This window comes from Lates calcarifer, linkage group LG5 (assembly GCF_001640805.2).
Source record: "Lates calcarifer isolate ASB-BC8 linkage group LG5, TLL_Latcal_v3, whole genome shotgun sequence".
In the NCBI taxonomy this organism is placed as follows: Eukaryota; Metazoa; Chordata; class Actinopteri; family Centropomidae; genus Lates; species Lates calcarifer.
Genome location: NC_066837.1, coordinates 24,445,804 through 24,500,157, shown reverse-complemented (window position 1 = coordinate 24,500,157; position 54,354 = coordinate 24,445,804). Strand labels below are relative to the sequence as shown.

General features: G+C 41.2%; 3 protein-coding genes across 3 annotated transcripts in view; 1 reads left to right on the top strand and 2 right to left on the bottom strand.

Moving 5' to 3' along the window:
* Positions 1-299: 299 nt before the first annotated feature.
* chrnb5a (cholinergic receptor, nicotinic, beta 5a) lies at positions 300-11,841 on the bottom strand. The gene is made up of 8 exons (XM_018664581.2): positions 11,004-11,841; positions 6,394-6,539; positions 4,166-4,210; positions 3,952-4,061; positions 2,647-3,173; positions 1,735-2,225; positions 802-947; positions 300-529 (listed from the first exon to the last, which is right to left on the bottom strand). The coding sequence occupies exons 1-8, from the start codon at positions 11,047-11,049 to the stop codon at positions 514-516; spliced, it is 1,527 nt and encodes a 508-aa protein (XP_018520097.1). The 5' UTR covers positions 11,050-11,841; the 3' UTR covers positions 300-513.
* Positions 11,842-18,364: 6,523 nt separating this feature from the next.
* rnf38 (ring finger protein 38) lies at positions 18,365-43,378 on the bottom strand. The gene is made up of 13 exons (XM_018664565.2): positions 43,235-43,378; positions 41,533-42,203; positions 30,099-30,160; positions 24,809-25,011; positions 24,342-24,714; positions 24,068-24,232; positions 23,589-23,759; positions 22,808-22,993; positions 22,603-22,706; positions 22,385-22,469; positions 21,997-22,118; positions 21,757-21,856; positions 18,365-21,073 (listed from the first exon to the last, which is right to left on the bottom strand). Exons 2-13 carry the CDS (start codon positions 42,122-42,124, stop codon positions 21,011-21,013), a joined length of 2,226 nt encoding a protein of 741 aa, XP_018520081.1. The 5' UTR covers positions 42,125-42,203; positions 43,235-43,378; the 3' UTR covers positions 18,365-21,010.
* Positions 43,379-52,582: 9,204 nt separating this feature from the next.
* The window catches only part of zgc:195282 (uncharacterized protein LOC100192223 homolog), a 2,082-nt gene continuing 310 nt past the window's right edge, over positions 52,583-54,354 (top strand). Inside the window, exons 1-3 of the mRNA XM_018664557.2 lie at positions 52,583-52,932; positions 53,978-54,072; positions 54,203-54,257. Coding sequence (XP_018520073.1) covers positions 52,890-52,932; positions 53,978-54,072; positions 54,203-54,257 — 193 coding nt within the window. The 5' untranslated portion in view covers positions 52,583-52,889. The remainder of the gene's footprint in view (positions 52,933-53,977; positions 54,073-54,202; positions 54,258-54,354) is intronic.

Here is a 54,354-nt window from a genome sequence, read left to right as displayed (position 1 = left end):
ACGATGCATGGTATGAATGTCTTTGTTTGAGGTCCACTGCTGCAAACACAACCTGTGCAGCTGGCTGCATTGATTTGGCTGATTATGTCCAACCAGCAGAGACAGATCAGAGACAGACCTGGTGTAAGTTCTCAGTTAAGTTACCACAAGAGAGTACTAATTCAACTGTTTCTTTTTCATGCCACAGAAATCCTAGAAATCTCCATACCTATGGAAAGGAAAACACTGTGGTAAATGCAGATGAGGAGATACTGTATCTACATACTCATAGGAACACATTTGTTTCATTAGTACCCACTTCATTAAAACTGATTGACTTAACACCTGGCTTTACAGTAGATAGGTCCAGGGATATCAAGTTTGATGTTTCATCCAGTTGGTTTTGTTTGAAATGAAGAGAATTGTTCAAGGCTTCAGTCATCATTACATTAACAATACAAGATGTTAGAGTACACCCTCTGAACAGCGCTTCTTCTCCAGGTCAGGCCTGATGCCACAGTGAGCTGGCCAGGGCTAGTTGATTAGCATGCTAATAGAAATAGTAGAAGAAAAGAAGTGATAGAACTTGAGGCAAAGAAATGGTGGTGCTTTCCACTGCTGGAGATAGATCTTGGTGAGTAAATGAATGATGATAAAATCACAATGTTTCTTCTAGCTTGGTAAGTAAAAAGCTGTTAATGCTAACATTGGCTAGGTAGCAATAGCAAAACTTACAAATAGCGCATTTAAATAAGAGCTTTTGTTACATTATTAGATGTGTTGTGATGTCTGTAACTTTTTGAACTTTAGTGTGTTACTCACTCAGCGTCATCAGCAGTGGGTGTGTTATAGCTTTGAAACAGCGGCTGCATGAAGAGCCCCAGTGTTCCCACCACACACACCAGGATGAAGATCCACAAGAACAGACGGTCTATCACCATGGCCACATATTTCCAGTCTTCTATGATCTAGAATCAAACCAATAAGATTTACAGATTACAGTTAAAATCAGAGAATATCATGACTATATAGTATGTGTGTGTTGAGGCAGATCATCAGGGAGGCACCATTGTTTGTCTTGTCTACCTAAAAGAGCATGTATTTGGGAAAGGTTTCTAAAATTATGCATGTAAGAAAAAATGTTTTTTTAACCACTGCCATAGCTGTGAAGCTTCTAGGACACCAAATGCGAATCGGGTTATATTTTTAACTACACTGCAACCCGTTGATACTGAGAGGAAGAGAGGCAGCTGGATGAAAAACCTGCCATAAGCAATTACAGCTGCAAAACTTGTTTGTAATATTTATTAAGTGTGGGAGTTTTGCGGATGTTCACAAGCCCAGGGCCACAGATCTGGGTTAGGGTTCGTGCTGTGTTCAGTCCATTTGTGTTTATATGTGTGTTCAGGGTTTTCTGAGGATATCTGATGTTTTCAGTTACAGAGATGATTGACAGGTTGGAATAATGTCAGGAATAATGTCACAGCGGGACAAAAGAAAATACTGAAGGATTTAAGAAATGAAATGTTCCATGTTTCATCTTGCCCTGATAACCTCTTCATTCCTTGTGCAAATCTTCTCATCCCTCCCTGTTGCATCTTTGTCATCATCCATCTCCATAATCTGCTTTTGTGTGTCTTCTCTTCCCTCATTCCATTCAATAACATTTTCTCTCTTTCCTATTTTATTTAGCTCCTTGACACTATTTGCCTGCACTCATCACACATTGTTTTCTACCAGTTTTTATTTTCTCACCCCTTCATCATCGTCTTCTGTCTTCATATGTTCAGCGATGTATCTCACTCCATCCACTGCTTCCTCCAGATCTGCATCCCACTGAACAGCCAAAGGCCTCCGGAAGTCCGAAAATCCACCACCCCCATCTGGGATATCGCCCACCTTCCAGCAAAACTTGTGGGCCAAGTCCTCATTCACATAGAAGGAGTCAGTGTCTGTTCGTATCCCACCAAGCCTGATGTTGGAGTACTGCCTCTTGTCTGTGTAGCTCTGGGAACTGTTTTTCCCGACAGTACTCTGGTTGGCATACTTCCGGCGGAGTTTATCTCGGACGTTGGAAGAGCCCGGGCGCCTCATGAGGAGGAAGGTGGGCAGTTGGACTAAGAAGAGGCGTTTGACCCAGTCAGGCATGTGGTGGGTGGACGGGGAGCGGTGGTGCACATTGAGGACGCAGACAGTGCTTACAATGGAGAAAGTGACCAGAACCATTGTGAACATCAGGTATTTACCTAAGAGAGAGTGACAGGTAGAGAAAGAAAAGATGAGGTGAACAAATACATATTTTTAAATAGTCCTCAATCACACTGCTCTCAGTTTTCAGGTCATTTGTCAACCAGTATTCAAACAGTGGCTGAGTCTCAAATAATAGTTGGCAGCATGTCCAACATGGACAAATAAAGACCAGCTTTTAAAGGGGCCATTTGTATGTTTTCTTTGCCACCAAACATGATTTCTTGCCAGGAACCAGGTGGTGGTGATGCTCCCTTGCCAAGAGCTTAAGCCAATGTTGAAATTACAATACAAAAGGTTAGAATACGCCCTCTGCCCTCAGCACTTCTTCTTCAGGTCAAGTTATTCCAAAAGTTTCACAGCTCAAATTTTCTCAACTCTACACACAGCTGCACACAAACAAACATAAATATAACTAACCGATGAGTGGCACTGCAAGAGATGTGGGTGGCACTATCTTTGATATCAGCAGCAGGAACACAGTGAGGGCCAGCAGCACTGAGATACACAGCGTCATCTTCTCCCCACAGTCAGACGGCAGGTAGAAAACCAGGATGGCCAGTGACGTGATCAGAACACACGGAATGATCAGGTTAATGGTATAAAAAAGCGGCTTCCTCTTGATCACAAAATCGTAGGTGATATCCAGGTAGGTGATGTCATTGGGGTCTTCGTTTTTGCGTGCTGGGAGTGACACGATGTCCCACTCTCCACTGGGTGTGAAGTCATCGCGACTGGCAAAGTCGCTGGTAAGGATTAGGTCCACCTCTGTATGGTCATAGGTCCAGGAGCGGAACTTGAGTGTGCAGTTCTGCTGGTCAAAGGGGAAGTTCTGCACCTCAATGGCACAGGCTGACTTGTAGATTGCTGGGGGGAGCCAAAAAATGTCCCCTGTGTTGGAGACTACAGCGTTGCAATAGAAGGAAACCTCATAGACACCATCAGCACTGTGAAAGGTTTGGAGAAGATGAAAGATATAGTATACGAGTATATTGAGATAAATGAGAGCATCAATACTACTTGTCTTGCTGCTAAATATGTAGCTCTAGTCAAAAGATGCCAGCTTAGCTTAAACATGTTAGTGAGCTTTAGAGCTGATGGCAGGTGGATTTGGCACCTCTAGACAGAGCCAGGCTAGCTGTTTCCCTCTGCTTCCAGTCTTTCTGCTATGCTAAGCTAAGCTAAGCAACCATTTCCTGGGTCCAGCTACATATTTAATACACAGACATGAGAGTAGCATCAATCTTCTCATCTAACTCTTAGTAAGAAAGTAATTAAACATATCTCCCAAAATGTCCTATTCCTCTTTTAATTAAGATATACCACTAGCTCTGAATACCCTTTTACCCCTTTACTATAGTGATTTAAAAAAAACAAACAAACCCAAGTACTCCCTCATGATTAGCTGAAGTGATAATAAAGTCCAGATTATTCACTAATCCCCTTCACCTCAGCAAATACAGGTTTGGAAAAATTAAAATGAGAGTGCATTACATTTTAGTTATCCAACCCCCATAGAAAAACATGATTATTTTAGTTGTAGAATTTCCTCTTGTAAGGCCTGGATGGTAGTGTTGGAAAACCTTGTAATGCTGTAGAATGATATACTGTAATTCCATTAATACAAAGCCACCTGACACACACATACCCACAGGCTGTAAATGTAGTTGTATTTTTTCATTGCACTGACTGGTCTTGTCTATGTGGGATGATGCATGTACTTACTTGTTGTAGAGCACTATGTCAGGAAGCCAGATGTGTTTGGATGGTATTCGTAGTTTCTTGATGCCTTCATACTTTTCTGGGTCCCATCTCAGCCTGTAGTCATTCCATTCCTGTGGAGAGAGGGTTCATAAACTTCATTACTGACAAACACACTTATACAGACTGTATACTGAACACTGTATGTGCACTCAGCAGTGACAAAATTACACTGTACCTGAAACAGCCATAAGTTGGTCGTCATTATCTGCTCTCTCTCATTCTGCAAGAAAACATCAGTCAGCTTGCCATGCATTCTGCATAATTTCCATAATATTTTACTTAACAGTATGAATTGTTGTGTTATTATAATGTTGTTGTGGTGGTTTAGCAAAGTCAAACCCAAGTAACAAAACACATCTTTAGGGGGAGGATACAAGAGGATACATATCAGTTTTGGGCAAAATTACATACCTTCCAACACCGTCATAAATGTCACAAAGTTAGACTTAATAAAGAGCTGAATTACTGTTTTGTGCAGGAAGTTTTTGTGTCCACCCTGAGTGGATATGTTGCAGTGTTTTGAATTATTTCAGATGTTATGCTGTATATGTCTAATTAAATACCTCACGAGACATCTAAGTAAAGTTGTCTTTGTGCCAGCAGAGGAGTGGGGATGGTGTCAGTCAAGCACAGAGCAGAGTAATGTATATCTTAGAGACATGTAACACTAATACGATTATAATTATTACAGTTACGGGGGGGGGGGGGGGCTACTGTCATAGAGGAGGAATACTTTTCACATGTTGTGTCTCTTTAGCAGGCTAGCCCTCAAGGCTAATGTTAAGCTAGCTGTTGATAGTTAGTAGATACCTTCAAAATGTAGGCTCACTGTTTCCTAAACCACAGTATGACCTATTTCTAGTGTGTTAAATACAGAGAATGAGACATGTGTAATGGCTTTGGAGTTGCTGGAAAGCCAGACAGAGTTTGGCATAATGGAAAGTACTCTCATAAAATAATGTGACTAAATATATACAAAAATCTGTACCATGAAATTAAACAGCAAATCCTGTTTAGAAGCCCACTTCGTGAGGTAAAGACTTGGTGACTAAAATGTAACAGGATGCTTAACAGTTCCTTTGATACTTGTTTACATCTTGCTTGCAGGCACACCGGTATGGCACAGCCTTGGAAAACCCTTTACTGTAATGAATTAAAGTGTGTTAGTTCAAAGTATTCATGGCACACACTGAGTAACAGGCTTCAGTCAATATTCCAAAAACATGGATAATCCAGACATGGATTACTTAAAAAAACAAAAAAAACATCCATGAATTATCTGCCCATCCATTTTCTAAATTACTTGTCCTGAGACTGAGGGGAAGCTGCAGTCTATCCTAACATGCATTTGGGCAAGAGGTGGTGTACAGGTCGCCTGTCTATCACAGGGCTAACTCAAAGAGACAGGCAAATAGATTCAGACTCATTCATACCTACAGGCAATAGAAAGTCACCAGTTCCTCTAATCTGCATGTCTTTGTATTCTGGCAGTCTGATGCATTACTATAAAGTTTTTTTTATTAAAACACATAATAGTGTAATATTTATTTAGAGGTTTTAAAATATTTATGTAGCTGCTACTGTGGTGAAGCAGTTCGAAAGTTACCACACAACAATTAGAAAAGTTTAAGTAGAGCAATCACACTCTTTAGTTAGAGATGTTTTTTTAAACTTTGACAGAGAAAGAGATGATATCACTGACTGAATAGATTTTATGTAAATGTTAGTGAGAGTTAGTATCAGCTGTAGGAAAGGCCCGCTGAGTAGTGCAATGCTTGGATTTACATGATGTCACCCTCCTCTATGAGCTAATAAATTTGCTAACAGTGTAAATTAACCCTAACAGGTACAACAAAACTTGGTGTGGGCGAAGGAGCTGTCAGTCACGTATATCTGTCACGCTGTGTTAGTAGCATTAATGATGACCAAGACACCAAATTAACAGGTGTAAAATGTTACATCAGTTAATGTTAAAAGTTTGTTATGAGTTTGCACAGAAGTATGATGCAATTTTTACACAGGTGTGAAATGGGCAACCTGCATGTAAATAATGACCCAGCATACTAAAAGACTTTCAAAAGTAGACTGCACAAGAATCGCTAGAGGCTTTAAAAGATGTGAATCCAAGTTGTCGGGTCCAGGTGACAAAACCAAACAAAACGAAAAAGGTCCCTGGGTGACCTCGGTTTGTGCATTCTGCTCCTGCTGCAGAGATGTTAAAGCTGGATCCACCTCATATACAGATATTATATCTGCTAACAAACCGTTCAGTCATAACTTTTTGTAATCATCAAATCAAATGGTCATCAAATGGTGGCTATAACATTTATTAGTGATGACTACTGGTGTTCAAGCCCTTAGGCTTTTTATCTGCATGTGTAAATGTGTGTATTTGTTACTTACTACACTGATGAGCTGAGACAGAGACACCTGTATGGAGATGGTGACCTGCTGACTCTTATTGACAGCTGGTCTGATCAGTTTATTGTAGCGCTCTGGACCCAACAGGTAGTTCACCAGCCGCTCCTCAGCATTCTCTGCCCTGCTGCCTACAGGAAAAACACACAACGTGCAAAAACATAATATTTTCAAAGTGTACATAGTGGGAGGCCTTAAAACCCTAGCATGCATGTATACTCAAAAACATTCAAATACAGCTATGTGTACCTTTGCTGCTGTGTTTGAAAAGAACACAGTCACTCAACCAAACATAAATGTCATAAGTAAGTAAATGCCATGTGTTTGTCTAGTAGCAAACCACAATCTCTGGTAGAAGGGGTTGCATGTTTGTCTTTCAGTAGAACACCAAAAACAAAAATGTCACCACATCCTGTGCATGTGCTGCAGTTCCAAGCTTGATATTCTCTCCATCACAGTATGTTTTCATTCCAGTGTCATCATGAATGATGAACAATAAACAAGTTGGCTGTAAATGAAGTAAATTTACCAAAAGGCATTAAGGCTGAATCACGTGTTCTCTGCAGTCTCACGCTTTACTGCAGGGTTTTAGAGCAAAAGAACAAACAAAAATCCAGTCATGCATCCATCCCTGTGAGGGGATCCCTGAAGCTTTGTGTTTCCTCAGCCCTAAATTATTGGTTATGTAAAAGTGATCGTATGAATAAGTCAGAAGCAAAATGCTTTTGACCCACTCTCTTGGCTTCCGCAGCCATTATGTCTACATTGTCAAACAAACTGACAACAGCGCAGAGAGCGTTTAATATCTGGACTGCTTCACCCCCACTGTGCCATATGAATTGTCTGTTTTTGTAAGATTATATGTGGGGAAGGCTGAGTGAGCATGGATGTTCTTTTCTCAGCAACATCCTGCTGCTTCAAGTCTTCATGTCACAGTGAACGCCAATGTTTTCAGCTCTTTGAAAAGGGAGAGAGCAAAGGGAATCTATTAACACTACATGAAAACTCTTCAGTCTGCAGATTACTTTAACTTCAGATGATACATGACTTGCAATCAAGTAAGAACCTAAAGAATCTATTTGTGAAAGAGAAAGATGTTGGTTAAATTAAGGGTTCATCTAATAGTTAGATAGAATCTTAATCACATCAGCTTTCATCTGAAGAGGCCCCAGTGGAGTAGTATGGGATGTTTTATGATCATGGGTGGTAATGCTTTAGATTACATTGTACACGTACACAAACAAATGTTAAAACCACTGACAGGTGACGTGAATAGCATTGGTTATCTGGTTACAATGGCACCTGTCAAGAGGTGGGATTAATTAGACAGCAGGTGAGCCATCAGTTCTTTAAGTTGATGTGTTGGAAGCAGGAAAAATGAGCAAGAATAAGGATCTGAGTGACTTTTACAAAAGCCACATTGGCTAGATGGTGAGCTGAGTGGGCCATCAAAATGGCGTGAGGTGTTCCCTGTATGCAGCAATCAATACCTAGCAAAGGAGGTCCAAGGAAGGACAACTGGTGAACCAGCAACAGGGTCATGGACAGCCAAGGCCCACTGATATGCATGGGCAGTGAAGGTGGACATGTGTGGTCCAATCCCTCAGAAGAGCTACTGTAGCACAAATTGCTGAAAACATTGATGCTGGCTGTCAGAACACACAGTGTATCACAGCTCGATGCATGTGGGGTTGCATAGCCACAGACTAGTCAGAGGGCCCATACTGACCTCTGACTGCCGAAAGCACTGACGAATTGGGAATGTGAGCATCAGAAATTGACCATGGAGCAACGGAAGAAGGTGGCCTGGTCTAATGAATCACATTTTCTTTTACATCATGTGGGCAGCCAGATGTATGTGCATTGTTTACGTGGGACTGAGATGGCACAAGGATGCACTATAGGAAGAAGATTTAATCCTGTAAGTTGTGAGACCTGGAAAGGATCTGCCACTAACATCTTGGTGCTTGGTACCACAGGACACCTTCAGAGGTCTTGTGGAGTCCATGCAAGTGGTTTTAATGTTGTTGCTGATCAGTTTATATGTAGTATATAAAGGGTATAAATAAAAGACTTACCAAGTATCTAGTATACTGGGACAAATACTGTATGTAAGTAAAAGGGAGCAAGACGAGAAGTGAATGAGAAGGAGGTGGGAACAACTTTGTGAGATGAATTTATAAATACACTGCACTGTGAGTATTTTTTATTTCTGAGGGGTTTTTTAAAGTAATTGCAGGGCAGTTAATAAAAACTAATGCTGTTACTGGGTAACATGGCAGAAAAATGGTGCGAAAGTGTTTTAAATTATGATTTACTTAGAAAGACATTTACTTTGGAAGATTACATTGTTAAAGGAATAGTGCAAAATCTTGGAAAGACTAATATTCCCTTTATTGGCCTGAGTTAGATGAGAAGACTGGTATCACTCTCTGGTTATCTTAGCTCAGCATAAAAACTAGAAAGACTTTTTTTTTTTTCTTAGCTAGGACAAGTAACTTCCTGCAGTTTCTGCTGGTTGTAGAGAACTTTACCAAGGTTTACTAGACAACATACAGTTATTTTAATTAATTACTTAAAATTAATTCCAGCTGAGGGTTTAGCTGGTACATTTAAGAAAAGTACACCATAATCAGGACAAAGCAATGTGGGAATCCCAAGTCCCAAGTCCCATTTTAACAAGTAAAGCAGTCCCATGTTGATTCCTTTTACACACAAATACAGTGTAGTTTCAGTACTACCCTGTATGTGAGAAATAAATAAAATGATGCTGTAATTAGCAGGCTGTGCTCTTGTGTGTTTTTAATTTCTGTTTTACAGCTGTCAGCTGTCACTGAGGAGTGGTGCCAAACATCATAGCACAGTGCCTGATGGTGCCTGGTCAGTATTCAGGTCTTCGGGAAAGACACACTCACACTCACAACAACATGGTTGAAGACACAGAGAAGTGCTATGTGCATTCTTGGTGTATTACATCATTTAAATAATTTAGACCTGGACTTCACGGTATCTTTGCCTTGATGGATGCTGAGGAATAATGCTTGACTGTGTTTCCTGTCATACCTGATCTTTGTCAGTGTCCAGCTGTTTTAATCGAGCAGACATGAGCAGCGATGGCTCTGATTTAGTTTTTCGCCTTGTTAATTTTGGTTTTTTAAAACCCAACAAGCTGAAGTTAAGGCCTGGCCTACAAGCTTAAGCAGTTTTGTGGGTAAAGGATGGAAAACTCAGCAATCCATGAAAGACAAGGTCAGGTTAATAAAAAGGAAGATCCTCTTTTAGGACAGTGGTGGAGACATTCAAGTGTTCAGCCTGAAAGACAGTAGACAGTTCTTTCTTGGCAGTAGATATAATATAGCCCTCTGTGAATTATTCAGAGAGCCCATCTGCTTTTTCTTACTAGTATTTTAAGAATACCTAAGACCACACACAGTTTTTAAAACCCAGTCTCTGAGGTAAAAGTTGTTTTGAGAAGCGTTGTGGCTGCTTTTGATTCAAAACCTCAGAGACACAACAAAAACAGCAGATTCCCTCTTTTTGGGGAAACACGGTGGTCCTCTGAGTTTGTTTGGCTTTTTTAGTTGTAAGGGCTCACATCTATGATCCAACACTTCCATGCAGGTAACACAGTTCATACATGATATAAACGTTATGCTGTTATGTTGTTTACAGAAACAATATGATAGAAAAACATAAGTACAAAACATAACATAACACATAAGTGACAGTCACTAGTTGCTACAATTTCACACCCTCAGTGTTTCTGGAGCTTTGGAGGTTAAAGTACACATGATGGATTATTTAAGGCTGATTTTCATATGCTTTTAAGAATTGTCTATTTCTGGCAATTTGGGTATATTTCTTTCTTTTTTAAAACCATGTGTGTTCCTGGCATGTGGAGAAGCCTTTGAAATACCATTCAGACTGTAACAGGGGGATAAAACTGCGTAATCAATAATTAGGATTATGATATGATAGCTTCAGTTTTTCTTTCATGTATCCCTCCGCCTGCCAAAGAATGAGTACAGATGAATACTACAAGTACTGAAATATTTTGATACATACAGTGGACCCCACCTTTTCTTCCACTGCAACTAACATAAGATAGAGTGGTGTTGTGTCATAAGTAAACAATTAATGACATTTAATGCAGCAGCAATTTCAAGCCCATAAGACCAGGTCCTTCAGCCTGTCTGCTTGAAGCAAGGAAGGATTTGGAATATAGCTCAGTCAATATCAAATTCTCTGATGCCACCTTTAATGTGAGCTGTGTATAATTATCTCCAGGACACTGCGTTCAGTCATCTCTCCTCTGCAGTTCACTGAGACCTAACTAACTTCATTTCACCAGTTTATTGTGCTTATCATACTGACTTTACCAGGCCACCATTACTAGGTATGAGAGAGAGAGAGAGAGAGAGAGAGAGAGAGAGAGAGAGAGAGAGAGAACCATTTCCATCTTTCCATCTTCATTTTTCATGTTGGTGAAAAAAAAACTTTGATTACACCAGTGTTGTGTTTGTTTGTTTGTTTGTTTTGTTTTGTTTTTTGACAAACTCATACTTTCCAGATGTAAAGACAATTAAACAACTCACTTGTGAGAGAGAGAATGAAGAGCAGGAGGAGAGCGTTGGGTGTCATCTCCTTTCTTCTTCCGCGAACACAAAACCTGAAACTTTTTTCAGGTTCTCCTCCAGAGGAGAAGAAACGTTCTGTGTTTGTATCCCGTCGTGCTACAGTAACAAATCCTTATTTCGTCCCACTTGTGTTGTCCGCTGGACGCCGCGCGCGCACACACACACACACATACAAACAAACACACACACACACACACCTGCTCCGGCTGTTGCAGCGCAAAAGATTCACGCGGAAACTTTGTCTAATACATTAAAGAGGTTATTTGTAAGAAATGTTTATTTACCAGAGACAACATGATGGTCGCTTTTGTTCCTACTATTACAAGAGCTGCGCTGCCCGGTGACATTTAAACCGCTCTCGATCCAAATCCAACAGTCAAATGAGCGCAAGGTGGTTGCTGTCTGCGTTCAAACAAAATCCGCGTTCAGCAACTTCTTCTTCTTCGGCGATTTAAGCCACCAGCTCTCACCTGCGCTAAGTTCGCTCCCTTCTGACGAGACGCAGACAAGTTCTAGTGCATTAAGAAATGAGCGCAGATCAAAGTGCAGGGCAAACCGCTGGGACGCATGATGTCTGTAACTACTGCCAGTTAAAGTCCGCAAAGAAGCCAGGAACAATTTTCCATCAAACTCATGGAGCTCGGAGGAGAAGCCACAGAGGGAAGCAGGAGGAGGAGAAGGGGTGTTGTGGAGGGGAGGGGTGTGTGTGTGTGTGTGTGTGTGTCTGCTTGAGCTCCTTGAGTGGAAAAGATTCACGTCACGGCTTGGACCGATGTTCAGCTGCCAGTCCGATGCACTTTCATAGCACTAACTGTCACCAACCCAAACATGAACAATACAGAGATGGAAACATTAGAGGTCACAGCACGTGGTGACTTTAAGTTGATTGTTTAGGCACAGGTTTACTCAAGTGAGCTGAGTGTGAAGATACGCGTTATGATCACTGGAATGGGCTTTGAAACAGCGTATCTGTGAGCACAAGGTGTCATAATGTGAGAGGGGAAGGAGAGAGAGGTGGGGGGGTGGAGGGTCTCTCCACTGCTCTGTGGAAAAAGCTCACCAGAAATGAAATAAAAAAGAAGAGCAGAATTCAGTGTGTAATAAAAAACCTGATGTTACAGAAAATCAGAAAAAGAGAGAACGCCATGTTTCTGTTCAGCCAGTGATGTCAGATTTCTACTGAGGAGAATATATATATATGATCTAATAATTTACTGAATGGAGAAGTGTATTGTTCTATTGTCTTGTATTATGGACTGGATGGTTGTGGGTGTTTGATTGCAGTGTGTATGCTGCTGTGCCCCTCATACTACAAACTGATACTGTACCTTGTTTTATTTTATTACCTTTGCTTTTAATTCACATAATCACATGAAGTTGTTGTGGTAATTTCTTCTATGGACACTAGGAAGAGTAGCTGTTGCACAGGTGACGGCTAATGGGGATCCACATAATCCCACAAACAGATAAACAGTTCTGGTTGATCCCCCATGACAGCATCATGCCCCGTCAATGTGTAACCGAGCAAAGCACTCCACACAGGCACTGCTCCACACTACAACACTCTGCACTGTGACCTGTGTGTGGGCTGTAAGAATCTTTAAATATCTTCTCCAGACATGTTATATGATGTACACTTTTTGAATTTACACCAGCTCTGTTCTCCCCATTAAAAAATCCGGAAACCATGAAAATGGAGTATTAGTAAAGTAAGTTATAGAAACAAAATGTCTCCTACTTGAATAGTCAATTCTCAAGTCAATTCTCAAGCTCAAGTTTCCACATCATGCCATGTATAAGTTGCTCTGTGGACCATTTCTGGACTCAAAATTAGTTCTAAATTGTTCCTGCTCATATGTACATCTAAAACATCTTAAACTGAGATTAAATGTGAGCACATAGAAACTCTCAGCAGATGAACATGAAAACAGCCATTTAGTGCGAATTTCTGCTCATACAGTCTGCACAGCAAAGGTTAAACATCACAGTGAAGTAACAAGCCAAACACACTTTTGATCAGCGGGGCTTTAAAATCATCACAGATTTATTAATTTCTACACCATCAGCAGGCTATATCAAATATCTGAAGAACAATTATTAATGTTAATCTTCTTTCATTTGAGAGAGTAACACATTACTCATTATTATTGACATTACACCTCATACAGGATCTGTTAGACTGCTTTAACAAACACATTCCTCTATATACTGGAGCAAGTGTCTGCAGTTCATCTTGAAATCCTGTTATGCACCTCAGAGCCCCTATACTAGATACCCACTGCATATGGGCTTGCTTTTATATTTGTGTTCATGATGTGAGCTCCCACCAAGAGTATTTTTAACAGTTGTTCTTGGTGAACATGGCTACGATTCGCCTTCGCAGTAAGAGGAGAGTCATGTCGCAGGCCTCTCTGCTGCAGAAGTCACGGTGAAAACAGAGAAAGGCTCGGGTGTGAAAGCAATGAAGAGGAGAAGACATGAACAGACTGCACCTCTTTTAGACATTTCTGCTTGTCACTCATGAATAATCCATCGTAGATTCAGCAGCATAACCATGGATTCCTCCTGGCCAGGAGGGATGAACAGGTTCTTTAATATATAGCCTATTCTTTTCCTTTTGAGATACAATAAAACATACAGATGGAAAAATTTCCTTTTAAAAAACAAAAAAAATCTAACAAATGTTACCTGATAATCTAAATCAGATGAGTTTCTCAATTTTTTTTCAGATATACACACAAGATAATCTCCTAAAAGAGAAATAATGATGTCAAAACAAAAACAGATACGAGATTTACCCCTGTGCCATTACTGATGGGTTTAGCATGTTCATAAATCCCTCACAGTCCAGGCCATATAACTAACACATTACTCCCTTACACGACCCAGTGGAGATTTCAATCTGCCCTAATGGAAGTGTGTGTCTGCTTCAGTCAAGTTAACTGGCACAAGGGCGCCACAGCTTAAGGCAATTCACAACACCCTCCCTCTCTTCCTTTACTACTCCATCACTGCCTCTGTCTTGTACAGGCAGGTTCAGGCTGCTAAATAAAAGTGCCAAGATCGTACGTGCCATATTTATATATTTATAGTCGGGAAAAACTACTGTGTTCAGTGGGAGCAATATATCAACATATTACACAGAGGAGGGGTTACACTGTTAGAGCTGTGCACTCGTTGGGTTTTAATCTTTATTTATCCAGATAAGGTCTGCTGAGTGTGCGCTGGAAAGATTGCTGAGCCTGTAGAAAACAACCTCCCCTCCCATTCTTAGACACACACACACACACATAGTCTCACCTGGGTGAGTGTGTTAATGTTAGCCAGTCAACTGCTCCAGTGGAGGTTTGTTATTTTCTCAGAAAAATGGAAAGTCTAACTGGACTAGAAGTTCCTGTTGCAGATTGAGTCCTTACATTGGTTTGTTTCTTCAAACACAATTTGTTTCCACTTGGTATAGATGACCCTTGATATATGCAAATACTTTATATAAACCCAGAGGTGAGGTGTGATTTTCCTCAAAAAGATGGGGTTTCAGGTTGTAACAAACATAGTGTGCAGAGGCACAGCAGCCTGCAGCCTGGAGACATGAAAGAAGACATGCTAGTTGAAGGAAATAAGTTACAACAATTTGTCTCATTTGGTGTGCACTTAGCATAGAACATGTGTTTTATATGATTCAAAATAGTGAAAATAATGATGAAAATGAACAAAAGGTCAGAATTAAAGCAACAGAAGCAGAGATATCTTAACTTTTAGTCCTTAATATGGGTCAAGCTCCAATAATTCTGATCCTACATTTCTCATAATGCAACTTCACAGCATCTTTTCATCAGACCCTCACGCTCAGTCTGATAGACCCCTTTCAAACTCCACAACACAACATGCTTTTTGTTATAAATTTGTAGTCTCCAAGCTCAGATGAATTAGAGGTTACTTTCTCAAAGTCCTCCTTCACAGTTTGAGTAGTACTCTTCCTGAGCATAAAGCTGGCCTTAATTTTTTACAGAAAGGATGAGCTTGAATTAATATGTGTAGGGAATGGGCAACAGGGCAGCAGATAAATCTATCTATCCAACCCAATTAGATGTAGCTGTGGGTGGATCCGATGCATGGACCAGTCATGGAGGGGAACCTGTGGTAGGGTTAGGATAGCAAAAGAGCAGATTAGCAAGGAGATTGGGAGCAACTGAGTAGAGAGAGTAAAGGAAGAGTCATGAGAAATGTTTAAAGTGCAAACCAATAGCATTATATGAGCTTTTAATTACAGTTTTTAAAAAATCAAAGCCCAAGATCCTGAAAAGAAGTCACTGTGGATTCAGAAGTAGTAATGTAATGGTTGTGTAAAGAGCAGACTGTTCCAGGGTAAAGAGTCACTCCATCCTCTTGAAAGTACATCAGAGGTAGTTGGCTGACATCCAACACAATATGTACACCTCAGCCTGAGGGCTGGAGGGAAAAGGCAGGTTTGATTGTCATTGCTATAGTAATGGCAGGAGGTGTGGGATGTGGTGATAGGGTGAAATGAATTAGTATATAGAGGAAGAAGCAGATGGTGTCTGTAGTCTGAGGCCTGGGGAAATCCACCACTCTCTTCCACATACCTGAGAAGTGCATTCATACAGACCAGCAACAAAAAATCAGACCCAAGGGTATCAGTTCACTAGACCCTGTATCTTATGTTGTTTGTCAACACAAAACTTGTTAATCTGGGCATTGTTTTATAGTGGCTTCAGGGTTCTGTTGCAAATTGGTGAGCGTGAGGCAGAAATCAGTAGTGTCCTGCCAAACCTCTACTTTCAAACCTCTGGTTTTATCGTGTACAGTATCTTTTTGTATTTTTAGTCATTCACATCCCAGGTAATAGAATTAATTAGAAAAAAATAGGGACTCAAAGGCAAGTATTATATAAACCCATTAGCATTTACTTTGAGCAACATGTATAGCAGGACACAGTCATAACATTTGTCCAGACAAATGCGTATGCAGAGGGTAACAGGTGTAAAATGCCTCAGCGATCAAAGCCCCAGAGCTTTTGCCCTGCAGTTAGTCCACCTCCTGTGCTCTTACATCATCACATTAACTCAGGTTTTTATTGACTGCATGTACTTTGAAATGTAGCTTTTTATGCAACATATGTACACAGTATGATTATTTTTGCAAAAATGCTTGATAGTTTTCTTACAATACCTTAACACTTGTACATATAAAAGGATGTAAATCCTATATACAATATGTTGATCAACCTGTATCTATTATAAATATAGTATATAATATGTTATATACACCCTGTAGATTTAATCCTGCACCACTTTCCATCACTCAGTCACTGAACCCTTTGTTATGGTATAAAGGCAGATTTCATATCTGATTGGCAGGGTCATGTTGAAAGCTGTTATAAAATGCCTGCTCAAGAGGTCACTTCAGGTAGCAGTGGAGTAGGTGTCTATGAAGGACAGGCAACAAAATGTAAATTTGCATCAGATGAGACTTATAGTCATTCATTATTCTTTAAGATTAATCAGTTTTTCTTTCTGGCACAGTTTTCTCTGTGAAGCTGATTACATTTGCTGGTGTGCTAGAAGTGTTCACCCAGTTTAGGTGGATTAGCAGAATCTCAGTGTAAACAACACCTACCACCTCACTGATCCATCTTTAAAGCAGCTTGGACCTGTTTCAAACAGTTCTTTCGAAATCATTTCAAACATCAGCCAATGGCTGATTTTGACTTGTCGCTCCATGTCTGTATGTGATGGCTGGTGTAAAGGCTGGTACACATACACACAAGAATTTGTCTAGAACATGAACTTGTTCTTGTGTGGCACACTACAGGAGGAATTTCATCCAAACTTCACCACAGATGAGGGGAAAAAATGACTAACATGAATTTATATTTTCTCTTCTATTACCTGTTGTAGGCTAGAAATATAGTGTATTTATAATATATTTCATTACAGCCAACTTGACTGTGAAAAAGTTAAAATGGTATAGAAATGGCAGGATATTATGTTGCCGTTTATACTATATCATGTTTACCACTAGATGGCAGTAACGACCTAATGACTGAAACAAAAACAGGGGATCCTATAATATTGCAACCATAGACCACATCCCCACAGATTGAAACCAAATCATTGATTTTAACTGACACCATGATATAATAATAAAATAATAATAATAATAATAATAATAATAATAATTATTATTATTATTATTATTATTATTATTATTGTCTCCTTGTAGACTCCAGATGAGTTTGCCTCACTGACTGGGTACCATTTCAGAAACACCAGATGTTTATGTTCTCTGGATTCCTTGGAGAAGGTAGGTGGTCTCTTTTGACCAGTCAGTTGTTAATGTTATTACAAGGATATCTTCAGTGGATTTTTTTTTTTTTAATTCTCCAGATGATGTATTTTAAAAACGAGGCTGAGGTGAATTTTTCATATACACATGTCCACATGTAGCTAAAGCTGTCCTGTGGCAAACTGAAGCTAGTCAAGATTTTACTACTTTTACTTTACTTTAAAACTTTTTTCAATTATCTTCCATGAACTGTTAATATAAAAGGGAAAAAAAAAGAAAATAAATAAATGCTCATCAGTGAGGCACACATGTATGTTTATGGTAGGACAGGTGCAGGGTCCACACTAATGACAGGGGAAATTGTCCTTTCAGTAGCCTGTGATTATGATAGGATCAACCAGCCATGGAGAGCCAGTGCCATGTAAACTATTCTACATGCTACTGGGACACCAGCTAATGTTTCCTGTCATAAGGAACATGATGACTGGTTTTTCTCTATCTGTGGCCCTATGACTACTGTGAAATATACTGCATATGAAACATTACAGTTCTTTTTCTATTTAAAGCCATAACACAGATACTCAGGAAATTATATTAATGTATCCTCATACATAAACAGAATTATGGATTTCTGTTTATGGAGGAGGTTTTTGTCCACAGAGTTTGTAAAACATTCAGTCTTGTGTTAACTTGTGTAGTAATAAAATCAAACAAAAGGTAAAGAAAGTTGCCAACTTGAGGAGAATGTTGTCAGCATATGATTTTAACAGGACAAGAGGAAAAATAAAAGTAGTATTTTGATCAAAAGTAAATAAATGTCACTGTGGTCGTGAGCTGCAAGGAATAAGAACTAAGAACCTCCTGGACAACAGGACTACACTGCCACCAAGTGGACTGTCCTAAAAACATGCCACTTATCTGTGAAAGAAAGAGAGACAGTCAAGAACTGTATTTTAAAAGCTGGCAGACAGAAGAGAAGTTGTTGTAGAAATGAATGACTGGAAAAAACAAAGTTTTAGAAGAGGATGTTATACATTTATTATTGAACCAGCTTTTGAAATCCAAAAGATGGGGTAAGGGATTAAAAAAATCATTGCACTACTTAATAAAGTATTACTAGTAATAACTCTCATACAAAATGTACAAATGTTTGTTAAAAATTTCATTTTCATAACAGGCCTTCAAATGATTTTGGTTACAGATATAATACATGATGAAACTACTATGACACCATTTTAATGATAGAGTTTCATAAAGTTTAAAGGAAAAATATTCAAACAACCCAACAAAACAAAAATGGAAAACATTAGCAAAATGACTCGATAAGCACTAATCATACTGGCTGCACCATTTTCTGAAAAGACATAAATAGTGGGACTGAGGTAATTGCTAGTGTACCAAGCAACAGAAAACTGTCCAACACAAAAACAATCCTAAGACACAAAATGGATGCATACAGTCATGAATATGACCTTTGACTCCAAAGGGCAAAAAAAACAATGACAGAAAATATCATTTCCCTCCATTCCCATGGATATTACATGACTTTTTACACTGACAAGACTTAGGAGGAGTTGTATTAAATGAACATTCTTCCCAGACACTGATACTCTTGGTTTGCATTAAATGGGTTTAAACAAATGTATTGGTCTCCTGTGGTGACACTGGTTGTACCTGGAAAATGAAGGTTTATAAAAGGCATCTCAGATGTCTCCAGCCCCCCAGCGACCCTTAATGGATAAGCGGTATAGATATTGGATGGATGGATGGATCTCAGATGTAAGACTGCAGGTGGGTGGCTGAACTTTCCAAACCAACCTTTTGTCAACACAACCTCTCTAAGGCCTATGTCAGGTTGTCATTTTGACACAAAATACCACTTGTGATAAATAGTGATAAATTACATTATAAAGCCTACTCTGTGCATGAGGTGAACATCCTGGAGTTACATTATGACATGCTGACATAGGCCTAACAGAGATGAAGTATCATTAAGAAACAGAGCCCAGAAAACCTCTGTACAGATGTGCAGAGAGAACATGAAAGGGTTGACAGATTGGGATACTGATAGTGGAGATGTATGTTTTTAATGCATTCAAATGTTTGCTCACATACACACACTGACTGAAAAACTGCTCAGTGGTTTGTTCACAATGTGATATATATGGTATGAGAGTGTGTAGGTCTTAAATCTATGTATTAAAGTGCTGAAGTGTCAGATCTGCTGTCTGGTGAAACACAGTAGATTTAGCTATGACCTTTTAAGTCTCTTTAAGCTTGATCCCTGTCAGTGATGGAGAAAACATTGCACGTGTATCTGCCAAAACACACAGCTGCTTGGGTACCAAGGCAGGTACAGACACATGTCTTCAAATGCCTTACTTCTTTAAGAAAGCTAGAAAACTGGGCATGAATGACAGTTTTGGAGATGTTTTAATGAATGTTTTGCATCCACCTGGCCAGCTACGTAAGAACTAACTGTATTCACATGATGTGCCTTGGGGGAGAGCTTAGTGGATATGTCAAGACAGAGATAAATAGTCATGATTTGTTTCATTATGGTTAGGAAATACTGAATCACAAAAAATGACCAATCAAAAGTCTTCAGCCTCTACTGATTTCAGGTAAGAACAATGTAGATGGACAGGTGTGGAGTGATGGAGCTGAGGTTGTAGGGTGTGTTAATGAAGTGTGGCATAAACACAAAGACATATGACACAGCATTGTTCACTCCCCTGGAGGAGTTCCTGGTCCTACACTTGTTTGATTTTTAAGTAAATCTTGGCTGTAAAGGTCTGACGTTAATTCAATCTGTACCACGTGAACTGTATGAATACCACAGGAAGAGTAACACACACACACACACACACACACACACTCGCATTTACATGCAGACACACATCTAGACAAAATAAAGTATATTTTCACTGTTGCAAAGTAGCTCACTCTTTGACACACCTTATACAGTATCTTTGTTCCACCCCATATAGACTGCTCTCATGTTAAGGAATGCAAGAATACACATACAGAAATTAAAATGGACTGATTCAGTTCAACTGTAATTATAATGAGTTTAGTAAGATTGACAGTCTCTGCAAGCCAAGATGTAAATGCTTCATTATAACCAGAATAATAACAATGACATTAAAATAATCTTTGGACTGCAGATTCTCCCGTAGGGTTTGTTAGTACAACTTTACAGAAGTTTTTCAAAGCAGTCTTTTCTCTGTCCATCTGTAGACTGAACAGGTCGCATCAGTTTGGAAGGGCATGATGAGTTTAAAAAATACACATATATATGTCCACCTGCATGTGACACTGTGTGTTTCAAAGGCCATTCATAGAAAGGAGGAACCATGTGTAGAAGGCAGAGTAGTAGTCCATAACAGAAGGCCTAGGAAGTCCAGCAATAAAGTGAGCACAAGTCAGTAGAAAGCTTCCACACCCCTAATGCTGATCCCAGGTGAGAATTACTGTTCAGTGTCCTGGAGGATAAAGAGTGAAGGATTAAGGAGCACTGGTCCCAGTTCTGTGGCAGAATGTTTGAGCGATGACGTGTTATAGAGGGAGAGAAGTTTGCTGATTGGTTGGTGCATCCAAAAGAGAGTCAAAAGGGAAATCAGGGACTGTGGGTGTCGGCTGTTGATACAAATCATATGTCACTCAGAGTCCCTTTGGACCTCAGAGGCATCGGCTCGACAGATAGGACAGGTCCGGTTAGCCTGGAGGGAATGAAAAATAAGGATATGAAGGTGTGATGGATTTTTAAAAAGTACCCAAAAGATCAACACCAAATAGACACAAACACAACAGCAAAAAATACTCAAAATGTATGTTTACTGAATCTTTTTAGAAGTCAGGAAATTAAAGGCCCAATCACACTAGCATTTAAAACTTTTTAATTTTGTAGCAAGATACATACATACTTCATTGCAATCAGAGCAATAAGGGATATACTTGAGGGAGCAAAGTAAATCTGCACAATTTCTTCTGCACTGAGTTCAAGTTCTATAAATTTTGGTTTGAAGACAGTGTCAGTAAATTGTGTCAACTTACTGTTCAGTTAGTGGGCTAACTCTCTGCTAACTTGTTTTTACATTCAGTTATTAACTGCAATGATGTACAATCCTGAAAACAAATTGTCAGTGGTAATAAAAGGCTGAGTATTGAAAATAGAGCTCAGAGAGCTTATTGTGATTGACTAGCAGTCGCACATTCCCAGCTGACTAGCATGCTAGCCATTTCCTTACCATTCAGCTCTGTGAGTATTCATTACATTACCAAGCTTCCAGAACCACATATTTCACAAGACATGTCACTTTGTGGTGTGACCAAGCCTTTAAGACACAGTGGGAAACAACTGAGAAATTTACAGTTATCCAAACAGCTGAATGTCTTCACTCACCTTAAGCCACTTGTCTACACATTTGGCGTGGAACTCATGATTACATGGCAGGACTCTTAAAAGCTGGCGAGACTCGAAGTCACACATACACACCACACACCTGGAGGACAAAGCAATATTGGTGCCATTTAACACATTGTCTTGTACAGAAATTTTAAAATCAAACTAGCCCAAACCTACCACCTCTCACATAACAAAACCCTCACCACACATATATTTTACAGGCAGAGAAGCACTCACAGTGTTTGTTCAGACTGATGGTTGTTGGGGTTGAACCTGTATGATGGAAGCTGTTCTATATCTGCCTTCGTTAGACCACGGGGCTTGGCCTCTCCTAGACGCTCTGCAAGGTTCAAAAGGGCCTGAGGGTTTCAAACAGAAAATCAAAGTTTAGAGGCCAAAGGGGAGAACTGTCGTTATTAAAAGCAGTCAGAAAAAAGTATTATCGCTGGTCAAGGTTAAGTGTTTAAAGAGTACAGGGAAATGGCTCTTTTAATGAAGTTGTGTTGGAAGTCAGTGGGAATGACTGGAATTCATGGTACACATATGTAAGTGTGGCTCTCCCTTTCAAAAAACATGCTGTGATAAATTATTCTTAGCTGAACACTAAGGCAGCAGTTTGTCCCACCTCATAGTTCTCCACCTCTCCATCATCCACATCCAGCTCTAGACTGATAGTGGGGGCCACATTTGGGGGCACAGGAAGCATGGACCTGTGGTGGGTGGTTGGAGACAAGGAACATAAGTTTAGTAGACTGTATGTTACCTCCTTGGAGTATACTCCAATATTTAGCATATTCACCTGTATAGTTCCAACATAAACCTGGGGACATGAAAAACACTTACAGGAAGTAAGGCAAGAAGCTGGGGTGGTAGGGTGACGGGGGAACAGCCTGCTGAGAGCGGTAACGCCGGCTTGTGAATCGGCGAGGCATAAAGTGAGGATAGGGCTGTGAGAGGTGGAGACAGAGAGAAGAAAACCAATTCTTAGACCAAAGTGTAACACTATAATATAATTCTGACAAATATGTCATTTAACTGATGTACTCACCACTGTAAAGAGCTCCTGTGACAGGGGGTCATGATGCGAGAGAAACTGGAGTGGTGTGGAGGGCGGCAGGGTGGAAGGAGGCTGGTGGTGATGGTGGTGGTGATGGTGGTGGGCGTAGCTGAAGCCTCCACCCACTGAAAGCTGCTCTCCCAGAAGCTCAACCTCATTTTCGATCGTCTGTAACGGCTGGGAAGAAACACACTACATTACTGGACAAGAACTGAGCCAAAGATGTCTGCTCTTGTTTTATTTTGTAGGACATTTTTCACAATCAGGACAGAAGATTTTCACACTTAGATCTATGTCTGCTGATTTAATCTTTGTATGTGGTGTGCAATTTATTGCTGCAGTGACAAATGACTATGATTGACACTGCATATGCTATGACGCATTAATTCAAAGTATGATGACCAGTATATGTCCATTAACGCCATCATAAAGTATTTATGCAAAGAAAACTTGAGAAACAAAACATAATTACTATGTTGTTATGATAACTTAACAGCATGGACATTCATAGTTTATTTCACTTTGCTATGGCTATCAGATGCAAATATTATTTCTGTATGGATCCTCCTCAGCTATCTGAGCAGAAAACTATTTGAACTGAGTTATTTATTCACTGGTACTGTTAGCGATAAATAAATGTAGGAGGTAAATATTAGTGACTTCTTTCAGTTCTACCCCAGTCCTTGCATTGCAGCTTTTTAGGCACATAATAATGCAAGTTAATATAAATAAACACCAAGTCAACTATAAAAAAAACAAATTATTCACATACCGATCGAGGCTGTTGTGTCTGGAAAGGCAGGAACTGTCCGGGCGTGGGGAGGTGGGGTGGGTGGTGAGAAAGGTGAGGTGGAGGAGGAAGCAGGAACTGAGGGTCACTGGACAGCAGTGAGGGAAAGGCATAGGGCACTGGCAAATGTTGCATTGAACAAGCCTGTAGCATCTGGAAAGGGTGAATGAGAAGAGAGAGAGGAAAAAGAAAAAAGAGAAATGTTTAAATGCATGATTTCTCATTGTGTGAATTAGTGCCTAGACTTGCCACATGGTGGCAGCCAAGACCTGGAAGACTATCAAGCCCCTTCAAACAGAGAAATGTTTTGCCGTTCAATGCTTTTTACCCACTTTCCCTCAAGCACTTTCTTTTTTCTTTGGTTGAGTGGTAGGAGAGACCTTACTGCACAAAGTGTGCTTTTTAAGCAACAAGAAAACCCACACACTCCTACAAACTGTACACTGCTGTGTCCCTCTCACCGGGTGGTAGTGTTGTCCAGCGCTGAAGACCACACTGCAGGCGGGAACCTGTTGTTGCGAGGAGCAGGTAGGGGGAAGGTGCTGACCACTACACAAAGGTGCTGCGAGACCGTGAGGAGGGACTGGGGTCACTGTGTAGGAGACTGGTACACTGCCTTGCTGCAGCTGAGGAGAGAACACACCACAGTTAATACACTGTCTCACACATACACACACACTTACTCAATGTCTGCTGGTGATCTCACACAAAAATTGTAAATATTTGCAGATTAACCTGTTCATGCAAGTCCATGACCATGGCTCCTTGCTGCTGTTGTGCTGCATGATGCTGTTGCTGATGATGGAGGTGATGGTGGTGGTGGGCAGCTGGATGCAGTAGCCGTGGCGACAAGGTGGGGGGGTGGAAAGCTCGTGGCTCCTCCGAACCCGCCCCACCACCGCCAGCTGTGGGGGGCTGACCGTACGCGCTGGGTGTATGTGTTGGATATGTCTGGTGTGTGGTGGGGTGGGGGTTGTGGTGGTAGTTTTCATCCTGGAGCTCAGATGGTGATTGGCGAGGTGCGGGGCCTTGGGTGGAGGGGTGGTGATGGGGAGGCAAGTGACGGGTAGGTCTGGATAGACGACCGCGCTGACGCCTCGCTGGTGGGCTAGAATTGGGAGGAAAGGGATGGTTTTTTATTTGGGACCATGAGTTAACTTATCACAATGGACTAAGTTGTAGAAATCAAGACACCACCTTACCTGCGTCTGTGCCGAGCGGGAGTGAGGCATCTCTCCTGGTGGTAGTGTGTGTGGGGGTGAGGTTGTCTCCGACTTGGGGGTCCTGACTCCCAAGGGCGGATGGGGGGAGATGGGGTGGACGGTGGGGGGGCTGATGAGGTTAGTTGTTCCAAGACGGACTGACTGGACAGCCTCTGGCGCTTTGGACTGGGGCTTTCCTCACTCTGCAGAGGGAGGGGTGGAAAACAGAGGAGGAAAGAGAGGAAAGAAAAGGAGGGTGGGAGAAGGGATGGGTATTGTGGTTAGTGACCCATAGCACTCGTATCAAATAAATCAATTTCACCATGCTTGGCATTCCCTCTGGCCTACAATCCATACTACTGCATGGACACTAAGTTCCTTTGTGACTCATGGCATTTCCTGCATGATCCAGAGTGAGTGTGTATGCTTATATGCATTTGTAAGCATTTGTGTGTGAAAGACAGCATATTACACCACCAGCACTGTGAGGCCCTGAGGGTTGTAAGTCACTTCCTCTGAGAGAAAGGAAACGCAAACGCAAGGCAAGCTCTCACAGGCCCATGTGCGAGTCATACATACACACCCTCAACTGGATGGCTAGACAAATACTTTTGAGTCAAAAAACTCAAAAATATACACAAAACAGTGACATACCTGAATATGAAGTCACTCAGGTTTAGCTTGACTAAGTAGTCATCATTTTCTCTTGTTTCAATTCAATCAACTCATCTGTGAGTCACTTCACTTACAGTCAAGCAGTGACTCTCACACTTGGCACTCAGTGAGGCAAGAAGACACACAGACACATACTCATGTGTCAGGTCTTAGTCATTATCCCTTATGCGGACGTTAGCTGTGCTCTGAGGAACACACAGGTTTCTTAAGAGACCCCACCCCCCCATCCCACACACACACACACTCACACACACTCACACACAAACACACAAACACACAAACACACACGCGCGTTTCCTCATAGTTACCATCTCAACACTGTTTTTCCCCTCTTCTTACTTGATTCCTACTTCCACCTCCCCTCTTTGTGGGAGAGACACGTTGTTAAAGTGTGATAAAAATGACTCAGCGGCTGTGACTTTTAACACACACACATATACAGCTCAGCAACCTTGAGAGCAGTGTGATAGCTAACAGGAAACAGCTGGAGAGCAGGCTGCAGAAAAACACACACTCACTCACACATATACACACACAGTTATGGAAACGCCTGCAGACATGCGCAAATTCACATTCACACATGGGCAGCTGCCACTGTTTGAGTTTTTCAACCTATAAAGAACAATACCTTCTGAAGCTCTTAAGAGCCAGACTCTGCTGTTCTAACAAACCTGAACAAAATGGATTTTGATTGTAGAGCCAAATACACTGTGCCCTAATAGCTCTATCGCTTACTCGTACTACTACATGTGACCTGAGCTTGAGCAGCTTATGGGAAAGACAAACAATAACAATGACTTCATTGAGTCTTGACTGGAGTGGACTACATGACAGGAAAAAGCTGGAAAGAAGGAGAGGCATTGGAAGAATAAGAGAAGTAGAGTTAGAGTGAATATCTGAGACAGGCAGACATGAAAGAGGGGTGAAGCTTGGTGGAGCCTTGGGGTGCACCAGACCCTAAATGACAGAACAAATTTGGGTCGTAGTGAACATTACACACCACAATTTTAGTGGGTCTGCCTTTGTCTGTCTGTATTTTTCTAGGTCGTGTAAATTACTATGCCTGAACATTTGGGCCTCTCCCAACCCTTTCAAACGTATGTTATATCTAAACACATCATTCCCTGCCTTATCCACTGCTCAAAATACATTTTTGTTCTTTCATTTTTCCTCTGCAAGTGCTGGCTGACTTTCTGTGACAGGCAGCATTTGATGTGTCGTGGGAAAGGGGTTGGAATGACTCAAACATTTTCAAATATCAGATGAGATTCATTGGGTTGGCTGCTGGTTTACTCTTTATTCCTCCTAGTCAAAATCTTTACTCACTTGGTCTATTCCTCGGGTCATTACTGAGTGAACTACTTCATATGAAGAGTTTCTTTTGTCAAACAACTATTTAAAATCTGCTTGTATTTAAAATTTGCCCTGGTTATCAAAACAGAAAAAGAAAGCCTTGAAGTTAGGAGTAGACTAAGTGTAGGATGAATCCTTGTTAGCTTACAATTTTTTTAAGCAATATGGTTGGGGTTTTATTTATTCCAAGCAGCAAAGTAAAAGCTCTTCATGGCTATGAAACTAACATCAAAGACAAAATGCTTTATCTCATTCAACTCTAATGTTTCCAATACATTGAGCTCCTCTTGCTTTTTAGAAGACCTGAACACGTACAGATACTTATACGTACTTACTTATATGGGTGAGTTCATCTGGGCACACACAAAAGATTTAGTGCGAACGGCATAATCTCTAGGTCCCATTTTATCAAAAGTGATAAGGAGGACACACACACACACACTATTTATGCCATTTCTATGCAGAATTGAGAGCACCAGATCCACCCCCCACCCCCAAACCTCTGTGCATCTCAACAACAACCCCCTCTCTTTCAACCCGACACCCCACAACCTCTCTACCAGCCTAGCCCCAACCCCAAAACCCTTGGGACATCTACTGTGCCCATTTTCATATCTAAGCCAGCCTCTTCCATCCCAACCCTGACATGCTCCCTCCTTCCCCCCCACCGACACACACACACACACACACACACACACACACACACACACACACACTCCCCAACAACCCCCTCCCATCCCCCCCTTTCCTTCCATCAGATAAGCTGAATCCCTCTACAGTCCCCTCTTCCTCCCTCCCCCTTTTTCCTCAGTCTGTCCGTCCTGTCTGAGACCCCAGTCTGAAATCTGGGGGGACAACACATGAAGTTTTTAGATAGGACACACACACACAAACACACATGCAGTCTGTCTTAACACATGCAGACTATTGCCCATTAGTATGAAAGTTTGATGGGGCTGTCTACCCGCGTTAGTGGGAAGGGAGCGGTGTCAGACAAAGGAGTGTGTGTTTGTGTGTCCTCAAGCAATATGCCATAACACGACCTTATGTGCTTGTTGTGAACATACACACACATGTCTGGTCTGAACATGTTTCCACTAAAGCCAGAGTATATAGACAAAAAAAAATTGCTGAGTTTCAGAGGCTCAACACGCACACAAACAGATACACACAGGGACTCCCAGCACGGCCCAGAAACATTGCGAACTGCTCTGTGGCTGATATTTCAGCACATTCTGCAGTGCTCACGGTGTAGCGATCGACCACACACACACACACACACACACACACACACACACACACACACACACACACACACACCCCCTCCCATCCCCTTTCACTCTGTCCACATCCACTGAGTGCACACACCAGAATGAACAGACATCCTGAAGCATGAGTGCAGACACACCCTACCACGTTCTATTTCACTATGTCCACATTTGGGATATGCATGCATCCACTTGCATACACACACAGTAACTGTGGCCAGCAGCTGTTGTGGCTTCGCTGTCATTGCTGAGAACCAAAATAAAGAGAAGCCCACAGAGTGCATGCTAACACACCTAAGAAATACAAGAGCCCAAGGTTTCTCTTTCTCAGCATTCATGCTAGAAATTGTGCATGAATGTGCACACCAAGCAAATATGGTCATTTGCTTTTACAGATTCATTAATATTTGCAGACATGCTTCCACTAACACTCAAACACGTCTCCCTCCCCCACTTATTTTCTTTCCATCAACAAGATTTCAAAGCCCATTTTGTTTCCTCTGCCACTGTTCCTCCCTTCCTTCCCCTCCCTCCCTTGCTCCTTCCCCTCCTTTCCCCTTCTCTCCCTCCAACCAAGTCCCACAGCTGGAGGTGAAATCATTAGCAATACCCCCTCCCTGTTTTTGGCCTTGCCTCCTTCCCTCCTTCCCTCTCTCCCTCCAAGCTTTCTGCAACACCTTCCTCAGCATCCTGCCACCCCTCTTCTCCACTAGCTTCATGTGCTAGCTTTTAACACAGGCCTTTGCTAGTGATGATGTCATTTACTGAAGTATACCCCAGTTAGGTTTTAAATTGTACTTATATGATCAAGGGGTGTATATTTTCATAATGCTGTCATCACTGACATAAAGGCGTTGTTGAAATTATCAGTAAAACTATGTTGAAAATATACAATATTTTATTTTTATCCCCCAATAAATTTAAGTTTATAGTTTATAATAAAACATGCGAACCCTCCACAGAGAGGAAAAACTACATGTTTAATGTAGGTATGAGGGGTACATGGATGTCTCACCCACTAATCAGCTACCAAAACAGAAGTTTCCACACCTGGAATCCTACACACCATCAGCTTATCTAAAAGTGTGACCAGCTCCTAGAATGTACTTTCATTCAAATTAAAAGAAATTAAAACTAAAATGCATGGTGCTACGTGATTACAACTGCCCATAATGTGCAACAAACAAGCTCACTTTACATTTCTCCATCTATGGGGGATATACTTGCCACAGGCTTATGCTGCTATAGGCTATGTAAAATTGTATAATTTATTAACATACTTCAGCATTTGCGAAACACAAAGCAGCATTGCTATTTGCAAACTGTGCTGTTTGAGTTTCTCAAGGAGGCACTTCTGTTCAAAAACGTCTACACAACAAACATGATTAACCACCTAAGAGCACCACATAGAGCACAACATCAGGCATTTCGCAGAGCTAAAGCTTCCATCACAGAAAAAGGGATAAAAAAGACTGTCATTGTAACATTTTTTAATTATTTCATTCAAATGCAGTTTCATCTGTTTGAATTATTTTTAAATGGATGAATTCCAAATTATAAAATCATTCAAAATACAAATGGGTTTACTTTTTAAAAGACAAATGTTGAGTGAGCACGATTTGTGAATCCGAACCACTGAAAATACAGAGTAATAATATAATTACTAAGTACATAATCCATATTGTATTTTCATGTATTTATAACTTATCGAAAGCTGTACTGACCTGTGGTGTTTCATATTGGTGTATCTGAGGTAGACATGTACTTGTCAAATAATTCTTATTGGACAAATTTATACTAAAAATTATTATTTTTAAAGGAACATTGACTGTGTATATTCCATGAAATGTCACAATACAAAGTCATGGGTTACTAGAGTTCCTGAACATGGCAGCACAAAAAAAATCAGGGGCCACCGTAGTTTACAACATAAAAACATCCCTACATTTCCTGTGTTGGTGTCAACTTCAACAGTGCAACAGTGTGTGTCTTACCTTATCACTCTCCTCTCCGTATGCGTTGTCTGGGTGGCAGTGGTAGGATCCACCAGAGGCTCCTACACAGAGGGGGGCAGAGCAGAACGGGTCACACAGTGAAACAAAACACGCTTATTGTATGCACTTCACATTCAGCACAAAATTTTACACATGAATTACAAGATATTGTTTGGAATGTCAAATGCATCAAAATATCTATATATCAGTATAAAATGTGTAGGTACTGTACATTTCTGATCTGAACAGAACAATCTGTAAGATCAGTAATATCACATGACATTGACATTTAACCATTTTTTATGCGGACCACCAGCCAATGTGTTTTTAGTATAAACACCCAGATCCTGAGTTAGTGCGCGCATGACAGAATTTAATGGCTACAGCACTTTAAAAAGCCACAGAAAATTCAATTTAAAAAAAAAAGTATACCATCAGCAAAATCATTAATCCTATTTTTCTACAATTTCCCATATTTACAGATGAAAACAGGCACTTGGCACTCTTGTCCCACTCTGTGCGAGTTTGAATGCTACAGTATTAATTATGTGTTAGTGTTATGAATTATTTTACAATACAATATGCCCAATATGTCAGTAATACCTTTTGTTGAAATTGATAGCACCATTATACCAAGGCATTGTAGGGAGTCCCCTCTTCATCTCCATACAGTACATTTAATCCTTTTGTTGTTGTTATTGTTCTCATGCAACTTGGATTTAAAACACAACAACAAAAAACAACGGCAGCATGTTTGTGAGAAGGGGTGCTGAGCATGTGTACAGCGCAAAAGTGACTGAAACACATATGGTATACTCTTGTCTCAGATCAGAGACAGTAGACGTAGGTGCACACACACACACACACACACAAAATAAACACAGTAATCCCGGATTAGAGAGGCTTTCTGATGATACCGCTGCTTGCATCACGGCTAAGACTTTTACTCTTTTGTTTTTCCACAATCCTTTCATCTTTTTATTGTCTTTTCTATTTATTCTGGCTTTTGTTTTTCCCTTTGTCGTGGGCACGTCTTTAGCTGGGGACATCCTCACCACAGATGGTGGCAGTGGTATACACTCCAAGGGTAAGCGCTCCCAAGGGCACTCCAGACAAGGCTACCTTCACGATAGAGATGAAGAAAGCTAAAGTAAAGGAGAATAGATGCAAAACAGCCTTTTAAAAGAGCATTTTTCACCTCTCGGCTGTTTGTTTGGGGGATTTTTCCTGCTCACAGCCTCCCTCTTTAAAAAAAAGCTATGATTGACAACAAAGAAGAGAAGGGGGAGAGAAAGAGAAAGAAGAGGCAGACAGAGAGGTTTTCACAACTGAATTCCTCAATTCTTAAAAAAGTCTCTCCTCTCATTCTCCAATCCCTAGAGCAGGCAAAATAAATGGATTGAAAAGGTTGAGGGAAGTAAAGCTTATATTAGCGCAGTAAAAACCAGCGAACAGGCTATTTTCATCGAGATGATTTGGGACACAGTACTGGTAAAGCATTCATGGGACTTACCGGCTGCATAGTGCTTTTCAATGCGACATTCATTCACTGATCACAATAGGCAAAAATCCAGCTCCCTGCCTGAATATGGTCTCACTTGCATATTGTCAGGGTCCGGTAAATTGAGTCAGAGACGAGTCATTCAGTCGGAGTCATACTATAGAGTATAACACAGAAGTTACAGAACAGGTTTAAAATATTTGGATGACATCAGGTCCACTGTTGGACTAACACAGACTGTACACAGCATCATCCACACAATCTGGTTTCTACACTTCAGGCCTACAGGGAAGTTGAACAGTGGCACTGCAGTATGAATTTCATTGTATGTGGACATTGTGTATGTGTAAATTCCTCTCTTACTTAGAAGATACTGATATTTCAACTATGATAATTTGAAAGATTTTCTCATGATTCTTGAATCACCTTTCCCCTGCTGAGACAGGGCCAGATTCATACGTCTCATTATTGTTTGTGTAGTCTTAGTCTAATTCTTGAGCAAACAGAAGAAAAGTAAGAGCTGCACCTTGTAGCAGCAGCACAGCTCAAGAGGTGGAACAGGCACAGTGCATCACAGCAGTGAGACTTGGAGACAAGAACCAGAGTTGGACTGTCTGCATGAACACACTGTGACTAGTAGCTCAGTGCAGAGCAAGCATTTACACACACACACTTACACAAATACAAAGATACTGGAGGTCTATGAACGCATATAAAACACACACAGTAGGCAATGTCAGCATTGCAAATTTTAGTGAAAACCAGCTAAAAGAATCAAAGAAAAGAGGTGGGTGGATGAGAGATTTTGGACTGATGAGTTCAATGAAACACTAATAATCATCAGCTATAGACAAATGGTATTTAACAAAGGAAAACCTCCACTTTTAGCTAAATAAAAAGTACAAATATGAACATGTATTGCCTTAAACTTTCATTATTCACTATGAACATGTTTCAATCTCTATTACTAATGTAAGATGTTTATCCTAAGAGTGCAGATATCTCACATACGCTGGACTACGTAGACATTGAGAAAACTGGGTTTTCACCTTTAGTGAAATGAGGATTTGCAAATTGTAAATATATCACTTTCCATAAACATGGTGGAGAAGAAAACAAGCTTAGAAGGTGCTTTAAGCAAACTACTTTGACCACAACAGACTGCCAAGTTTTAATGTTCTAAACTTAAAGTTGGAATGAGATAGTATCCATCATGGAGGGAGGTGTGAATGTGAACAGACAGTAGTCATAGGTAATGAAAGATCAGATGCTATCACAGCAACAAAAAAACAAATATTTTTGCTAAGAGGAACATAAAATACATGCATACAGATATCAAGATGGAGATTATTAAATGAATGTCCTTTTTCCGCTGTATTACCCACACAACATGAAATATTATGATTTAAAATGCTGTGGGCACAAGAGAAAGATGAAAAAGACAAAAGTGACATAAGTAAGAGCACACAGTTTCACTAAATAAATACGTGCAAGCAAATGCAGAAATACTGAATTCATCACTGCCCAATCTGTATTTGCTGCTGTGAGTTTAGATGTAAGAAGATCGACAGTGATTCGATGTAGGTAAGTGTGGAAAAAAGATTTAGCAATCAACACTAGCATAAGTAACAGTATGAAGAATGGACAGGGTTTGCAGACCACATAAAACTATCCCTACTTTCATAGCCCACCACACCTTCCCAGTGACTGCAGAAAACTGCCATTCATTTCAGCTGTTTGTTCTGGAGAGTAAAGAAAAAAATAAGAATGCAGAAGTCCATGATCCCTGTTGTTTCATCTAAAGCATGCAGCAGCCTGTAGGAGTACAGAGGACTTGGAAAGAGATTGAAAGACAAGAATGGTGCAATAGTGATAGGAGGTGAGGATGAAGAGAGGGTGTGGAGGAGAGAAATAAGGGGGATAAAAGGAGGGCAAAGTGGAGGTACAGAAAAAGAGGACAAGGTTGGAAACGTACATGAAAGGGAAAAGGAGATGGGAAAAGATAGAGTGGAGGAAAAAACATAAGGAAGATGACTGGGGGAGAGAGCAGTGGAGGGTAAGAGAGCAGTCAGAATGGGAGAGGGAGAGAGAGAGAGAGAGAGAGAGAGAGAGAGGAGGGTGGGGGTTGTGGCTTCCCCTCTTGACTGCTATTGATTTTCTGTAAGCCTCAGAGTGCATCAGCTATTTCTATCCATTTCCTCCACCTCTCCCTCCCTTTCTCATCCACCCCACCACCCGCCACCCCCCAACACTCAGCTCAGACACCCTCCTCACACATCCTCCTCCTCCTCACACTCTCCATCACTTCATCACCATCCCTCCCTGCCACCGATCTATTTCCCTATCTGCCGGCCTGTCTTTCTCCCATATATTCCTGCTGCTTTATCTCACAGCATCCACATTTCCTTGCTTCCCCTATCGCACCATCTCTGACCATGATCTCCATCACCCTCTTTTGCAGTCTTTCTCCATTAAACCACGTCTTCCCCTCTCAAGTCACGAAAGAAAAACAGAAGAAAAGTGGGTGAATAGAAAGGCTGGTTGAATAGATGAGATGATAGGTAAGTGACAGTCTTACTTAACAAATTGCCAGCGCAACAGTAACAAATAGGAAGATGCACAGAAACCTTGTTGACTGCTGAAGAACTTGTACCAATTTACATAACATACAGAAAGTAAAGGCAATTTCAGTCAAGCATATGTGTAACACGAACACACACATAAGCACACCTCTCACATCACCCCGCCTCCTGAACACATGTCACAGCACACTTCACACCCTAGCGCAAGGCAGAGTCGAGTAACAAGCTGGCATACGGGCTTAAAATAGGCGGGCATGTAACGCCTGCCCAGCTATTACCTGCCTAACACTGCTTCACACAGACCTGATGGCAAGTGTGTGTGTATCTGTGCCTATAGAAATGGGAATTCTACCTCTCTCCCACTTCATTGTCCTCCTCCATCTATTTATTGTTCTCTCCTTCCTCATTATCTTTCTCATTATCTTCCATTCTGTTCTGTAACTGCTACAGTCCTTGAGGTTGCTCCTCCATCCTACTTTTTCTCAAGTCTGAAAACTGTAATACATCCCCGCGTTTGAACATACACAGGTGTTTGCACTCAAAATACTTGAATGTGAAGTTATTGTGTGTATAGGCAGCAGTTTTGCTTTGGTCAAGATGAGAATTTACTGAAATATGAAGAAACAGAAAGGAAACCGGTTTCCAAAACTAGAAAGTACATGAAATAAAATAAGACAAACTATGAATACAATGCTATTGCATTATCCTTCCTTAGCCAACCAATTACAAATGGCTTGACGCACAGCACTGCAAATGCACATGATGTGGAGCTGAGATTTTGGAGATGTGCTTGTCATCTAATTCATAAGCCTGTGTGAGCTACAGCTACCCAGAACCTCCTTCCGTTGATCACTAATCATAGGACATTTATATGAAATTTTCTGAAGCATGTTTTGAGTTTTGGCTCTAACCCTTCTACACTCTACACCTGACCTAACAGCAGCTTGGCATCTTTTATTAACTGGTTAATACTGCTTAACTTGACTAGGGCCAATACTAGTTATGAATGTAATCTATGTAATCTAATCAAATACAAATAACTGACTTGTTTGTTTTCTTAGACTTTTAAAGGAAAAAAGCTCCCACCTACGAGACCCTGCAAAAAGACATTTGTTTGGCTCAGAACCATGTTTCTTTCAAAGAGTCACTGCTCCAAAAACATGTCTGAAGGAAATATTTAATATATTCCTCTACTTGCTTTGAAGACCCTATGTGTGTAGGATTGCAAAATTTCTGTCTGAGACACATAGAGGCAGTATCAGGGCTGTCTTTGGCAACTCTTGAAATGAACCCATTACATCTTGTCATCTTTCTGTTATATTTTTGGTCACAAAACTGAGAAGCTGTGCAGCAAGAGACAGTTGCTAATTCTAACACGCTGGCTGACACTGTAGACATACAAAAACAGTAATACATCAAAAAAGAATCATTCAAAAAGCTAGTTTTAATTTAGGAAAGAACTTTTAGTTGTTTTCAGCATGCCATCACGGGTCCCTAGTGTGTGATACGCAGCCCACAGATGATACCTGTCTGACTGCAATGAGTACCACATATATATTTACTGCCAATGACACCTCCAAAGTGATGTGTTATGTAGTGTATAGCCTATTGGCTGATTCAGTATTCCTACTAGTTGAGATTTCAGTGAAATGTGCAAAACACATTAGCTTATGTGACAACTACCTTTGTTCTCTTGCTTTCACCTCTATCAACTTCCTCTCAGTGCAGTGACAAACAAAGTTTCATTCTATACGTATGCATATGTTTCTGACAGGCTTGTTCCTGCTCCCAGCCCACCCAGGCAGCAAGTAAACAAGGTGTGTGCAAGTACACACACAGTCAGTAGAAGTACATAAACACACACACACTACACACAGCCAACTACTCTTTCACACTCCTTACTCTTTCTCACTCCTTCTGTCCTCCCTCAACATCCCTCTCCTCCTTCTCCCGCAATGAAAGACAGAGACCAGCTGAGAGACAGTACATTGATGGAGAGAAAGTAGAGGACAGAATGGCAGAGAAAGATGACTCTTAATTCTCTTCTTCCATCATAAATCTCAACACTACAACCACAAACTGAGCCATTAACTCAGTTAAATTACATTCTGAGGAACTAAATGGAAACAGTTTGTAAGAAATTAACTTGTTCAGTGTCTTTGGGGCAATGAATGCACAGTTCATACAGTGGACCAAGTGTCAATGTCGGTCCATGTATAGAAAATTCCAAAATACACAATTCGATAATAATTTATTCCAAATTTGAGAGTTCTTTCCTTGGGTGTTGTACAATTTTAGCTTACTGATTATGTGACCACAGACATGACATGACATCATTGTATGATGCTGACAGTAAAAAGTTACATGTCACTGTATTAAGACAAACACTGGAGTAAAGACAGACAAACGTGCACAGTTAGTATGGCTTTTGTACAACAGGTGCCAACAAGGTTTGTCCAAATCAATACATTTAAAAACAAGAAAACAGTTCTGCTGCTTTTCTGAATGCTCAGTACAACCTAAACTGCCTCCATGACAGTGCTCACTGATGCCCTGAGTTTTCAACAGACATAGCATATTTAGCCATAGGATGGTGAAATGATGACTGACTGGAACACACTCAGCATTTGTGCGAAAAGAAGAGAAGTGAATTGTGCTGCAAGAGAAGTTTGAAAAAAGGGATATCAACCATCACAACCATGAGACTACAAAACACCCGAAAGAAACTCCGTTACAACCTTCATCAACATCTGCACAGACTTGGAGGGGTGCACTAAGTCCATGTCTATGTACAGTGTCAACTAACTTTGCATAACAGTTACAACCAAGGCAGAAAAAGGACAAGAAAAGGTGGAAATAGGGAAGGACATGGAAAGGGGTTATTGTTGATCCAAGAGGCAAAAGCTGAAGACACTAACAAATTGTTAGAAATAGAATTGCTACAAAAGCAACTGGAAGTTAAGATACAACAATTAGTGAATAAGAAATGATAGAATTGTTGGTATCTGTACCAGACTCATCTTTACTGTATCTCTTTACTATATTTCTATACAATAACATAGGTTTTGATATAATAATATGAAGGTAGTATTAAGTTCAGTCCACTCAGTAGAGACAGTGCTACAAAACAACACAGATCTAGCTGCCTATAGACACACTCCATCTGAACTAGATCCAGTGCACACTGGAACCATGGGTTTGCACCCATGACACAACCATGCCACATCCAGTGGACATTCCCAGGTATATCAGCAGGGATAGGAAGCTAAAATTTGAACAGCAGGAGCAAACAACCTCTCCCTCCTTCTTTCTCCATAAATCACTCAACATTCATTCATGCCTTTCTCACACATACCTTTACCTTCACTCACTAACTGGTCTCAGCGTCAGTTGTCTCTACAGTCATCTCCCCACACCTCCATCTGCTCCCAGCCAATCATTACCATCTTTCTCTTTCCAGTCACAGAATCCACGCCTTCTTCTAGGTTGCACACTCAAGTGCTGCCTGTGAGGCATGCTTCCTCTCTGTGCTTTGCTTACAATAACACGCATGACGTCCTCTGTCTCCTCCACAGTCAGCCCTATTCCGTGAAACTTGGTCACATCTTTCTTTTGCCATTTCTTCTGTGCTTCAGTCAAATCATCTCTCCTTTCATGTCCCCGTCCTCTGCACTGCTCTTCCTCCCCCCATCAACTCCTATAAGTGCCTAATCCAACCTACGACTTCTTTTGAAAATAACTCCCTTGCTCATTCTCTCTGTATTGACCTAACTTCAGCCTTTTTAGTAACTTTTGGCATTTTTCCTCTGACATCATCTTAGAATTATATCTTTTTTCAAACCAGATCAGAACCCACCCCATTTAGAGCTAATTTGAGGTGACTCTCCTCTACCCCCCAGGATCTTCTATCGCTGACCAGAGTGACTGCTTTGTTGTTTACTTGGAGTGACGGAGTAACAGGGAACCCCTGCTACTTGGTCAATCCAAGTAAAGTTTCTCTTCAAACTGGAGGAGGTTGCCTGGGCGACAAGACAAAGGAAAGTAAAAAAAAAAAAACACACAGAGTGCATGTTTCCACTTCTGTTGCAGACAGAAGGACGGAGAGGATAGAGAGTGGAGGGGTAAAGGTAGAGTGGCAAGAGCATCTGCCCCTCTGCTGCTTTGGGCACTCCATTAAAATGATCCCTCCATTAGACAAATGTGAGGGAGGAGGCCAGAGAAAATGGACCGGAGGGGTACAGAAAGGGTTGACTGATCCAAAGGGGAGGGAGAAATGAATGTGGCTATGAGAGGACAGGCTGTGACAGAGGTGGGTCAAAATCAGGATAGGATATCAACTGCCACAGAGGATGTTTTCATCCACTTGGACCAATTTGGCACCAGTATTAAGTATTTTAGTGGGCACTTTTGCTAAAGTACTTCTACATTTTCTGTGCTTTTCTTGTGCGCCTTCAGCCTTAACTTCACAGACATGAGCTCCCAGGAGTCTTTTTACCGCATAACCCATATTAATGTCCCAACATGGCAGCAAAGTCATGTGAATAGTGCATGAGAAAAAATAATGAAAAGAAGAAACAAAAGTGTCAGTTCAACAAACAGTATGAAACAGGCATGAAAGAGTAAAGCACAAAGGAGGGAAATGGGCCAAACGAGTTAGAATAGACAAGAAGGGGAAACAGAGGGAGGGATTGAAAAGTACAAGATATCATTAGCTTTCATGCCCAGCGCAGGTGACTAGCATAGGAAGAATGGGCTAAGTATCTCTCCCTCTCTCTCAATCTCTACCAACAAGCAGGACCCATTCTGGGAATGGAGAGAGTGTCTAATGAAAGGTGTGTAGTGTTGGGAAAGGTCCAGCTAACCAGCTGCTTCACTTGTGAAAGAGATTATTCAACTATAAATTAGCTAGACGGCAACAATGTAAACAGTACTCAAAAGTAAAGCAATTGCATTATTTTTTATTTTTGAAATAAAGTGCTTTGCTTTATTGATTCTTTGCAGCTTCACAGCTACTAAACGAAACAAAAGCTTTTTATGTTCTTGCTTTTTTGCCATGGTCGTGGTCTTATCCTCTACCACCTACATATACAAATACCATTTTCTAAAATCTGTATTCTTTCTTTCTGGTCTTTTCAGTGCTGTGCATCTCAGGTCTGATTGAGATTAGTCCAGATAATGAGTGAGTGTCCACAGAATCTCTAGCCAGTGCCTCCCCCTCTAGATTGAAATCCATTTGGATGGAAATACAATACAGTCATTCTATCCATTGATTTGTGCAATCCTACATGTCATAGCCAAACTACTATGACAGAGTATGGGTCACAGGTCACAGTAGACCATTAAATTCTGGCGATGACAGGCTCAACTTCTGTGGAGATGCTGTGTGAAAATCAGTCAGTATTTTGTTCATTTTTTAATCCTTTGTCTCAGTTCTTCTTTTTTGTCTTTGTAACACAACTTACAGGGAGCTTGATTTCACTATAACCTAGCAAGATTACACAAAGCTTGACATGTAACACACACACTGCTAGACAGCCTATAGGCTGGGAATCCAGGAGGGTCCTTTGTTTATTTATGTGTGTTTAGCTGTTTTGTTTTTTTCTTTTTTTCTTTTCTTTTCACTCACCCAGACAGGTAATTCCAGTCTCCACAGTTGCTCAGCTTCTCATGTACACATGTATGCAGACACCCATTAAAATGTGCCTGTTCTTTTAACTGTATTTAAGTAAAAGCTGAAATAGATTTCTGGTGTTGTATGGGTAGAATTTGGATTGGTAGAATGCTGTGCTGTGCTTTTATATGCAAATTACCTTCATTTGACTATGTAGTCTAATACTGTGCCAAAAGGAAAAAGTTAGCTTAGTTATGACACTAAGCTAACCCTGGGGCTGATTCTGTGTGTTCCAGGGTTAGTTTGTCTGTCAAGCACAAGTTGCTCAATAAGAGGGATGACTGGGCTGTTAGTCTCTGGAGTGCATGATAACTTATTCCAACATGTAGAATCAGTATGAGTAGTCAGTCTGTTTTGCTGGACAACAAGTACATAGATTCCTTTTATTTGCTCACATTTTAGTTATAACTAATCTATATTCACTTTTAAATGTATGTATGTATATATATATTATATATCTTTTTTGCTTGCTTTATTTGCTAAAGCATGGCAGTAGACAACTGAACACAAGCATTTTTTTAACCTGAGAGGTCTGTTAAGAGTGCTGCTGAAAGAAAAGCTTTCCCATACCCTTTCTGAATGTGAAACTCTAGCTGTGCTGTTTCTATGTTATGTGGTTCACTGCACTGCATTCGCTGTGTGAGAGTGCCCTCACATGTATTCTATACCCAGCACTAGTCCATGCACACTCTTGCTAAGTTTTGCTTTGCAGTGAAACACAAAATATCAAAGCATGGTTTACCCAGGTACTTAATAGCAAAGAACTCCTCTATCTGAAACTGAATATGCCCATACATCTCTGGGGAGGCTGTATGTCTGTTATTATAGAGGCCATGACCAACATTTTCTGTGTAACACGACACAACCCCGTTTGTCATTTAGCTGATTTAGCCTGCAAGTGAGGACTTACAAAACAATGATTTTAATGTGTGTATATAAAGAAACACTGCATCTTTCACAGTTAGTGCCATCCACCCACTGAGCAATACGAACCATGCTTAAAATGAACAGTGTGTGTCACTACAGTAATAAATGAGAAGTGCATGTTTTAGTTCTAATTTCTTGCCCATCGCTTCACTTTTTCAACCCACAAAGCCCTATGTTATCTAGCCATCATTTCTAGTCCAACTACCTGTGAGAATTTTCAAAAAAGAACAGACCATACCGAGTATAGACAAAGATTAGCCTGTACACACTGTAAGGCTTGTTACCTAGCTACATCAATATTTGTGTAGTTGACTAAAAGTAGACACGCCAGAGTGCCTTAAGAAACACAGTCTGGGTAACTAACTATGCACAGCAGTTCAATAAGCTTGAGGCTACCTCAGTCCATACCACAGACTGCTGTTGTTCATTTACCTACTGTATGTGCTCACTGTGCACCACATTCAGTCTGCAGCTCCATGGCAAGCACATAAAATACCCCATCTAATTAGAATACAACAAATGTGTTCACACATGCACACTTTTGACGTGTCAACCCGAGAACAGACCCCTTCTCCTCTCGATTCGCCTCTGAAAACCTCACCACGGTATTAAACACCTCGACTTCTATCACTTCTACTTGGTGCTTATGTGAGGGTGAAAGTCTAATAAAAACGTGTCATTCCTTTACCTCTCTTGGTCGAGGGTAAAATACCACATACACAGTCAGTGACAATGACAAGTGGGAACATTTACCTGCCGCCGAAATGCGGTGCGCTCCGGGAACAGAAGAAAGCCTCTGAATGCCGGGAGAGGCGTTACTTCCTGGGGTTCGCTGCTGGTTCTCCGAGTGATTGCTGTGAGCTCCAAGTGGTGCGCAACCGGCACCGTGCTGCTGCTGTGGATGCAGTTGCTGCTGCTGATGGTGGTGGTGGTGATGGTTAGATCCCATGACTCCGCTGCCGGTAATTCCGGTGCCATTCCCACCACCGTACTGCTGGTAATATCCAGACCGAGAACGCGATCGAGTCCTTGGGGGTTCCATGGCCATTTGGTGGGGGTGAAGGGGGTGGAAGAGAAAAGATGAAGACGCGGTTGGGGACTGCGGCGGAGAGCCGTTGGTGGATCCAGGCTGTACAAAGCCCCTAGCGCCGCTCTGGCTGTAACTATAGCCCCCGAGTCCTCTGCCCCCCTCCGCGCCCCCGTACTCTGTTCGCTCCGCCGACTCCGCCGCCCCCGCCTCGTCGAATAAATCAGCCCCTTTAGGGACAGGCTCCGGGGTGGAGGGCAGCCGGGGGCAAACTCTAGGCTCCTGGGTCGTTGGCTGTCCAGCGGCTGCGATTGGCATTTCCTTTCGGGGGATTTCCTCTGTTTCTTTTTTTCTGCGTTTTCCTCTCGTTTCCTCTCACAGAAGAAGCTTTCAGACACTGTTTAAAAATACAACATTGGAGAGTGGGCTACCAGTTAATACCGACCTGAGGGGCACTGTATGTTAATACTGCAAATCAAAATAGTCACCAGATTAAACTGTTTACACGAACACTTAATGTTAACCACCGCCATTTATTTTGACAAGCATGTGTGTTGGATCTTTGCTGTTCAGCTCAACGACTTCCCACAAGTTTGTCTAAGTAACGTTTCTAAACAGCATGATTCCCCAAACTGGCTCAACAACTTAACAACGCTGTCTGACTGAGAAACCGTCGGTATCTTGTGTTTTAACTAAACACAACTGTAAGCAGGAGTCAGTGGCTTCAGTGACGAATTTACTGAAGCACTTTCACATGGAAGTAATATTAAATCTCATGGCTCCCCAGCGACGTTTAGTCCATAACAACCGAGAAGCGAGTATGGCCATGGCTCGCTAGCTCACAGGAGGCTAACGTTGGGGGTATGCTAACGTTAGTGCGCATAGTATACTGTGGTAAACGCGTTATTACGCTGCTTCTGACTGTACAACAACCGTGTTACCACACTCAGACGTTTAGTCATAATCGTACTTATCACCGAACTGAGTTTAACTCAACTTTGTTCACTTTAATAACCATTTAAACTTGTTTAGCCAGTCTGCGTAATGTCGTTCGCTAGCTTGGCAAGCCATACCAACCCCTCCTCCTCCACCGACCGACCAACACAGAGAAAAATCCCGTAGCTAGCCACCCACGCCTCGAATCCCTTTAAATTGCTTGGTTAATAGTAACAAAACAAAAAGGCTTTGAGTAAAAACTTATTCTGGGTCAATTCATTGAGTTAAGGTGACCCGGTAATGTTTTTCCGGCTTGAAAGGGGCAAACAGCAAGGCACACAGAGGGATAAAAAAAAGTGGTCAACCTAAAATTACAAAGAAAGAACCACGGCTAAAATTAACGCGATCTTCAGCAATGACCCCGCCTCTGAGTCTGCCGCTGAAAACCGGTCTAATTTCCCTGCCCTGAGTAGTTTTAACACAACAGCTTACCTTCAATGCGCTCTCCACGACTGTACTCCTGACGCGGATCTGTCGATAATATAGTGAGCCCTGCCTGAGTGTATGTGAATGTGTGTGTATGAGCCCACTGTTCGCTTGGTGTCAGCGTGAAATGTGACAGACCGTCAACGCTCAAGTCGGATTTCACCAGGCTTGCCCAATCGATACCAGAGAACAGAAAGCGTTTGTAGTTGTTATTAGCATACGCATTTCCTTCTAATTCACTGAGAACAAAAGAACACGAAACAAAATTTGAAAGTGCTAAATGTGACTGGTTTTACTCCCTTGGCCGAAAAATCACGACTTTGCCGGCAATGTGAACAAATTTAGGTTCGGTAATCGATTAGTATCTCCTGTTAAATCAGAAGCTGTGGATAGCAGGGAGGCAGGCTAAAAGGGGCTTTAAATTATTTATTTACAAATACCAAGCCTACCCATTGCAGCTGTTTCCTCTGTAGCCGAAAGTTCGCTTTAAAAATAAGTATTCGCTGTGTTTGCAAAAGTTACATCGGCTATCATCTCACGGTAGCGAGAAAACAAGACAGAGAGAGAGTAAGAAAATAGTGGCAAATATAGAAAAAACAGAAAAAACATCTATTTAGCCCTAACCTGAAATAAAATAGCCTAGCGAGATGTAGACCATCCAGGCTAAAAGAAGTGAGTGTGTTTGTGTGATCTAAGACAAATTTCTCACCGACAGAACAGGTTTGTGCATGTGCCTACAACCCAACACAAACCAGCTGAGCTCCTTATGTTCTTGTAATGTTAAAATATGTCAATTTCTTATTTTTTCACCAGCATTTAGTGAAGCTGGAGAGAGCATAACACTTTGTTGTGGAAACATTAACAGACTGTATCAAAGGTCAAAGATTTGGCCTGTATATGAACATTTTCTGACATAAGCTAGTGTAAATAATATGCAGTGTTGATATTCTATGCAAGCGGGTATGAGATGGTGTGAAAGATGGCATGTGAGGAGAGACGTGTGTGATCTATGTCTGTCCTGTCCTCCCACTCTTTCCCTCTCTCTCTCTCTCTCACACACACACACACACACACTCCTAAACCCATCTTAGTCCATCTCACCTCCTATACCCTATTCCCTTGGTCTTGTTCTCTCATTTCACACACACTCAACCCCAACCCATCAACACCACTCCTAATACACACATACACCCAACACGCACACATTCTCTACTCATTACACTCCCTTTCCCTACTTTGATGATATGCAAATATCCCTCCCGCCCTCCTTCCCTCACTCCTCCTCTTCTCTCTCCCGCAAGCAGCAAGCCTCTACACACACCACACACACACACACACACACACAGGCTAATGCGCTGTGGCAGCGTCCACAGACAGGCGGGGAGGATCAATTTTTCACCCAGTGTGCTACCGATATTCATAAGATAAGGCCACAGAAGAGAGAGAAGAGAGAAAGGTGGGGGAAGGAAGGGGAGTGGCAGAGATGGGGATAAGGAAAATGGCGAGTGGGTGTAGGGAAGGGAGTTAGAAGAAAGGGTGTCCAGGAAAAAGGGTGAGTGGGAAGCAGAGTGAGAGGAAATAGGATGAAGACTGGGGAGCAGTTAGTAGGGAGAGAGAACACGGGTGAGAAAGTATGGGGAGGGTGGGGAAGTCTCGTGGGTGTGTGGGAGGGTGGAGGCAGGATGAGTAAGTGGGTTAGGGGTGGTAGGAAGGGGGGATGGGGTGTAGAGAGGGCTCTGGGGGATGGGGTTGGGAATGGATGGGGTGGTAAGGGAAAAAGAGGGATGGTGTGTGTGTGTGGAGGGGGGGGTATTTTGCTGACGTGCTCTCTTATTGGCTTGTTCAAACACTGGGGGAGGGGCAGCCACAAACCATACTCTCACCAGCTGTAGGGAAGAGCAGAGAAACAAAGGGAGAGGGGGGGGGGGCAGATATGTGTTTTAATGTTGATATTCTGGTCTAATTAGATTCCTGTCTAAGTGGCGGAATGAATGGCGCTGATGAGATAGAAATGGGCGTAGTAGAAGAGGGAGCAGGCTTTGCTTGAGTTGGAGGATTCTGTTTTCAGTGCACACAAGGGGTTCTTGATCTATAATTCAATTTCACTTGAGAGACAGAGAGGAGCAAATTGCCAACACTGTCTCTTTTGGATACATTCAAACTCACATTGTGTTGAAAAAGACTGAGTGTCTTTCTGAGGAGCAGCTGAATTTTAGATGACACGTCATTGCTTTAATACCTTCAGCGTTACCTAATGGTTATGCAATATGTTTTTTAAGGTTGTATTTGACAATAAAGATGTTTCAAATGATCAGAGAGTTTGAAATTTGTCAGTCTAGATACAAAGTTCACTACAAAGAGGACACACATATGGCCTACCATATGTCTGTCGAGGCCATACATAAAAAATGTAAAAAATACTTGACTTGTCCTTAAACATGTCCATAAAATTAAATGATTAATTAGGGAGCATGAACAGCATAGAAAAAGAAATACCATTCCAGCACACATAAGAAGGCAGATTGAGAGCCATGTGTTTGTGGAGCCCAGCTGAACCCCGCCTGCTAAACCAGTCCGCTGGCTGTGACAGCCTGACAGGCAGGGAAATAGAGAGGGTTGTGTGTGTGAGTGTTTGTTAGAAGAGAACAAGACAAAAAAAATAGAGGGGGAATTGAGACAAAGAAGCAGATTGACCAATGCAGACAGACACGAAAAATAAAACAGAAAGGAGATGACTAGGGGAGACATAGTGACATAAAGAAACATACAAAGAGAAAGATAGAGGGGCACATACTGTATTCACACATGGAGAATGAGAGAGAGAGAGTACAGAGTAAAGGAAGCCAAGCTTGCTGTGGCTTAGCCAGACTGGAGCGGTGGGACTTGGCTGGCTGTGGACCCTTGGCTTCACTATTAAAGCAAGGGAGAAAAAAAATCACAGTCAAAAAATGAAAAGGGCAAAGAGCTATGCCAAGAATGCACAGGCAAGAAGCAACACATTAGGTTCTTTCCTTCTGCCTGCCTCTCTGTTTCCCCAAGCAGATCTAAACAATAGGTGGGACCAGCCTCGAGAACCGAGCACTATACACTCAGAACTCCGCTGAGTGACTGAGGTCGACTCTGGAAGTTTGAAACCATGTATAATCATTATCCCCTTGATATAGTTTCCCTTTTTTGTTTCCTCTTACATAGCTTTAAGGTTGTTGAAATCATACTATTCCACCCAGTCTAACTGCATGTATGAGCTTGTTCCAAGTCCTCATTGAAGTTATATGATGTTTACAGGAAGTGAAATATAAGGCATGTTTGTTATGGTTGCATCTTTAAATCAAATGGAAATATTTTAGATGTCTTGTGAATTATTTTATGCAAATTTTACCCAAAGTCGGTCTTCAAAAGAATTTAGAATTAAGTTCTGTGGGTTTGAAAAGTGTTTGTCTGCACAGCATGAGTTTGTAATGACTGGCCCACTGATAGGCCACAGTGGATTGCAAGTGTTACTAAAAAACTACATTTTTTAAAATCAGTTATCCCTCTCTCTGGAAATATTATGTGTCATGTTAAAACCAGACTAGAAGAGTCTACAGCCGTGCCAGCAGTTCTGTGACACTGTACTCAGACACCATGTTACTTTTAGCTAAATGCTAATGTCAGCTTGCTAACACCAGCCATATTACGCATTAGAAATTTTACACAATGATGGGACATGGGGACCACGACTGTCTGTACAAAATTTCCTGGAAATGAATCAAAATAATTGGTGAGATTTTTCAGGCAGGAACAAAACAGTGGACACCAACCACCTTCCCACTAGCCCGGCCTGCTGTATTTACTCTCTTTTGTTAAGCAGCTCTTAAAGCTGATGGCATCACGACAACAAAAAAATCATGCTAGAATTTCAGTTCTTGGTATTTATGGCATGGTGTGTGTTAGTATCTGTTGCTTGCGTGTGCGTGTTTGTGTGTGTATGGTATTTCAAGAGCTGTGTTAGCCATTTGGAGGATTGGCATTGCATATCAGCTCCATAGAGAATTAAAAGCCAGAGCAGTATCAACACCTGTTTAATTTATGCTACTGACACACACACACACACACACACACACACACACACACACACACACACTTGTACTTCTATCTTTGTGAGGACACTCATCTCTAGCCCCGTAACCTCAACCATCACAACTAATGTCTACCTCAACCCTAACCATTGAAATATTATTGACAGCAATGCAGACAACCAGAGTAGAGCAGAACTGTACATTTACTGTGTTTTTGTGGTACAAGCATCACACATCATTTTCCTTCACATATCCCTTTTTACTGTGCAAGTGCATTATACATGTATACATGACGTATCACAACAACCATTACCTAAACCTAATTCTAATTTGAAACCTAAAACCAACTCTTAACCCTCTTAACCCTATAACTCAAACTGGTCCTCACAAAGATAGAACTCACAAACACAAAGAACATCCCTTCACTGGTTCTGCACACACCATACAAAACAACAGAATACCCCATAATGGAATCTGACTGACCCAGCCACTCACTGCTACTAATCATGTAGTAATGGTCATAATGCCACAATCATATCACTACATAGAGGTATAAGGAGATTTATAGGCTTTGCCAGATTAATAGTGAAAAACAAGGACTTATTTTCCTGACTTTTCCATCCGCTGATACCCTGAGTTGAGGATTATAGCCTTTAGATCGTCTGACTCCAGAATGGCCGTCACAGAGGGGGATATTTGTGGAAAAACACACCCCAAAATGGCTCACCACACCACGGTGCACAGTACACCAAAATATCCATCCAACTGTGCCAAATGAGTAGCAGAATGGCTTTGTAACAGTTAAGGGTGAGAGATTTCTTTTTTTTTTTTTTTTGGCTTGGTTAGAAAAGTTTAAGCTGTTTGCCTTGCTTTTACAAAATGATGATTCAAAAGAAGCAAGGAAAAGTTATTCTGAAAACTGATATTTTTACAGCAACAAATGAAAATATCAGAGGAAAAAAAAGTTTCTTCTCTGTACCTCAAAGAGGTATCACAAAACAAATTACCATGTGGTCCTTTGGTTATCTTCATCTGTCAAATGTTTGAAATGCTGCTGATTTTGTTTGCCATATGTCTTGTACTGTGAGGCTGACTGTGTGTATGCAGCTGAGATGCAACCCCAAAGCCATGTCATATTCTGGGCTTGGAGGAGAAAGGTGGATGCCAAGAACTGAAACGTGATGACGAGTGGGTGTGTGAGAGTGAGTGGGGAAAAAGGAATCCTTCCAAAGGCTCTTTTTTTTTTTTGCTCTTTGTGTGTGAGTGTGCGTTCATGTGTACGCACATGTGATCAAGAGTGCATTTATGTGTGGGAAGAAGGAATCCTTCCAGCCGTTTTCTTTCCTGAGCCTCTTCCTGTGCCCCCCCACCCCCACCCCCCTCCACACACAGTTCTCAAAGCCGGCGTCGGAGGGTTTGGCCTCGGCAAGAGCCAACCCACCAGAGGACACGGAGGAGAGGAGCCAGTGTTTCTCTCCCTCTCTCTCCTCCGAGCTCTGCCTGTTTCCACCACTCACTGAATGTTACTATAAATCCTGTTCACACACACACAAATATTCCCACATCTCTCCATCCAGTGTGTGTTGGTGTATCTCATATGACTTGGCAGAAGTGAACCATGCATATGTGCGTGCTAGTGCGGGAATGTGTGTGTTAAGAGTTTTGGCAGTTTCCTCAACGCAAGCCTTACCAAAAGATCCACTGGGAAATGTGGTTTTAACGCCCCCTCTCTTCTCTCCTCTTGTTTCCTTTCTCTCTCCATTTCACAATTACATAGCCTCTGTTCCTTTATTCTCCACTCCCTCTTTCTTTTTAATTTGATCCTTTTTCCTGTGTTCTGTATTTTCTTCAAATTCAACCTATGGAAATCCTCCCTTCCTCTCCTTCTAGCTATTCCTTCTCACTCTGATAACACAAATCTTTGCTTTTGTGTGTTTGTGTGAGTGTGTGTGTGTATTCACTGTCTGCTCTCTATTAAAATCATAACATCATCATTTGCATCAAAAAACATTGTAAACTAGGCATGCATATAGGCGTCCAATTCAGGATGTAACTCTCCTAGCATTGTCCACACACAATGAATGCTGATGGAGAGACTTGATAGGTTATCCTGTAGGGAAGGCTGGTCAGATGAAATAGCTACTTGGTATTCCATCCCTCTGCAAAGCATGACACACAGGAAAGGGATGCTAGCAAGTATGCAAATGATGAAATACTATTTTGTGGCCCTCTGAAGTTCATCAGCAACAGAAATAATATGCAGATGTATTTGTAATGTGCGAGGGCTGTGAAAATGTCAAAATCACAAATACTGTCAGATACATGCATATATGCGTGGGTGTGTGTGTGGATATATGTTTATTTATATACATAATATACACAGTGGGTTCAAAAAGTCTGAGTTCACTAGTCAAGATACTTCTATTTTGCATTTGTTTTCATTTGTTACAGTTATATTGCTATTATTACAGGTAATAATAGCAATATAACAATTTGAGTGAAAAGTTGTATCTTGTTTGTGTTGTTCATGAATTTCACAATATCGTAGGATTTGGCATGTCCCCTCCTCTAATGACACTTGAGCTTGACTCCAAAAGTTTTGTACAAAACCTGATGACCCATGTTATCACAATATGATTTGACAATGTTCCAAAGAGCTTCTTGTGATGTCACAGAATGTGTGGCTTTCTCATTAGTGTCCCTATAAATGTTCAATGTTGGACTGAGGTCAGGTGACTAAGGAACATCCATGACAGTCAGGACTCCCCGGTCCTCTTCGGTTTTCAAGTAGCTCTTGAAAAACTCTGGGGTGTGTTTGGGCTCATTATCCTGCTGCAGTATGAATCCCTCCCCATAAAGACGCAAACCAGAGGACATGTGTCTGAAGAATGGAGTGGTACCTCTCCATGGACAGGGTGTAGTGAATTTGGTGCAGGTGTCCAACTCCAGAGTAGGCAAAACCCCCCACATAGACTGTGGTATCATTCCCTCTCCTGCTCCTCTCCTACCCCTCTATTACCACCATAAATCTTAGACTTGGATTGATTGGTAAATAGGACTTTTTCCAGTCATCCACTGTGGAATGCTGGTATCTCTTGGCTCACCCCAAGTGTTTGGCCTTGTTTCCCCTCTTGAGAAGAGGTTTAAAAACTGCTGCTCACCCTCTGAAACCAAGACAACCTTCTTTTGACAGTACTTTTACTGACTGGAGTCCTATGTTTATTTAGCAAATTGTGTTCAAGTTGCTTTTCTATCTCTCAGGGAACTAAGCTTGATGTCTTTATCTTCTGATGGTGTTGTCACTTTTGGATCTGTCTAATGATGCTTTGGATACAACTGATCCAGTGTTTTACAGTGCCATGCATTGCCCCCTTAGAAACCTTTAGTCTAGCCATGATTTGAAGCTAAGAAAGCCCCTCTGCTTCAAATAACAATTTGACTTCTCACACTTTCATTTAGTTCTGATACCATTTTTCCCATTATCACAATGCTTCTACTGAAAACTGTTCACCAGACTTGGCTGCAAGTTGAGTTGCTTGAACAAGCCTCTGATAAGTAGTGTCACAATGGAGGGAATACAACTCAAGGAAATCTCACTTTTTGTACAAAGGAGTTAAGTTGGTCAATGCCTCAAATTTGCTTCATTATTTTTATTTTACATCACATAACTTCCTGTGTTTTTAACTCTACATTCAAGATACAAAAGGGTCCTTGGTTCTTGACAAGTGGTCTTGATTAGAATTCTTATAGTTCATTTTTGAATCATAAAATATATAAACTATACCTCCACACATGTATGGAAATATAGTTGAAATACACTATTCAATAGACTGCTTTGACCTAATCCACATGATTCCCAGCACATTCACTCCCAGAACTTTATTTGAGACACTCAATTTCAACATCTGTTATCACATTACTTAAGTTTGTTTTGTAAATCTGTTACACGATTACAAAAGATGATGAATGTGCTCTTGCTTAAATTCGGAAACTTCAAAACTGAACTATAAGTTTCAAATCCTTTTTCCACAGTATCCTAAAACTGTTTCCCATTCTTACCACAACAATATAAACTTGTGTAAAGTGTAAATAAAACTACAATTTATATTTATCAATGCATTCCTACAAAATAGTCAGACTCATAATAGACTTAAAAAAAAAAGATAGCGTAAATTCACTTCTTTATAACTCCACACAGATTTTTTTCATATTCACACTTAGCTGGTGTAGCTGGGGTGTAGCAACACAGGTGTTGCTTTTCACTGCCTGAAGACAGCTCTTAGTCAGTAAAAGAATTAAATTTGTTGCTGAACTTGGACTGACTGGTAAGTAAACAGCCATTGATATTAATTCTGGCTATGTAGCAATAGCAAAAACTTACATATGGCACCTTTAAAGTAATTTTGCTAATGTAATTTGGTAAAAAAATTTGTAGGATCTGAATACTGCTACTTCTTCCACCACTACACTTTCCAGACATTCATGCAGTTGTGCATGTGTTTCATTCATTCATAAGGCAGAAATGAGTTCCACTGACAGTGATAGGGATCGAACCACACAGACGTTTGCCTGTTTTCCACACTGACTTCAGTGGCCTTATTCTCCTCTGCAAAGTTCATCAGAGTTCATCTTCTTTGTCCCTGCTGAGCTGAGGCTGGCTACTGTCTCCATCCTTGTCTCGCTCATCTCTCCTCACCCCTGTCCCTCCCCAGGTCTGCTTCCATCACCTATCCCGAGGGGATAACTGCCTCCACTCACACACACACACACACACACACACACACACACACCCTCCACCCCTGTCTGTCCCTCAACCAACCCAGCCTCACCCTGCCTCTCCCACTGCTCTTTGGCTGCAGCCTCTTTATGTGATGTCATTGAGGAGAAGTGCGGCCTTTTTGGTGTGTGTATGTGTAAATGGGTGTGTGGTGTGTGTCTGTGTGAGTCAATGAGCGGGGGCGTGCATGCGTGTGAGTATGTGACAAGGAAAGAGAGACAGACAGAGTGAGTTAGAGAGAGAGGATCGACAGAAAGAAGGAAAGAAAGGCACAAGTGTCAGGTTTCCCTTTTCAATTCAGAGGCTCAACTCCTTGTTTTTAATCTAGAAAAGAGGGTGAAAAGAGCAGGAAAGGAGAGGAAATAGCTGGGAATTTGAGCTGCTGACAGCTGGTTTTTGTCCCTTCTCTCCTCACCCCTCTTTCTTTCTTTTGCTCTCCCTCTTTCTACCTTTTTTACAGTGTCATGGCTGGGTCTCCGAAGCATTTGATGTAAGCAAATATGCAACTGACTGTAAAATGATGCTTATTTATATGACATTATATCTGTTGTCATATAAAGAAGACTTGATTAGAGATGCTGCTGTCTCCCTTTTTCCACTGATGATAGTATTTACTTCTCAAATCACATTTTTCTCTCTTCCTGTGACGTCTCACTCACCACATCCTGGTTTTGACTTCACAAGACGCCAGCATATCTACAGTTTAACGGTTTTCCTGTCAATTTTCAGTTCACACGCGTGCTCTCATAGGATATATTTTCTCACTCCGCCAGCTTAAGTGCACACACATACACACACACTGTATGATAAATAATTATATACTATCATGGTAGGCTACTGTCCAATCTGCGGGAAGCCCGTCTACTTTGGTGAGTCTGACCTCTTTAATTTTTTTACGTGCATGTCTTCCATCTGTCTGGCATCTTCTTTCTGTAAGGTTTTCTATTTCTTTCTGTCTTTCTTTTTTGCCTTCTGCAAATGTCTGTTTTTTCACTTTAATAAGAAAAAATGGAGAGATTTGAATCAGCAAGAATTGTTAGAACTTACACTAAAACGTCGATGGGAAAAAGAAAGAAAAGTAAGAAATAGGTGAAAATATCATCAGTAACAACAGTAAAAACACATTTCTTATAGTGGACTTTGTAACCCACCAACCACAGGTGCAAATGGCTGCATTCCATTAAACTGTACTATTGTCAGTGCAGTGATATTGTGTACAGACAACTAAATACAACTAAACAGAAGTAAGCTATTGCTAACATTATTAGTTACACCTGTGTAATTTCTAATGTTTTCCTGCTATGGCATGTTAAATTGTCTGCTTTGAGAGAGGGTCAGTGCTATCCATCTTGATGTGTGCTAAAAAAGGGTTGATTGGAGAGAAAAATAACTTCTGCTTCTCTTTCAAGCTCACACACAAATGCACATCCATGATAACAACAGGATGTGGGTCTAGCCAAACATGCTTGCATGCTGCTCTCTGGGTTTCCTCCTTACCTTCTGCCTCTTTTAGTTAAGTCCGCCCCCACACTCAGACCTCATCTATTAGATTCACAAACTGTGCTCAAACCAGCTATTTCAAGTCGATTTTGCTCCTCTTTTACTGCTAGTTTTACTTTCCTATTCATGTGCCAGCTAAGTTCAAATTCTCTGATGTGACCTGGCCTACTTACCTCTTTTCCTCCAACACCACACTCTATGGCCTATTTGTGCTGAAGAGAGTAACAGTGCCTATATTCTGAACCAGACACATGAAATCCTACATATTTTGTGTAAATTAGATGATTATATATGTGAACTGATTGGTACACATTTTAAAAAAGCTAGACGTGGTATGAAAATTCCTCAGACTGTTTTAGTTGAATGTCCCACCCTGCCTCTCATTAACACTGTCCTCTTCTTTCTTTGGTCCAGGTGAGAAAAAGAGGTCCTTAGGGAGGGACTACCACCCTCTGTGTCTGAAGTGTCAGAGGTGCAACAGACAGCTCACAGCTGGACAACATGCAGAGGTACATGAGGACAATGGATAAGGAAACACAGAGAAAACTGGGGGATGCTTTAAAAAGCATTTGAATGAATAAATAGGACAAGCTAATAAATGTTTGATGCAATAAATATGTCCTGCTGATTGTGTTTCAGTATGATGAGAAGCCGTACTGTTCATACTGCTACCTGAAGATGTTTGGTCCAAGAGGTACTGCCATACACACGCATGCACACACATACATAGTCTGGCACACACACACACACACAATTTCTGAATCTCTTTTCGCTGTGTGAATCTCTCTTGA

Excerpts from the sequence above, each read along its gene's own strand:
- chrnb5a (XM_018664581.2), bottom strand. The coding sequence starts at position 11,049 with ATGACACCCAACGCTCTCCTCCTGCTCTTCATTCTCTCTCTCACAA. Across the intron at positions 6,540-11,003 it reads CTTCATTCTCTCTCTCACAA|GCAGCAGGGCAGAGAATGCT; the intron begins GTGAGTTGTTTA and ends TTTTTCCTGTAG. Across the intron at positions 3,174-3,951 it reads GACATAGTGCTCTACAACAA|TGCTGATGGTGTCTATGAGG; the intron begins GTAAGTACATGC and ends AACCTTTCACAG.
- rnf38 (XM_018664565.2), bottom strand. The coding sequence starts at position 42,124 with ATGCCAATCGCAGCCGCTGGACAGCCAACGACCCAGGAGCCTAGAGTT. Across the intron at positions 24,233-24,341 it reads TCATGGACTTGCATGAACAG|CTGCAGCAAGGCAGTGTACC; the intron begins GTTAATCTGCAA and ends TTCTCTCCTCAG. Across the intron at positions 21,857-21,996 it reads CATCAGTCTGAACAAACACT|GTGTGTGGTGTGTATGTGTG; the intron begins GTGAGTGCTTCT and ends TTTGTCCTCCAG.